Source organism: Populus trichocarpa, chromosome 1, assembly GCF_000002775.5.
Source record: "Populus trichocarpa isolate Nisqually-1 chromosome 1, P.trichocarpa_v4.1, whole genome shotgun sequence".
NCBI lineage: Eukaryota > Viridiplantae > Streptophyta > Magnoliopsida > Malpighiales > Salicaceae > Populus > Populus trichocarpa.
This window is the reverse complement of record NC_037285.2, coordinates 16918356-16990444: the sequence shown is the minus strand read 5'-3', so window position 1 is coordinate 16990444 and position 72089 is coordinate 16918356. Positions and strand designations below refer to the sequence as shown.

At 32.5% G+C, this 72089-nt stretch overlaps 3 protein-coding genes across 3 annotated transcripts in view; 1 reads left to right on the top strand and 2 right to left on the bottom strand.

The window, feature by feature from the left end:
* The window catches only part of LOC18094781 (uncharacterized), a 618-nt gene extending 411 nt beyond the window's left edge, over positions 1–207 (bottom strand). Inside the window, exon 1 of the mRNA XM_006369147.2 lies at positions 1–207. This exon is cut by the window's left edge and continues 411 nt beyond it. Within this exon, the coding sequence (XP_006369209.1) occupies positions 1–207 (207 nt within the window).
* Positions 208–57963: 57756 nt separating this feature from the next.
* On the top strand, positions 57964–66437 carry LOC7470577 (homeobox-leucine zipper protein ATHB-15). The gene is made up of 18 exons (XM_024608317.2): positions 57964–59249; positions 59505–59664; positions 59926–60026; positions 60135–60225; positions 60616–60711; positions 60787–60900; positions 60989–61072; positions 61169–61324; positions 61419–61493; positions 61614–61720; positions 61805–61997; positions 62311–62496; positions 62623–62703; positions 63292–63426; positions 63508–63830; positions 64323–64428; positions 64931–65080; positions 65905–66437. The coding sequence occupies exons 1-18, from the start codon at positions 59035–59037 to the stop codon at positions 66049–66051; spliced, it is 2520 nt and encodes an 839-aa protein (XP_024464085.1). The 5' UTR covers positions 57964–59034; the 3' UTR covers positions 66052–66437.
* A 739-nt stretch (positions 66438–67176) lies between these two features.
* LOC7475097 (uncharacterized) lies at positions 67177–68700 on the bottom strand. Its single transcript, XM_002298202.4, has one exon. The coding sequence runs from the start codon at positions 68453–68455 to the stop codon at positions 67913–67915; it is 543 nt and encodes a 180-aa protein (XP_002298238.2). The 5' UTR covers positions 68456–68700; the 3' UTR covers positions 67177–67912.
* Between the last annotated feature and the right edge of the window lie 3389 nt (positions 68701–72089).

The following is a 72089-nucleotide window of genomic DNA, read 5'->3' as shown; positions in this document are numbered from 1 at the left end:
GAATGAGACGTTGCGGTGGTCATTGTGGTGGTGGTGGTGGAACATGAGGTTACCTATGGCTTTGCTTGCAATCTTGTTGCCACGTTTAAGCATCATGTTGAGATCAACCAAGAGTTTTCTCTTTGATAAGCCCTTTCTTAGCATGAAGAAGATAACACGTACTATGCTCCATGCTCTTTTGGCTATCGCTGGCAGATTTTGATCCATGGTATTCTGTAACTTTTGTGCCTTTTATTTTCTTTTTTTGAGAGAGTTTTTCCTTCTTTTTCTTTGGCGTTTAAGAGAGATGGAGAGCGGGAGAGTGAGATTGAGAGAGGAGATTTGTTTTTGGGACGAGAGGGAGAGAGGCAAGGTGAGGGGCTATATAGGGGGGGGGGGCTGGAAATGGAAGCAAGCAAAAGTTTTTAGTTTTGATGTACACTAGAGCAACCAATGGGTGCATGCACACTTGGAATTATCTAGGGTTTACTTGATAATTGGTTTTTAGTTTTGTTTGTTTCGTCAAATTTAATTTGAAACCTAACCACTGTTTATTTGAAAGCACCAATCTAATTATTTTGCTACTTGTTATAAAATGGAGCCCCTTTCTGAACTTATTTATAGAGTGGTGGAACATGCATTAGTCTTTTGTGCATAAGAAATATATACTATATGGTAATGCAGCTGTGTTATACGATGCTTTTCGAGATGAGAAGCAAGAGAAACAGAAAGGAGAAAACAAAAGAGCAGAAAGCAGAAAATTAAAGCACATTTTCTTAGCAAGACACCCGCAGCAAAAAAAAAAATATAAAAAGAATAGTCAATTTTTCTTTTAATTTATACTAGTTCGGTTCTTTTATATCAACCTTTTACTTTGACCAAAAGAACTTTCTTTATGTAAATAAACAAGATTTGTAAAACTTTTAATAAAAAAATTTCTTTGTTTTTTCAATTTTTCTTCTTCTTTTTTTTTTAAATTTGAAATCAATAGAAGTTAGACATCTGTCCCCCACTTCATTAAAATTAATGAAAAACTGACTTGTTCATCGAGAAAGGGATTAAAGCTGCCTAACAGATCCAAATGACAGGTTCCCAATATTGCCCAAATCACAAAAATTAGTATTACACAAATTAATTTCTAATTAATAATATCATTAAACCATTAATTGGATAGGATATTTTTGGAGTCCATATGAGTATGACTCTTGATGTTACTTGTATTTGTTAAGCGTTAGAAAATAACACAGAATTGTTTTTGAAATCTTATATAATAATTTAAATTTTAAAGTTAAAATAATTTTTTTTACATATAACCAAATATGAATTTGTAAATTTTAAATTTAAATAATTTTTATTTAAAATGATATGCTAAAGAATAATATAAAATTATTTTTAATAATTTAAATTTTTAGATTAATATATATATATATATATATATATATATATATATATATATATATTCCAATACATGCAACGCTCAGATACCATAAGAATATACCCTCTTGGAATGCATGGCTTAATTCAATTTCAACAACTAAATTAGATCTAGAATATTCAAAAGATTCCAAAAACCAAAAGATCATAGGAAGCATGTTCTTGCCATCTTGAACGAGAGAGAGAGAGTAGTGCACAGGTAAAGAATTCAATTATGGAGCACTAGCATGGCAGCCTTTCACCCCCTACTTTACTAGTGGTCGTTTTCAAGACTTGCGTCTTAGATGCAAAATCCCACAAGAGGAGGATCATTTTAATACAAGTCTAATTGCAACACAAAAGTCTCTTAATTTTATTTTTTCTTAGTGCAATTACAAGACAATTTTTTTTTATGTTAAAGAAAGAAAGGTTAAAACCATGGTAATTATTTTCGTTTATGCATCTATTTTAATTTTAATTTAAATGCAAAAACATATAATGCCATTTCTTGAACGCACATCTAATTTAGAAAAAAAAATTTATTAATGTGGGTGTCCAAACCAGCTTGCGTGTATCTCGACTAATCTCATGTGCCCTGAAGTTAACGATCATATAAGCCTCTAGTAACCCTGATAGGACTCAAACTCGTGACTGTTAGAGAGCAAACTCAAGGTCTGACCAGTTAATCCACTCGAACTTGCAATTTATCATATATTTTTTTTTTAATTTAGTCCTTATTCCTTTTATTTCTAATTTTTTTTATTAAAATTTTATTGGTTTTCAATTTCATCCTTCAATCAAAGTTTATGGTGTGTTATTTTTTTCAATTTAGTTCTCATTCTTTTGATTTATTTTTTCTTATATTAAAGTTATTTTTTATTTTCAATTTAACCCTCTAATTAAGAAAATCCAGTTTTCCTCTATTTTTTTATTTTGATTTTCACTCTCATTCTTTTAATTATAATTTTTTTTTAGATCCTTTTGTATAATTGATTTTTTTTATCAGTTTTATCCTTCAACATTTGATTTGTTGAGGATTAGACTTTATGGTTTTTTTTTATTTATGATGCTTCCGATCTAATAATTCGGATCACGGGATTGAAAAGTTAATGTGGGTTGATATCCTATTGTTTTGCTCATTTTTCTTTTTGATTTCATCGTTTTACATTATTAAAAAAAAATTGGTTTTATGATTATCTTCTATCTATTTTCTATCAATATTTCCTGGTCTCATGACTTATACCATTGGTTTTGCAGACCTTTTTTAGTCGAGATTTTTTTTTAAAAAAAAAACATTGTTTTGTGTATTTAAATTTTGAAAACACTATTATGATTCATCTATAATTTTTTTATTTTTTTATTTATATAAATTATTTTTTTAAAAAAAATAAAAATATTTCTAATATATTCGGCATTACATAATTTATTTTTCTATTATTTTATTCAATTCAATCAGTTTTACGTGTGAGAGTCTATTTCTATTATCATTTGATTTAGTAAAAAATAAGTTTAATAAAAACAATAGAGTAAACATAACCTGATAAAAGTCTCATGTCACATGATCAAATATATTGATCAATATCTATCTCTCAGTTTTTTCAATTTTGTTTCTAATTATTATTAACAAATTTTTTTTCCTTTATTTACAAACATGGTTATTGTCAAAGAATCATCTCAACCTAATAACTTAAACTGTTAGGGGAGTTTCTAATATATGATTTATGTTATTCTCTAACACACCCCCTCAAGTGAAAGCCTTTTGGGCTTGAAACTTGCACAGGCCCACATTACCTTGTGCTTAATTTTTTATCAAATAAATGAGGATGGTGAGATTCGAACTTGTGACCGCTTGGTCATCAAGACTCTGATACCATGTCAAAGAACCATCTCAACCTAATAGCTTAAACTGTTAGGTGAGGTTCTAAGATATGATTTATGTTATTCTCTAACAGTTATTGATTTACTATATTAGATACTTGCATAAAAGTTTTATAAAAAACACGTTTTTATAACCTATATATCTATTTTAAAAAATAATATAAAGTATCCGTGTAAAATCAGGTATAAAAAATTAGTAACATAATATTATGTGCTGCCCAGCAATATATACAAGTGTGTTTGTTTTATAGTATGGTCCCAACTTCCCAAATGACAACTATGCGCCCAACTTATTTTAAAATCCTCCTTTTCTTAATGGGGGAAATCGAAGAAAGCTTAGCATGAAAGAAATTGACCTTTTCACAGAGCCTCCTTCATTTGGCCACCTTGCCATTCCCCGCATGCTTCAATCAAGTTTCTTAGCTCATGGTATAATTGACACCCCTTTTCCTTTTTCTTTTTTTTTATGTTAGATAAATTAATATTAAAATCAAGACCGTTTTAATTGAAGAAGGTGTTGAAGGCCCTCCCGTAATGTCATGGCAACCCCCGTAATGTAAGAGATTCTAGAGAATCTGAGCTAGATACGGGTTTATTGTAATTATATATATATATAGTACCTTAAGAACAGCTCAAGGAAGAAACAAAGAATTAGTGATTTTGCGTTTGTGTATGGGCGAATGTTTCCTAGATAGATGGCTAGATCCGTTATGCGAAAAATCTGTACAAGTTACTGTTTCATCAGCAGTGAGAAAAGCCTCCATTTTAAATTACTCACTAATATACGTGAAGAAAGCTGAGTGTTGCCCTTATGCAGACAACAAAAATAGAAAAAAACCCTAAATAAGTATATCAAATAAAAGAAAAAAAAACATTATCAGAAGAATAGAACACAAAGAAAAGAAAAGAAACAATTGTCAGTCTCGGTGGACATTGTTGAACATATATTTAATGGAGCCTCCACATTGGTACTTGGATCTAAATGAAGTTCGTTTGTAAAATATCATATATACACACTGAATCCACCACATCTGAAAGGAAAAAAAGTGGTGGAGCTAGTGAGTTCTAAATCAATAAAAGTTGTAGCCATAATTGTAAATTAATAAGTAACTTTTTAGAAAGTGCTCTTTGCTTCTTTGGATCACCTGTGTTAGGACAATCTTGACCGGTCAACTACTTCAAGAAATAACATGGCAAGAAATTCCTAATGAATGTTTCAGATCATCATGTAAAATAATGAAGATCCTAATTGCAATAATTGAATTGCAGCCATTTCTCACTAATTTGTCTTCCTTTTTCTTAACCAGCGCGATACGCAGTTTGCAAAGTACATAAGATACAAGATACTAATGACTTTGACAAGCAAAAAAACATATGATTTGATTAATTAGATTAGTTTTAGGTTAACCTAATCATCTCTTACATCCCTGATTATTCCTTTAGTCTATGGAATAGATTTACACCTAAATATTTCTAATTAATTATATCCAAGCCGCCTCTTATCTCCTGCTATGGCCTCTGTAGCGTGTCCTTTGAGCCACTGTGTCTTCCGTTTTTAACCCAAGAAGAAGAAGAAGAAGAACATTTTCTTCTTCTTCTTCTTCTTCTATGAAAAAGCATGAGCAGTAAGAAGGTCAATAAATATATACATGTACAAGTCTTCCGTTAGCTAGCTAATAACCACTTTTACAGGAATAGACATACTGTAATCGTTGCAAGCATCCTGTTGCCGACCTTGATAATTAATAATGCAATAGAAAGGTAGCTTTCATGGCAAAAACAACACTCATAAATTTATCAAAACGTGAAGCATGTCAGAAAGAAGGTAACGGTACGAAGTTGAAAAGGGGACAAGTGTCCAGCATCTCACCCTTAATTTCACACTTGGATCACCTAACATTTCACCTAAACACTTGGCTTTATGGGGGGGAGTCTTTTTAGTGTGCTGCCCACACTATTTCCATAGCATGCATGACAGAGAGTTAAAGGGACAAAGATTATTAGATCTTGCCCGTCTTGGTTGGAAAACACAAAGATCTTTGCCCACAAGCAATTAAACACAGCTCATTTTCACTACCTTATTATTATTATTATTTATTGGAAACTGTTATTGTCCACGTTGTTTGTGTTTGTTAATTTCCTCAGTTTTCTCTTGCATAACTGAGTAATAATAACGGCCTTATTTTTCTTTTTTTGAGAGAGTTTTTCCTTCTCTTTCTTAGGGGTTTGAGAGAGACGGAGAGCGGGGGAGAGAGATTGAGAGAGGAGATTTGTTTTTGGGACGAGAGGGAGAGAGGCAAGGTGAGGGGCTATATAAAGGGGTGTGGGGTGGGGGGCTGGAAATGGAAGCAAGCAAAAGTTTTTAGTTTTGATGTAAACTAGAGCAACCAATGGGTGCATGGACACTTGGAATTATCTAGGGTTTAGTTAATAATTGGTTTGATCTAATCCTGTGTGCCACAGGTATCGTGAGCCCGAAAAGAGTTGACCCCATTCTACTTGTACGAGTGATTTGTTTGTTTCGTTAAAGGCGGTGTATGGAAAAAGGCTTGGCTTAGCTTCAATCAGTATGGTTGGGTGAGAGAAGAGAGCAATGCCTCAAACAATTAACCATGGAAATCTTATTATTGTGGATTTTAAGTATTAACATAAATGCCTTTTGTACGAGCTAAATCTTTTGTAGGAGAGTTCGGAGTCTTAAAATGAATAAGTGAGGCACTCAGAGCTTTACTAGCTTTTATAATAAACTCATATATAATGCTCTGTTTAATTTAATTTTAATATTTTTTTATTTTATTGCTTTACCATGCATTTTTATATACTCCTCATGGATAAGTATATTAGGTGTGGAATAATGTCATCATGCATCTTGATTTTTGAATAAACTAAATTTTATGTTACGAAGAGAGCAGCGGTCTGTCTCATGACTTTCAGTCAGAGTTTATATTTATAAAACATCCAACTATGAGCTAAGTATTTACTCGGTAATGCCAGTCATACTGTGCCCCAACCATTCTTTGTAAACACTTATATTGCCTTTACAAAAGGTAGTCACTGGGCAGATTATAGACCTTTTTTAAGACCAAATAGAAAACTTACTCATCATATAGTAGCCTAGAACTTGCCTATAGGGTATGAACTTCTTAATCATCCATTTTTTCATTAAGGTAAACTTGATTAAAATCCTAAACTCTACAGGATTTATGAGCTAAGATCATGACTTCCATGACTTTTTCTAAGTATAGGGAAAGATCCGAGATGATATAATTAGTTAAAGAGGATTGCCTAGAGACCAAGGTTGGGGAATTGACGCACATGCCTAAAGTACATTACTTCATAGACAACATAAAGAAGCTTGTGTCAGTCTTAAGGTATGTGGATGAAATTTTATTTGAGAGAAAGTATGGGAGAATTGCCCACCAAATAAAGATCTTAGTTTAGATTTCAGCAGTCAACGTTTTAATACATTTCTGGGTTATAGATGTTTCACCTTTGGAGACGTTGACATGACCCCCACCATTAAAAAGTATGCCCAGATTTTAAATTTTCTAAATGACTCTCACAAAGTATATTTCATACAAATAATCAAGAACATAGTTGCCGAGATCGTAAAACTATTGCATCTAGAACAAATTGATTAGTACAAAACATCAAATAGAGGATTTAAGTGAAAGTTGATTGAGAATAAGTTGAAGACATAAAGAAAAGGGAAAGTTAAGAGAAGAGAAATACCAAGCATTTGCTTTCGCTGTCTTCAAGTTAGTTTTGTTTCCTTCATAAGGTGTTGGGATTATTAGTATTGAAGCTACCAATGCCTTCGTTGAATATGAATGGAAAAAAAATAACATTGCCTCAGCTATCTTGGATGAAACCTTTTTATCTCTAAACCATTATAAATTGCATGGAAAATGAGCGATGTGGGGATGTGTTCCTCTGTTATTTATATGGATAGTAAGTCCCTTAAAGACATCGAGAGAAGTTTTCAATAATTTCTGGTGGGTTCAATATGAGACCTTTTAGATTGATTTTAAGAGAAGAATGGAATGAGAAGGCATGGGTGAAAAAATATCAAGCACTCCCTCAGAGTAATTAGGTGGAAAGCTTCTTGAGTGAGTAGTACGTCTTATCTTATGAGTTGTGGTGATAAAGCATGGATCCTGCTGATTGGTTTGACTGGTTATATATACTCACCTCGTTGGTAGTCAGGCAATTTAGAGGCACACAATACTTCCCGAGAACCTGGGGGTTAGCCAAGTATATTGGTGTGTTCAAATAGGCTAATTTTGTAGTCGAGCTAGATACCATCATATGTGATTGGAAGGGAGAACTTGTTTTAGGTTGTGTTTGCACTACAAGATTTAACAGTTTTACCAACGGAAATATTCCTTCGGAATGTGATTAAGATTTCATCGGTAATTTATTTACCGACGTCATCACTGACGAAAAACGGTTGTTGGCTTTCCTTTCGTCGGTAATACCATATTCCATCGCTATATCGGTCGGAAAAATATAAAAAAAATGCCGATGGTTTTACAGACGGAAATTGCGCGTCAAAAAAAAACTTTTCCCGCTTGAAATATATCGACGGATTTTAGCCCGTCAGTGATAGTGTGACATACCGACGGTTTAAAACCGTCGGTAAAATTGTCGGTGAATGTTTGGAATACCGACCGAAGATCTCCGTCTATAAATTCATCGGTCGTTGTGGCAGGCACTGTAAAAGACCAACGGCTTAAGTCCGTCGGTAAAGTTGTCGGTGAGTCTCTAATGCCGACCGAATATATTCGTCTGTAAATTCATCGGTGAGTCTCTAATGCCGACCGAATATATTCGTCTGTAAATTCATCGGTGACTGTGGCAGCTACTGTCAAATGCCGATGGATATATTCCGTCGGTAAAACCCTCTGTGATTATTTTTAATATGTTTTTAAAAAATTATTTAGAATACATAATATAAAATTATATAAATTAATGGTAATAAAAAACCAATTATGCAAATAAATTTTTTATTAAACATCAAAAACAAAAGAAATAAAATTAAATAATATTCAAACTGAATGTGTTTAAAAAAAATGTTATATTAACTATTAAAGTTAAATAATATTCATTACAAATTAACATAATAGTGGAGCTGGCAGAGGAGGAGGAGGTCGGTTGTTATACGGCCAAAAAGGAGTAGGCGCACATGTATCACCACTCTGTGATGCCATGTTCATGACAAATTCGTGAAGCTGGTCATGCTCCGCTTTTTGTTGTGTATAATGTTGTGCATGCTCCACTTTGAGTTGTGCATCCGTTGTGCATCCTCCGCTTTTTGTTGTGCATGCTCCGCTTTGAGGTGGTCGTATTTTTCGGTAAGCTGAGCCGTGTGTTGTTGCAAGGCCACGAACTCCTTAGATTGGGTGCTCGATACTGATTGGGAGCTCCCAACGGTTGAAACACTACGGGCCACCCGCAAGTTCTCGGTCGTAGTGTTGGAGAGCCTGTAAACCTGATTTTTATCGAGTCCACCAGACGATCCAACCTCCATCCACAAATCCGGATCGAATTCCGGAAGGGTCAAAGGATCGTCCCCATATCTCTCCCTCAACCGACTATTATAGGTCTCCTGAAAATAAAAAAAGTAATCATCATATTCAATTCAATAAAAATAATAACTTACAAAATAAAATGGTTGAACAAACATACCACGAAGTGTTGAGCACGGTTGCCAACGAACTGTTGCGCCCCCTTTTGGCGGTCTTGACTCCGCACGTGCGTCTCCACAAACAGCTTCATCGGGCTCGGCTCACGTCCAAGAGACGTAGCCTATAATGAAAAAAGATTAATTAACAACAAATTAATCTAACGATATATTTCTTTGAAATTAATCTTACCATCCATTTCACTTGTGCAGCAAACGGAACGGAGCCGCCGGTGTGCATTGTCACCGAGCCATGAATTGGCCGATTCCGGTTGCCAGCACCGGACTGTGAGCATCGTATGAACCGCTCAGACGTCACATGCTCAAGATAGTGCGGCCATATATCTTCCGGGATGTATATCGGTTTGAAATCCCTCCAAACCGCCACGTCGTTCCAGCCTTGGAGACCCTTATCTCTCGTGGTTTTTTTGGCCTTCTTTTGTGATTCATACCAAAAATCACGCAACCTACTTCCATAGCGAGAAATTAGAAGTTGAAACATAAATTTTTTTCTAAAAAATCTTGTATTGTTTTCGATGTTACCTAATTGCCGCGTGATTTTCCCACACCCTCCTCACAACTTTGTCATGCGCCCTGTCCCAGGCGAATTTGTGCTGTGTATAAATAATTAGATAAATAAAAATAATAATTTAGTTACAATTATATTAATAAATTATTAGATATAAGCTGGAAATTAGAAATTAACACCAACCTCAAATCTGTTAAACCATGCATCGATTTGAGTTATCCATTCAGAATGTCTGGATAACTGACTCCATTGAAATAATGGAATCTCCATCGACGATTTAAACGCCGATGATATTACTCAGGCGGCCTCAATGTTTGTGAACCTGAAAATAAATTAAATTCATGAAATTTTGATTAGTTGTTCATAAATTATTTTATAATTTAAAAGAAAAAACTAAAACCTTAACAAACTTACATTGAAAGGTCGTTCTTCCACTGTGCCCCGTACTTGTGGGTGAACTGATTCCGCTACAAAGGCACACCACTTATGCGCTGTGAACCCGCACTGGAAGAGGCAGCATCGGTTGACGGTGCAGGTGGCGTAGGTGCCTCTTCTTGAGAGGCATTTAAGGAGACGTCATCCTCGATGCTAGAAGAACTAGCTGCGACCATACGTGAGCGACCAGCTCTGGTTTACGCATCTACACAATTGTATATGAATAATTATATAATTAACTTCGAATATTAAAAAAAAAATCGACAGCACTTCCCCTATACTGGATACTACCCAAATCCACAAACCTGCAAATATTGACAAAAGCCACAACCAATTGACTCCATCTATACTAATATTGTATATATATAACATAACATCTATACATATAACATTCATACTAATTACAAGGTAAATTCAACATTAACAACATATTCAATCATTATATAAATACAAACAATAAAAAATATTCAATAAATTCAACAAAAACTCTAGACTAACAATTAAAATTAATGCAAATAATTAAACACAAATCATGCAATAATGTAGTAAAATTACTAACTATTCCAACATATTCAATTACTTATTCTAAGGTAAATTCAACATTAACAATTACAATTCAACAAATTATTCAATAATTATACCAATACAACAATAAAATATATTAAAAAAAAAACTATAGAATTTAGGAATGAAACCTGCATACCTTAATAATGTATTGATTTCAAGACTTTATCTACATTATAAAAATACACCAAAACAAAAAACATAAAAATAGCTAAAACAAAAAAAAAACCCTTAAAGTAAAATGAAATAGAGGAAACACATACCTTTTAATCTGATGAAGAATCACAAGAACACTTGCTAGAGATTTTAGGTGAAAGCCTTGGAGAAATGAGAGGAAAAAAATCGAAATTGAAGGTGAAGAACGGAAGAGATGAAAAAATGAACTGAAGGGGCGGACACTGTGATTTATATGGCAATTTTATCGACGGATTCACCGACGGATATAAAAAAAAATATTATTTCAATTTAGTCCGTCGGTGACGTTTCAAAAATCCGTCGGTAATTTTTTAATTTCGCACCAACATTTTTAATTACCCTCCATATTTTTCGCTGTCCGTCGGTAATTCCGTCGGTAAACTCACGCAGTCAGAGATGCATTTAATGCACCGCCCTTTGGAATTCACACAGTCCGTTGGTGATTTGGTCGGTAATATTACCTGCCGACAAATGACCGACGGTCTTAATTCCGTCGGTAAATGCGTCAGTGATTGTGGCATTTCAAGTGATTATTTTCGAACTCTCTGTGAAATGTCGATGAACCTTATTCCGTCGGTATGTACGTCGGTAATTTTGGTATTTCAAGTGATTACTTTCGAACTCTCTGTGAAATGCCGACAGACCTTATTCTGTCGGTATGTACATCGGTAATTTTGGTATTTCAAGTGATTATTTTAGAACTCTCTGTGAAATGCAGACGGACCTTATTCTGTCGGTATGGACGTCGGTAAGTGTACAAGAAAAATTATATTTGTATTGGCTATTTACGTTCCTGCAAACACTTAAATGATAAACTATCCATCGCACAAAACAATAACAACAGTGCTTAAACAATACATATTTCATGTTACAAAATATATCATCCATAATCTATATTACATGAAAAAAGGGTTTTACACAAGGCTTCATTCTGATAGTTAGTCAGAATTTTCTTCTTCTTCGTCATCAATTAAATAGTCATCACCTTCATCGCAATCTTCAATATGGTCATCATCTTCATCGACATTTGCTTGTTCGCTAGAGCTCAAAACAACATTCAACTCCTCTGCGTTAACATCAACAAGACTATCATCGAAAACATGAAAATTTGAATTTTCTTCCAAGTCAACCGAAGGAGCAACTCGATATGGTTCAACCAACTCACTAACTTGAAAGACTTCATCTCGCATACTTGTGTCTTCGTTCTCATCCTGAACAAGCTCGACACGACCTCTGGGTTTTGTTTTTAAAAAGGACACCCAATCCACTCTTGATCGATCCTTTCTAAAAGAAGGGGTGTATGTGTAATAAACTTGTTGACATTGTTTTGCTAAAACAAAGACATCATTTACGTTGCGGAGTCTAGCTTTTGAGTTGATTTCGACCAGACCATAGTGCGGATCAACTCTGATTCCTCTGTCAGTCGTGTCATACCAATAGCATTTGAATAAAAACACTTTATTCTGCTCGCTATGATATTGCAGTTCGACGAGCTCTTCTAATCTACCATAGTAGTCAACTTCTAACTCACTACTAGTTGATCCCTTAACACAAACACCGTTGTTGTATGTCTTTCTACCATGCCCGTATTCTTCAGTATGGAAAACATATCCATTGACAAAATACCCGTTGTAGCACTTAACTTTTCTTTCAGGGCCCAGGCTTAGTGAAGACAATGACTTAGCAGCACCCCTTCCCATTTGATAAACCTTGTATATAATGTACATCATTGAACAGTAAACGAGAATCACGTAATGACATGCATACAATAATTTTGCAAATGAGAATGAGTTTGTGATAGTGCTTACATGTGTTCTGAACCATGTGGCAAATTGTTCATCTTGTAATTGAAAGATCTGGGATTCGATTAGCTGTGAGTTATTGGACAACAACTATTATCGATGTGCCCTGCAAGTGGTAATGAGTGTATTATATTACAATATCTAATTAACAGTATATTATTGACAAAATTTAATTAGTATTACACATATATACACTTACTGAATAAAAAGTCTCAGCTCATCACAGTTAAATAGAACATAATTGTGTGCTTGTTTGAACTCTATTTCTGACAAATATCTTCCTCTTACAGCATTTTTAGGTGTGGGTCGTCCAGGATTGGAAAATATTGACAAGTTCCCACTGGAAGACACTTCACCACCATCATCATGCCGTGGAACGCGATTGATTCTCGTTCTCAGATGAGGTTCGAAATAGTATGAGATAAATGTTGAGATCTCCTCAACAATATAGGCCTCACATATCGAAGCCTCAACATGCGCCTTGTTCTTAACCTTTTTCTTGAGATTGAATAAGTACCTGCATTGAATTAATCAAGTATTTTCAATGAACAAAAACAAAGAAAATACTTTTATTTATGAATTACATTGCAACTGTAATATCTAACCGTTCGAATGGGTACATCCATCTATACTGGACCGGTCCTCCAACTTTTGCCTCGAACGGTAGATGTATGGAGAGATGCTCCATTGAGTCAAAAAATGATGGAGGGAATATCATCTCAAGTTTGCATAGTGTCTCGACGATATTCGTTTCAAGCCTCTCAATGTGATCAACATTGAACTTGCTGAAGCATAAAGCTCTAAAGAAATGAGTGATCTCCGTGAGTGCATCCCATATCTCCTTTGGCAACAAATCACGAAAAGCTAATGGGATGAGTGTTTGCATAAACACGTGGCAGTCATGACTCTTCATTCCATACAATCTGCATTCCTCCATATTAACCAGCCTTGATATATTCGAGGCATGTCCATCCAAAAAACGTAGACTCTTAAGCCATTTGTAGACTAGTAGTTGTGCGTTTTTCTCTAACACGAAGCTTGCTCTTGGTTTTGCGACCCGTGACCCATCACAAACCAACTCCATATTTTTACGGTTACAGAACAGCGCTACATCCAATCTAGCCTTGATGTTGTCCATGAACGATCATCCATTACTTCTATCGAATCTCTATAAAATTATGATGACAACATGTATTAATTAACTATGTTAGGTAAATAAATTTGCAAAAAAATTAGTTTACCTCGAGATTATCCAACAAACCAATTACAACTTCTCATAAATATTAAATATTCATTATCAATTTACAAAAATTACAACTCTACAATACCATTGATGATAAAAATTAAAACGGACTCATTAAACAAGCTATTAATTATTTCAAAACAACACATGTAATTCGGTAATTCAATAAAGTTTCAACAATTTACAAACAAATACAATCTTACAAAATCTAAAACAAACCATAACAAGTATAAAATTATACATTCATATACTACAAGTTTGTTTGAGAAATAACAATAAAACATGTATATCTACTAACAAAATACATATACTAAAAAAACAATAAAAACCATGATATTTAAATGTTAAAATTTAAAAAGATAGAATTACTTACAAAAACTGATAAAAATCCGTAGGTAAATTAGAACACGGATTCCGTGACAATAAGACTTCAAGATGTATGACTTGTTGTGCTGAGAAGAGGGAGATTATTTTTTTTTAGGGGGGCTGGATGTTTGCAGTTGGGGAGAGTTGAGATGAGGAAAAAGAAGGAGAAATAGGGGAGGATCGGGTCGAGTGAGAGGGGATATATTAACTTTTGCCGACGGATTCACCGACAAAATATTTCGTCCATGATTTCGTCGGCTATTCTGACGGTAAATAAGACACGTCACCGTACGGAGCTGCCATTTTGAATCCCTCGGTGATTCCGTTGGCATTTTTCATCGGTGAACCAGTCTCGTCACCGTATGGAGCTGCCGTTTTGAATCCCTCGGTGATTCCGTCAGCATATTCATCGGTGAACCCGTCCTGTCGCCGTACGGAGCTGACTTTTTGAATCCCTCGGTGATTCCGTCGAAAAATAATACCCGAAATAACCTCCACGTCAGCGAACCGCCCTCTTTTTTTAATTCTCAACATTCCGTCAGTAATTCCGTCGATAGTTACCGACGGACACAACCGTCAGTATATGCCGATGACCTTACCGACGGATTAAATTATGTCGGTAATGGCGACCTCAAATTACCGACGGAATTATTCCGTCAGAAATTCTGTTGGTATTAAGCGAATTTCTGGTAGTGTTATTTCCCGGAAACTGGTTTCCGGGAAACCACTTTCCAAACTTTCCTGTGTTTGTTTGCCATTAGGAAAGTTGGTCAACGGAAAACACTTTCCAGTCAACGGAAAACAATTTCCAGTCAACGAAAAACACTTTCCAGTCAAAGGAAAATTTGGCTTGATTTCCAGAAAAGTGTTTTCCTTTTATTTTGGGCAGAAAACACTTTTCGGAAGTTGTGAAAAATTTAGAAATGTCGTATTATTTGCTGATTATATCAAATTTGGTCATTAAACTTTTGATTGCTATATATATTTTGTTTTTAATATTTGTTTTTCAATTTCATCCCTTAGAATTTAATTTTATATTAATTTTGGTCCTTATTTTTATAATTGTTATTTTCTTTTTCCTTATCATTTTTTAATTGAAATTTTTTATCTATCAAATTTGGTCCTCATTCTTTTGATTGTTACTTATTTTATTTGAAATAATTTATGAAATGTTAATTATTATTATTTTAATTTCTTCATCTTTCAATTTTTTTATTTTTTATATTTGATCTCTATTATTTTGATTATTATTTATTTTATTTGAGATAATTTATGAAATTATATTTTTTTTCAATTTTATTCTCATTCAACTTTTTAATTTGTAAGATTTGTTCTTCATTATTTTAATAAACTTGAAAAAAATAAAACATAAATAAGTTATTTTCAGCTCATTTTTCATGACATAGCGAAACACTAGAAAGTGTTTTCCAACTTATTTTCCATTACACTACCAAACATCGGAAAATAATTTACTTTCCTATAATTCACTTTCCAAAAGGAAACTACTTTCCAGCAAACAAACAGAGTTTTAGTCTACAGGGAGGAACAACATAAGAAATCATCAACCAACCCTAATTACTTAATATAGAGGAGTGGTGAATTATGTAGAGTACTCGAAAGTATAGGAATGCAAAGCTGAAATTCAATCAACAAGGAACGATTATCCACCACTATGGAAACCAAGAGGAAAATGGTAAATAACAAACAAGATTTGTAAGATAAGTTGGATAGGCTGAGGATTGAGCTGAGCAACAACAAGAGTCAGTAAAAATTCTTAGAAAACTAGTTTTTGCAAGAAGAAAAGATGAAGACCTTCCTGAATCAACAATTAAGAGAGAAGGATGAACGAATAGCTGAATTAATACAAGATTTAGTGCAAGAAAAAACCCTCCAAGAAATAAATGAACAGTCTAAGGAAATTATACTTGGAATCCAGAAGTAGTTAGAAGAAAGAATGGCCAAATATGACAACCTGGTAAATAAGCACGTGGTGGTAGAAAATAAGTTGATGACTCTAAAAAAGACCTCTGAAAGCAGAAGACATGCTGACAAAGAGTCAATAGCTTATTTGAAAAAAAAAGGGACCACAACCAAAAGAGACTAGAGGTCGAAAGAGAGAAGAATAGATTGGCTAATCTTACTATTGAAGAAGCAAAAAGCTTAAGAGCTTAATATAAGATGCAAGCAAATATTGAAAGAGAAGCAAGAAACGCAGATGAGTCAGATATAGGGGAGTACTAGAATAAAGCAATTGCCTTGAGAGATCGGGTCTCTACAATCCAGTCTGAGCTGGAATTCCATGAAGAAAAGGTGAAGAAAATGAAAGAGCAATTCAAAGAGTGGAAAAAATACATTGATAGCTTCAATGTACAACTAAATAAAAAAATAGATGAGATTGATATAGAGAAGAAGGAACTCCAAAGGGCAAAAAACCAGATCTAACAATTAGAGAAAACAATCCAAATGTTGAATAAAAACAACAAATCATTAGCTGCAAGCAACAGAACATTGCTTCAAGATAATACTTTGTTCCACTGCAAGATTGAACAAACTGACAGGCTAATTGATATGGTGGCTTAGAAGGAAAATGAGTTGCGAATGAAAGCCTCCGTGATTGGCAACAACGTTTATAGGTACGAAGGGTATTTGAATGAAGTTTTAGCTGTTATCAAGAATGCATCCAATAGAGGAGTGACATTTGAGTAAAGACATAAGAAAACTCTTTGTATGTACTACTTGCCTTTGATGAATGAAAAGAGCTCAAACCTATTTTTTATGGTACTTTCTAATGTGCATAAGATTCAATCGATTTAAAGACTTGAGGAAAACCTCTACAAATATATCAGACTATGGATTCTACTTGTACTTAACAAGGAAGTCATAGTTTAGCTCTTTAAATAAGTTAATTCATACTTAATATGCATGTACATACATTTGCATTCATAAGTACACATGCATTTATTTTTAATGACACAAATACATGCCCAGATTGAAATATAGATCCTCAAAGAGCTCTAATCTGTAAAATCCATAACACCTAACTTCGATTGAGAAATATGAAAGATGAAGAACACGCTCACCATGATACTTATTTCCAAGAAGAATTGAATTCTCTAAAGGTTAGCGTGGCTCGCATCGCTAGCGTACTCGAGCAAGCACTTAGAAATGCCTATGGTGAAAGTCCTTCCAATCGACTTGTCACCTTTGTTCAAACTCAAACAACAACTCAGCTCAAAGAAATGGTAGGTGAATAAGGTCACGATCACCAATATAATCTAGCATTTGTATAGTCGACAGCACCGACATCAGCCCCTATAGTTGTAAATACATTCTCCAATGAATCTCACAAGTCAAAATCATCTAATGATATCGATCAAGATAAGATGACAACATTAGAGGCTAAAATAAGGGCTATTAAGGGAGTAGATTTGTATGATCCAATACAAGCCGTAGAAATGTGTCTAATCCCAAACGTAGTTGTTCCAAAGAATTTTTGTGTTCCTAAGTTCATCAAATACACTGGAACCCAATGCCTTATCACCCATCTCAAATCCTATCGCAAAAAATGGTAGAAGTAGTACACGATAAAAAACTACTAATGTATTTCTTTCAGGATAGTTTGAGTGGGGCAACGCTAAGCTGGTATATGAGACTAGATAACATGAAGATTCAAAGATAAAAAGATCTGATGGATACTTCATTAAGCAATATAAATACAACATGGATATTTCTCTTGATCGAACTAGCTTTTCCTATCTAGAAAAAGGTGATTAAAAAAAGCATAAGAGAGTATGCTCAAAGATACAGAGATTTTGTTGTACAAGTGCATCCTTTATTTTTAGATAAAGAGATGGTTACCTTATTCAGAAATACATTCAATGTGATGGGTAGTTCGGCACAATAATTCACTAACGATGTGGTAGTAGCTGAGCATATAAAGCAAGGGATAAGGAGTGGTAGAATTTTTATGCCCATGGAGAAGAAGGGCTTTGAAGGGAAGAAGAAGGAGATCAATCAGGTCAAAGGTGGCTACAGAAGCAAGAAAAACCAATTCCAAAACTACAACACTCCATCCCCATTATCCCAAATTATCAACATCAACTTTAACTCTTCATTTCCTGCTAAAAAATTTGAGCCTCAAAATAACTAAGCCAAAAACCAAGCTGAAAATTTGCCAAAAAGAAATTATCAAAGAGTCCAAGAACAATTATTCCCATTACCACTACCTTTAAACAAGATGTATCAAAAGCTATTGAACATCGGGCATGTAGCTCCAGTATCACTCAAACCTCTACAGCCACCTTATCCTAGCTGGTACAAGTCAGACCTCACTTTTGAGTACCATGCTGGTGTGGCAGGATATAACATTCATACTTACAATGCCTTCGAGAAGAAGCTCCTGTAATTAATTAAAGTTGGGTGGATAATGTTTGAAGAAACTCCAAACATGAGTACAAACCCTCTACCCAATCATGCTCGGGTAGTGGATCGGTAAATACACTAGAGGTGGAATACCTAAGGAGTTTAAAAATACTGATGAATAAAGTTTATGAGATGATGGTAAAAGCTGGGTATAAAAAAAAGTAGCATGAATTTTTATAAGTATCACGGTGAAGAAGGCCACATGATCAATCAATGTGAAGGCTTTTGCAATAAGGTGATACAAATGATGATTCAAGGAATTCTTCAAATTGAAAGAGGGATGGATAGAGAGGTTTCCATGATGGATGCATTTTACAAAAACAAAGAAGTATATCGAAGGCAATTTACTGCATATAAGTTGCCCAAATTAATCTTGTACAAACCCACGGTGGCACATAAGGGAAATTATAGTGCCATACCTTATAACTATAGGTACTCCTTCTAGAGAGCACATCCAACACCTGTCTTTCAAGCAGAAGTTAGAGGCCTAACTCACAGTGGAAGATGTTTCACCCTAAAAAAACTTGAAAAACAAAAGGCCAAGGGTAAAGAAATGGTTGATTTGATGGAAGAAATAAATAAACCTGTTACTGAAGAAGAAACCAATGAATTCTTGAAGCTGATGAAATAGAGTGAATAAATGTTGTTAAGCAGCTTAAGAAAACTCATGCTAGAATACTGTTGTTATCATTAATTCTAAGCTTTGAGCCATATATGAAGGTCGTGCAAAAGGTGTTGAATGAGTTATATGTGCCTTAAGACATTAACTAAGAAACCATATATCATCTAGTGGGAAAAATCCAAGCCTCGAATTATATGTACTTCACTGATGATGAATTGGGTCCTAACGATTCTAGACATAACAAACCATTGTACATTACAGTACGATGTAAAGATGTCTTGGTTGGGAAAGAACTGATCGACAATGGTTATGCATGAAATATGCCAAATAATTGGAACCTTGGAAGTGGAATTGTACGTGGGGCCATAAATGTTCCTGGTGACATTGTAGGTGATGAACATTCATCCATCTTACATCATATTATTGGGAAAATCATGGATCCATACGGCTGGAGCAGTAGCTTCCTCATTGTCGCAGGGGGGCCGCGATGTCGGGGCAGCGACAAGGTTTTATCGTGCCTCCTGAGGAGGTGCGTGTGTTGTTGGGAAGGGTTTTTGGATTTAATCATAAAATTATAATTAAGATTCAGAAGTCACCACCTAGTATTATGGTTACTAAGAACCTATGGTCTACGAGAGTCTAGGTAAGGGATTGGTTGTGTAAAGGAAAGACGCATTGCCCTCCAGTACACCTTACCTAAGCTAAACTGCATTGTTGTTTGATTGTTTTTCTAGGTTGGATTTCTATTCATTGGTCTTTCCTAAGGTTTAAGGCAGATCTCCTTTCGTGAGAGAGTCTCTACCTCATCGGGTTTAATCCTAATCATTTTATAGTCCAAATTTTACCATGGCATTTATTTTACATTTTGTGTAGTTTTACACGCAACAGATATTAAAATCTTCATCTAGACCTTAAAAAAATGACTGGCAAAAGGGTTTTTGATATTTTGGTCAAACCCTAATGGATAATCATAATCTGGTTACGATATCTATTTTGCATTTTAAAACATTAAAAAGATGCAATTTTTGTTTTTTTTTCCATGAAGATGTGCTTGGAAAAATTTTAGGATTTGGTCATATGCAACAAAACTTTTTTTTTAATGGGAAATTAATTTAAAAGTTTTGAGATTTTTTTTTTTGAAATCTTTTTAGAAATATTTTGGAGAAAGCTGAATATTTTAATATCGGGTTTATATCTTACAATGTAAAAATACAACCCAATATTGAACCAAATTGGTAGAAAAACATGCGAGAAAATGACATTTTTTAAATGATTTTTAATTTTTTTTGTTTTGTTTTATTTTTTAAAATATATATAATATTATAATATATATATATATGTGGGCTTGGCCGACCTATCTAACTGGGTCGAGCCCAGGAAAGTTGGGTTTGACCGATCTCGGCCTAACATATATCTCTTTTTTTGCCGGGCCCGGCTCGACTATGTTGGCTGGGCTAGAACTGGTCCTACCTAAAGTCCACTGGAACAGTTGAACTGCGTGGAGAAGAAGGAGAAGAAAAGGAAGGGGAAGTGAAGCGGACCACTTGGCGTGGTAGGGATGGCTAGCTAGCATAGAAGGACGATGTAAGGCCGGCGGTGGAAACAATAGAGGCTGGCTACAGACGAGAGGGAGGAATCGCTGGCGTTGCTTGCTAGAAGAGAAAAGAGAAGAAAAGTTCAGCGGCGGGGCAGCGAATTGTGATGGTTGTTGGAGGAGCTGAGGGTAAGTCAGTGGAGGATATTCCCAACTGTTGGTGGAGGAGAACGGTTTTTTAGGGGTATTCGGGGCTGAAGACACGGTGAAGAGAGAATGAAGAGAGAAAATAGTTAGCTGGGAATCGGGGAATGGTTGGTTTTTTTTTCCAGAATTTTGACCTGATTTTCTTCATGTTCAGACCATGAAATCCACGTTTATTTATAGAGGATGAAAGAGTGTAATCTTGTCTTCACTAAGGAAAATTTTCGGCCCTTAATTCGGCTAGAAAGGATCCCAACTGTTGGTTCAAAGTAAGCATCATTAACAGTTCAAGGCTGCCTGAGTTGGCCTCTTTAGGTCGGCATTACAGCCATTGTGGTGTCAATTAGCCTGAATGGACCATACCGGGGTGTAGATGGATGTCATGTGATCATTTTCGTGCAAGGTTTGTCAAATTTGATAAAGGCTAGAGGCATTAAATGCGTCTACAAAGTAGTCTCCCTGAGTTGTCATTTAGATAAAAGTGAAGAAGAAGAAGATGAACAGTAACCAAAACGGCGCTGTTTTGGTAAAGTGCAGTTTGGCCCTTCGATTTCTGATGTATCTCATATACACCCCTAATTGGCTTTAAACCTTAAATATTATGCAATTTGCCCCTTTAAAACGTCAATTTAAGCCCCAGATTGCCTTGAAGTTTTCACTTCTGTCCTTAGTTTCAGATTTATACAATTTAACCCTCAATTGATCATTAAACTTTTAATTTCTTCAATTTCACCCTTAATTTCAATCAATCAAACCCCTATAGTTCGGCGCCTTTTGCAAAATGGTTCTTGAATGTGAAAATCTTCAACTTGACCCCTAATTGACCCCAAAACTTTAATGTTTTTGCGATTTGGCCCCTGATTTCAATCAATTAACTTGGTAAAAATTAAATTTGATCTCTTAAATTTTCAATCTTCTCAATTAAGCCCAAATTGAGCTCCCAAACTTAATTTTTCATCAATTAAGCCCCTAATAATTAATTTGACTCATTTAAAGTATAATTAAGTCCTTGCACTTAATTAAATCCTTCAATTAGACCCAAATTAATTCTTAAACATATTTAAACTTCAATTTGGCCCATGATTAAATCAAATTGGCCTATTAAAAATTTAATTATGTCCTTGGACTTAATTATTATACAGATTCGTCCAATAATTATTTAATTTGACCTTGAATCTGCCTTTTTCTCTATTTTTTAGGCATAATGGGGTACAATTAGACCTTGAATTTCCTCTAAAATTACAGCTTGTATTTTTAAAAAAACCCTCCTCGACCTGCTTTCTTCACGTTGCCAGCCTTTATTTTATTTTTTATTTTTATTTTGAAAAAAAAAAGTAAATTTAGGGAATAACCCAAAAATAGGTTATGATAGTTGCCTCCCTCTTTACAATGCTTTTAATAGAAAGTCTCTTACGAGACTTTAGATAGTAAGCTTTGTAAAGAAGAAAAAGAAAGACAGATAACAAACTTACCATATCAGGAAATGATGAATCCTTCTAAAAATATTTGAAGTGAGGGCTAGAAAACGCATTTAGAGGAAAAATAGAAAGGTTTTTCTGGTAAAATTCAAAAGTTTTTGAAATGGTTGAATTATCATGGGTGACCTGCCTAGGGAAAATGAAAAGGAGTTTTGAAGGTGGTCTCATTGTAATGGGTGACCTGCCCAGGTGTAAAATAAATACGATGCTAAAATTTAGACTTTAGAACGATTGGGATTAAACCCAATGAGGTAGAGACTCTCTCAAAAAGGGAGATTTACATTAAACCTTAGAAAAGACCAATGACTACCAACCTAGAAAAACAATCAAACAATAATGTAGTTTATCTTAGGTAGGGTGTACTGGGGGGCGATGCGTCTTTCCCTTGCACAACTAGTCCCTTACCCAGACTCTTGCAGACCATAGGTTTCTAGTAACTATAATGCTAGGTGGCGACTCCTGAACCTTCATCATAATTTTATGATTAAATCAAAAAACTATTCTCAACAATACACATACACCTCCTCAAGAGGCATGATAAAACCTCGTTGTCGCCCCAAAATCATAGCACCCCCGCGACACTCACTACACCAATGCTTGAAAGATATTATGAATGGAACTCTAATAACCATCAGGGCCGAGGAGACAATTTCCATGATAAGAAATGTTGTTGTACCGTTCATCTAGGTAGAAGATTATAGAGATGGGAACATTCACGCATTTGAAATCATGAATGCAAAATAGGTTCCTAAGGGTGCGGTGCTAAAAAGATAAAAAATTTCAGAAGCAACAAGGATGGTTTCCAACTACTTTTTAAAAAATGGGATACCTAAGTGGGTCAATATGATAAAAGAAAAGTGTGCAGACCAGAGATTTGGGCTTGGATATAAGCCCAAGAAAGACAACTACAAGCGGGCTGCTAAGATCAAAATGGAAGTAAGAATGACAAAGATTGAAGAACGAGAACTAAAAGAAGAGGAACTCGTTATCCTGCCACCCTGAATAACTTTTCTGAGGTCTATAGAAGTGATTGGATCAAGATTGGCAGATCTTCACATTGGTACTTTGGAATGCCAAGATAAAGAGCAAATTAAGGGAGTGAAGGTTGAAATAGAAGACGAAGTTCTACCATAGCTTTTTGTCAACATCGTTGATGAGATCCCTGTAAAAGTTTTCATGAAAAAGCTGGCCACATGAGAAATTTACCAAAATTAAAAGATGGAGCCTGCTTCTATTGTGTTAAAAAAGTAATTATCTTTGTTTGATCATGCCTGTAAAATTATTTTGACTCATTATGTTTCGACTTGTTTTAGTTTTGTTAATAATTTAGATCAGAATGCTGCAAGACTTTCTCTATCAAGTGAGCCCTTCTTTTTAATGAGATTATGCATTTTTTTTATGTTCATGATGTGTCTTCATTTGTTTCATGCAAATAACATGTTTACACGAGCACACCTTACACTTTTAGGAATCCTGAAAGTTTTATCAATTTACAAACTCACTATATTAAGAATAATTGGCCAAACTTTGATAATATTATTACACTAAGTGATGAAGATTGGGAAGAAAAGGACATAGAAGAGTTTACTAGGTTGGTGGAAAAGTCTGAGAAAACCTTGAAACCTAAATTTGGTAGAAATCCTAAATTTGGTAGAAATCCTAAATTTGGAAACCCGTCAAGGAAGAGCTAGAAATCCTAAATTTGGAAACCCATCAGGGAAGAGCAAGAAAAGAAAGAATTAAAGATTGGTACCCCTATTACAGCTAAAGAACAAGATAGGTTGATATCTCTGCTACATGAGTATGTAGATATTTTTGCTAAAATTATATGTATATGTCAGGTTTAGACATAGATATAATAGTACACAAAATTCCTTTAGTAAAAGGTATAAAACCAATTAAACAGAAGACCAAACGAATGCGTCAGATATGCTACCCAAACTAAAGGCAGAGATACAAAAACAGTGGGATGCATGATTTTTGAATGTGATCCACTACCCTCAATTGGTAGCTAATGTAGTTGTAGTAGTTCCCAAAAAGGATGGCAAGATTCAAGTATGTGTAGATTATAAAGACTTGAGCAGAGCAAGCCCGAAGGATGACTTTCCTCTACCTCGCATAGACATCTTGGGTGATAATACTATGAAAATTGTCACGTATTCATTCATGGATGGGTTCTTAGGTTATAATTAGATCAGAATGGCAAAAGAACATTAAGAGAAAACTATTTTTGTCACACCATGGGGAACCTTTTGTTATAAAGTGATGTCATTCAGATTAAAAAATGTTGATGCCATGTATCAAAGAGCAATGATCACTTTATTTTATGATATGATGCAACGAGAAGTGAAAGTTTACGCAGATGATATATTTGCTAAATAAAAAAAAAGATCATATATAAGTATTGAGGAGATTGTTTGAGAGGCTACAAAAATACCAATTAAGACTAAATCCTATAAAATGCTCGTTCGAGGTAAGAATAAGAAAGCTATTGGATTTTGTAGTAAGTAGTCGAGGAATAGAAGTTAATCTGGATAAAGCAAAGGCTGTCGAGGATATATCGATACCTAATACAAAGAAAAAAATAAGAATTTACGTTGGGCGTTTGAATTACATAGCTTGGTTCATATCTCAGCTGACGGTAACGTGCGAGCTAATTTTTTGCTTGCTTAGAAAAAAAACTTTGGGGTATAGGACAATGGTTGTAAAGAAGCCTTTGACAAAATAAAAAAGTATTTGCAAAACCCACAATTGATAGTACCTTCTAATGGTTCGTCGGTTTCTTTCAAAAGATTAAAAAACTTGGTCGCGTCTATATTTGGTTCTTCATCTATGATTGAACATTCACCTACATAACCCTAGTTCATTCTCATCACATCCATAACTATATTCCTATAAGGATTAATATTATCATCTATAACTTCATGCACGTTGTTAGCACTAGAAGCTGACCCAACCATCTTTTTTACCGTGGTCTCGTAACGAGCATATGGTTCTCCATGTGCAAATCAACACAGGTATTTCTCTATGAATCCTTTTTTGTAGAAGATGCATCATTACAACATCTAGATCAAGAAACTTTTTAATCTCACATCTCTTGCATAGACATCTAATACCGCCACCATTAATATTTTTCAAATTAGATAATGCATAATTAATAAAATCCTCAATCTTATTACAATAATCCATCATGTGCAACCTTTCAGGTGAATCTCGATACATCTATGAACATCATCCATTACTTATATCAAACCTATATAGAATATTGATGACAACATGTATTAATTAATATGTGAACTACATAAATTAGCTAACATTGGTTTAGATTAAACTTATTCAATCTATTTTAATAGTACTCTTAAATCATTATCAATTATATACATAAATTCAAATTCCTATACATTTACCAAAATTTTCAACTCAATAATAAAATTGACAAAATATAAAACAAACTCATTAAATAAGCCATTATTTATTTCATTATAGAACTCCTAAGTCACAAATTGAAAATCAATTCCATCAAATCACATACAAATTCAATTTTTTAAAATCTCAAACAAATCCAAACATGTACAAATCATGCATTCATACAACAAATATCTATGGGAAAATGTTATAAAACAAGTAAACACACAAACATACATATATTACAAAAATATGCAATAAAAATTAATATTTTAAAATTGAGTTCAAACAAAAAAAAATAGATAGTTTTGCTTACTTGATATGAAAAATTCTCAAAAAAAAATTGAATCAGAAGAGGGATGCTGACAGACTAAGTGTTGGGGTGGTTGGGTTTGTAGTGGGAGGTTGATTTGTGATAAAATAGGGGGTTCTGTTATTTGTTGCAGAGCTGATGGAGGAAGAAGAAGAAAAGAGGGAGGGGAAGAGAAAGATTGTTCATCAAATCATAAATTAAATATTATCAATGGATTTACAGATAGATTTCACTAACGGGTTCATTTCATCGGCAATTTTGTCTGTATAAATAACACGTCATTGTATCTTTTGGTTTTTTTAATTTTTTTTCCCTCTATAAATTCTTCGGTATATACCAAGAGAATATTTTCATCGGTATTTACCGATAGATACAATGATGGACTATTTTGTTGGTAAAGTTCATCGCAATCTTCTGATAAAAATTTTCCATTAGTATTTTTATTTGTATCTGTCAATTTTATATGATAGTGCAAGTCTCAAAAAAGAAAATTCCAAATTAACTTTCACTTAGTTAACAAAATATTTCTACAAGGAAAAAAAAAAAACAATAGCCATCATAATCGTTCTAATTACTTTGTGGGGATGGGAAGTAGAAAACTATAAAGAAAGGTGAGAGAGAGGATGAAATAGTTGTTCCAATAAATTAAAAAAAAAATTGAGGGGGTAAACTAAAACATTTTAAAAATTGAGGAATCATTTTAAGAGTGCTAAAGCTCAAAAAGATGATTATAAACTTTAACCACTCAGTAGTGTTCACAAAAAGTATATATTCGCTTTTCTTGAAAATCATTGGCCTAAAAAGAAATTTGACATTGAGATTTTGAAACACTGTTTCTTGTAAAAAATAATAATTAATTCCTCTTTTATTTCATTTATTTCATTGTTTATTAAAAATGTTTTCCCTTCTGAAAAAAAAAAAAACCTTGATTACTAGTGATCAATTCCGAGCTTGGTAGTTGTTTAACGAAATAAAAGAGCCTAACTACTACCTGGCTCTGTTACTAAAACAAAAAATTGTTAAAAAAAATATACTTTTTGAGCCCAATACAATAGTGAGCTATGCTAGAGGAGAGATATAAAACCATATAATTTGAGAAGTTGAAGAAACTTTATAGCCATTGCCATATTTACTTCACTTGTTATTGTTTGGAATATTAGAAATTGAATTCAATTCATAATATTAAATTAATTTTTATATTTGGAATTTTTTTAAAAGTATTGATTAGAATTCTAAAATGGAATTCAATTTATAAAAAATGACCAAAATCAAATTAGATAGGATTTGTTAAAGTAATTTAATTCTAATTGACATTTAAAATTATTTTCTAAAAATACCCCTCTTCGCTTCTTTGTCAAAGCCCTAACTTACACCTCTTCTTTTCCCACTCTCTTCCCATCTCTTCTGATGTTTGTCTGCCTCTTCGTGAAACTTGTCTGGGTTTGCCAAGTAGAGCTGCAGAAAAGCGCTTTCATATTTTTAACTTCATGATAAAACTGGTAGAAATGTAGAACACTTGAAATGCAGATATGCACGTTGAAAGAAATAGGGAGGAAACATTGCAAAAGTGTCTCTACAGAAATTTTACCTCCTCCCTTTCTCTGATGTCAACTTTTTATCCATTTACTGATATGATGCCTTGCTTATCCCCTACACATGAGAAGACTTTGAACTTCCACTTTATATATGTATGTGATCATCCAAAACAAAAACTATGCAGCTCTACACTGATGATTCACCATATCAAAGATAGCTAGCTGCTGCAGCAAATTATAGTTTGTTCTAGTTCATTTTCATTAGAAAGGGCTGAAAAAGATGGCTGAAAAAATCTCTGAGATGTCAGAAAAACCATTACAGAAACACAATATAGATGATCAAGAAAAAACAACGAGATTAGTCTAGAAGATTTTGACATTCTAATGAACCTATAACAATGAGAAGCCCTTTTTTACATTAAGATTTGAATTAGCCATGGTGCAGTACAAGTATGGTGTGATGCAGAAACATCAGCATAAAAAAATCAAAGAGGTTTTAGTACTCTGCTGCTTCATATCAATCAATTTTTGTCATATTATTTTAAAAGCTATCAGAAGTTGGATGTTTTCCAAAATTAACTCATATCAAACATTAGCTCAGGACATTCAGTTTTGCTGCTAATCTTTGCTTGCGAACTTTGTTCATATATTTCACACAAGTATCATGCATTAGCAGTTGCATTTAGTATCAGAAAACTGGCTTGCACTCTTCCATCTTTTCTATTTATTTCTTAAACACCAAATTATCCCCTCTTGAGGCAATCCATTGGTTGAGTATTCAACCTTACTATAATTAATACACATTCTTCTTCGATTATACGGGTGCTATTATATGAAATGTGTCCAAATTATATGGAAGCTCATAGGATGTGACAAGAATATGGAGTCGATTAATATAAAATCAAGGAACAATAAAAGAACTGATGGAAAGATGAACTCCAACTATTTTACTAGAAGACATTCAAAAAGCCTTTGAATGACAGCTTTCTATACCAATCATTCTTCAACTACAAAAAAACGACTTTATTTGATAGTTCAAACTCCTTTCAAATCAACTAAAAACCTAGGATTCAGTAAATTGGCAATGTCTCAATATCAAGATTTTAAAATTAATGCCTTGCTGCTTCAAAAAACAAAAGGTTTAGACTCCCATCATCATCAACTTTCCCTTTCATGATCTCCCAAGAACGGTTCTCATGATAGTTTATCTATACCAATAAACAAAACATAGAATGAGATGATCCCAAGTTTACAAGAGGTGAGGCATGCAAATTCAAGACTTGGAGATCAGGCATACGAAACCCTTGCAAAAGAAATGATTTCTAAACTAAAAGCAAAATAGTTAAACTATATTCCTCTAAATATATTCCTCTATGGTGAAGGTTGGTTTGGTTCTCGATGTATATGTTTATGGTGAGTTAATACATGGTTGGTGCATGAAAGAAGCATCAAAGCTGTTTATGTCACTTGGAACCTAGCTAGGGACGTGATATACGATACAATGATCCATTGTTACTGCGAAGAGGATAACTCCTTTAGGGCCTTGAAGCTGCTTAAGGAAATGGATGAAAAAGGATGGGTTCCAAATATGGCTACCAACAGTTCAATCATTGGAGTTCTGTGCAAGGATGGATAGAGGCAAGAAGCTGAAGTTTTATTAGGCAACATGATAGCATTAAGTCTAACATGATCTCCAAAGAGCATAATGCTGTCATTGTCAACAGAAAATCCCTGGAAAATCTAAGTAGTCAATCACTTGTCCGTGCAATTCAATAATTCTCTAGCCTTGTTGTACACGAAATTAAAGTATCTTCAGTTGTTTACCATGTGAAATTTCTCTAGACCTAGATTCATGTTTTTTTCAATCTTAGATCTGGGTTAACAATCATTAAAATAAAATTGTTTTTGGCAATTCCCATTTGAAAAAATACCGGGGAACTTGAATGGTTGTATGATAAGTTCATCTTTATAGCATTACTAAATGTGTGTTTGGGAATGCGGTCAAATCATATTTCTGAAAAATTAAAAAATTATATATTTTAAATTAATTTTTTTATATATTTTTAGATCGTTTTGATGTGTTGATGAAAAAAATAAATTTTTAAAAATAAAAAATATATATTATTTTAATGTATTTTCGAGTAAAAATTACTTTAAAAAGAAATCTCTACCACACTTTCAAACAGACTTTAAATGTTATTTAGAGGTTTGAAAAAGAAATGAGATTTTTTTAGAGTTTATTTGTGTAAATGATATGCCTGGGTTAGAGAGAAACTATAGTTGACTTCATTTATTAGCATTTTCCATGTGGTCTTGATTTATGCCTTAAGCATATTGCATTTTTTTTGTGAAAGAATTTGTAGCAATTATTAATTAATATTGCAATAGAAGATTCATTAAAAAAACACAAGATTTAATATGGTTTAGCAATGCTTCTACATCTACAAAAACAATGAGCTTTTATTTAATTTTTATTATATCAAAATAGAGTTACATATATATATAATATGTATTTATAATAGATTTTAAATCATTTAAAAAATCCTACACTCCGGCGTCTGTCTAAGCCACAAACAACAAAAATTTTGAATCTCTCAGTTGTAAAATAATCATCGTCTGAGATGTTTTCACTCTCCATACAAGCAAACTTTACAAAGCTATTTGTGTATTTTAGTTGATTATGTTGATATTTACGTGATTAGATTTTGTGAATATTTTCTTAATGTGACTACTTCACATTCATTGTTACTTACAGATCTTCGATCTTGAAGAACTCCTGAATGTAGCTCGAGAATAGCAAGGATAAATCCATCAACTGTCGGACACAATTTTTTTCTTTGGAGGTTCCTTAGCTGTTGTATTGGGTGTATTAAGGAAACCAGTTTATCACAGCAAGTTAATGCCAACTCTCAAGGAGATAAACCCCAATCACTAAAATTTGGAGAACGTGGTGAGTCAGTCAACCACCAGCTTTATTTTGTTTATAATACTATATGTGAAATTAACATAAAACTGTGATTTCATTCATGGACAAACCTAGACTTGGAAAAAAAGATTACTAGGCATGCAGTTTCAGCAACAGTTGATTGCACAGCATAGACATGAAGTACTTTTTCATTTTTAACCGAATGCTAGTGCCCAGCTCGCATCTCATTAGGGATTTAATATTTAGTTTAGCAAGGTATGTGCTTTTCAAGATCTTGAATTACTGTAAACATAACTGCAGATACTACATTGTGCTTTATTGCATGTTGGACTGTTATGCCATTCTATTATCAGTTGCTATCCATAATCTTTTCTTTTCTTTTTTTATTCGAGGAAACTTCATCTTCCGTAAAGAACATTTTGTGGGCCTAGATAAGCGAGTAAAACTCTTGCTGTCTCAGGCTTTTACAAGAGGTGCACACCCTGACTCGAATTCGAGACCTGTTGTGCAGATCTCAAGCCCTTTGTCATCACGCTACGCTCCTTAAGAACTATCTTTAATCATTATACAAGCAAGCTTCTTAACCCGTTTTTCGTCGTGGGATATAATTTTTTAAAAAAAAATGATATATAAACTATTTTAATATGTTTTTTAACATTAAAAGATTCAAAATATAAATCAGAAGTTTTGGTTTAGTTCAAAGTAAATTTTGCACATAAACCGGAGTGTATAGTCTTGGTTTAGTTCAATGAGAAATGGGGTCCTTTATTCATGTTGGAAGTCACTATCTTTCACCCCTTTCCAATTCAATGACAAACATGACAGCTTTGTAGTTCACTGTAAAAGACTCAGACATGCGACAAGGCTCCTCTCCATTCCATAGTTACAAGACCTTTTTCTCAATCTTTTTAAAGCTCGGGTCGTTAATGATAATTAAAAAAGAATTTAAAAAAATGATGTAAATTAAAATATTTAATTTTATAAAATAAAATATTTATTTGTTTGTATTTACTAAATTTATTTATTAACATCAATAAAAGATAATATAAATATAAACACATATAAAATTGATTAAATAAAATAAAATAAATATTATGCAATGCCGAACATATTATAAATATTATTTTAAAATAAATATTTTTTATAAAATTAAAAACAATTCCTCAAAAATTAAATACAAGCAAAACAATTTAAAAAAAAAACCTCTATTCAAAAAAGACCAGTAAAACTCATGATTTAGTTCATGAGATCAGGATAAACCAATAGAAAATAAAATAAATATAACCACAAAACCAAACTTTAAAAAAAAACAATATAGAGTAATAAAATCATAAAAGAAAATGAGAAAAAAAAATGCCTAACCGCATCAATTTTTTAAACTCGTTACCTATGTCATTAAATCAGAAACATACCAAATGAAAAAATAATAAAGTTCAATCCCCAACAAATGAAACACCAAAAGATGAAATCAAAACAAAATCAATCACACAAAAAATTAAAATTAAAAGAACAAGAGTGAAAACCAAAATAAAAAATAAATTAGAGGGCATCAAAAAAAAAATTGAAGGTTTAAATTGAAAAGAAAAAACTTATACAAAAGAAAAAAGAAACTAAAAGAATGAGGGATGAGTTGAAAAAATAAATAAAATAAAATTTGATTGAAGGATAAAATTTAAAACCAATAAAACTTTAACAAAACAGTCAAGAAAAAAAATTAGAAATCAAAGAATAAAGATTGAATTGAAAAAAAAACAATATATGACAAATTATATTTTAAGAACTAAATTGAAAACATAAAAAAAATTTATAAAAGGGCCAATGACAAAAATAAACAATAAAAAATATAAGGACTAAAATTAAAAAATCAAAAAAAAAATGAGACAAGCGTGTACTTTTTTTGGAAAAGAAAGGAAAAATAATGATCACCAGTGACAATTGTCTATTAACCATTGTCACACACCACATTATCATGAAGAGAACACGGTGGCTCTTCCAAAGACACGGTAGAAGGGCTGGTTTGGCCACCGGATAGCATCATATGCGCCACTCAAAGGACACGAACGCCACCCACGTGTTGGCATGTAATAAGCACTCGCCAACAGCTTTTTAAAATAATAAAATATTCTTCCACCTTTAAAATTCCAAAATGCCCTTCATGAGCCTGGAAATTACAAAAAAGCTAGTGTAACAGGACATAAATGCCCCTAGACACATGCCTTGTTTTTTTGTATTTTCTAAGGCTAATAGTGTATTTTAACCGTATTCTAATAAGCAAAATACCAAAAAAACCATTGGTCATCAGCTTTTTTTTTTTTTACCTTAGAGGTAAATAAGTATTTTATTGTTTTAAACTTTTGAAAATGTCTAATAACTCTTGGTCAATAGTTGTAGATTTTGTTGACCTTATAGGTAAATTTATCGTTTCAATGTGCAAAATATTTTAAAAAGACTAACATACCCCCGAACAATCTTTTAATAAGAAATGGGCTTTTAGAAAAGACCAAATAACCCCACAACCAAAGCTCCTATTTTTTCCACTCAAGGGTAAAATGGCAATTTTACTATAGCAATCTATAGTAAGGTGTGTCTAGTGCTATAATGAAAAACTCACGCTCTATATATTTTTTATTAATTGTGATGTAGGAGATTTTTTTCTTACGCCTAGGTTTGTTGTTGGTTATAATTTTTTATTTAATTGTTTGATTGAATTGAAATTTTACTAATTCATGTTTCCTATACATGGTTAAGATTTTGTAACAATCAAAAACTTGAAAGGTCTTCCAATAATTGCCACAAGTTCATGTTCGAGATTTGTTATATTTTTTTACTTATATTGAATTTTTATTTTTTTTTGTTTAAAATTTTATTATTATTTTTTTAATTTTATTTATGATTTTTTTTTAGTATAAATATGATTATTTAACTTTTATTTAGAGAGCATATTTAAAGAGAGAATATTTTATAATTAAATTTTGAATTTAAAATTTCTATAATATCTTATGTAGCATAATTATATATTTTTGTGCTTACTCTTTTTTTTTTTTTTTTTTTCTCTCGTCTACGTCGAATTGCTACCCATGATCCAGCATCACAATAGCTGACTTGTAATCCTTTGTTCATTTGAATAATTCCTAGCTTTATCGCTGTATTTCTGGGATCTTTTTTATAAGAGGATATTTTGGAGTTGCTCTGCTGTTTGTAGCAAATTTCTGGAATTTGTCTACTTTTGTAAGCAAAAAAAAAAAATGGAGGCGCGAATTTCTGGATTTTGGGTGCTTTCTGTAAGCTTGAGTTTAAAGGATGGTAAAGCATTGGCTTTTCCATGCTGGGGTAATCTTATGCCAGTTTGTCTTGTATTTAATAGCCAAGGCAGGACGCTCTTGTGCTATTGTTGAACTGAAATTGATTCTATTCTATCTTTATTGTTGATTTGGTTTTCCAACCACTGTTTCTGATGCTTTTCACAAGGGTTAACGAGCCAAGGGTTGTTAGGCTGGGTTTTCCAACCACTGTTTCTGATGCTTTTCACAAGGGTTAACGAGCCAAGGGTTGTTAGGCTGTTGACTTGAGTCTTTGAGTTGTGAAGCTTGGTTTATCTGTGTTCTTTGAAGTGGCTCTCCAGGTGCGTAGGTGTTGATGCAAGAATGTGCCATATTCATCTATTTTACAGCTCATTTACAATATGTCTTGATTTTGAGCTGACTCTTGCATTCCAATCATTATATGCGATACCACCTGAGAGTTTCTACCTACAGAACTAATGCTCTTGTCAGGGAATGGGATCCCAACTGTGGTTGCTTGTACGTAGTTGCTTCTGAGCACAATCAAGTTCCTCCGCTGCTCAGGCTACCTAAAGTCTTCTTGCAAGAACTTGCTTGTTGATTTATCACTCGGAATCTACTAAAATGTTGGCAACGATCGAAGATACCGACACAGCAATGATGCCCTATGATGTTGTTCTAGTTTTGGTATGATTGGACTCCTTTTGTCATGCTTTTTGTGTTGTGTTGCTGCATAATAGCTATCCGTAGCAAATGGAGCAATGAAACGGAGCGACTAGTGCTTGGATTCCTTTTGACATCTGGGCAGATTAATTCTGGCTTTTCATTGATGTCTTCATATTAATTCTTTCAGAGATACGAGGAGTTGGATTCTGCAGATTGCTGTTGAAGTTTTTCTTTTAAGTTTTCCCCGATGCTGGACTGTTGTTTGTTGTATCAGATTTCCTCTCTGCATTGCTCTACATTTATGAACTCATATGGACAAGAACACTCTTCCTCTCCATTTATAAACACGTGTTTCTTCAAGTATTTAGCACTTGAACAATTTTCTTAAACTCAACATCTACTAGTTGCATAGTCTTAAAGTTGTCCAGTGGCTCATTCAAGGTGAGCACCCCTTGAGTGTTTGCTGCTATCCCAAAAATCAATCATCATCCAAAGATTTCGTATTCCAAGGGAAATCTAGGGTGGTTTTGTAAAAAGATTCACTTGCTTGATTTTCATTGCTATTTTGAGGGAGAGAGTCAAGGTCTTTCTAGAACAAAAGGAGAGCAATAAAGGAACTATAATCATTAGCAGAAGGGTAGCGCGCTATGCTACTGCTAGAGTCTAGAGTACTAGTTAGAGATAACCAGCCTATCATTCTCCTCCCAGCTCAACATGGTTCCATACCATTTTCAAAGTCAGAACCTTTTGTCAATCCATGCCTTTACTTATCTGCCATAGCAGCATGGCATGTGTTCACACAGCATGCATGCACCTGAACTTCATGAGATATATCTATCTTAAGATGTGCTATGCTAATGTCTGTGAAGCTTGTTTGTTTCGTGGTTACTTATGCTTTTGAAGTTAATCACGGAAAACAAATATTTGATAATTAATGAAACTCAGTTTATTGTTTATGAGCCCCATCAATATCTGCGTTGAAAACACAAGATCATTGAAAGCAGTAGAATGTTGCTTTTAGCCGTGGAGAGTGACTCCATTATTCACTTGAACAGTGAAGAGTGTCTTCACTGTTCACGTGAACAGTGGTGCATGTCTCTACTGTTCCGATCGAACCGGGTCCAGTCCAAATCTAAATGCATTGAACCAGGTCCGACTCAGCAAAAAAAAAAAATTATTTTTCATTTTTAATTGTGTTTTATTTGAAAAACTAGTGTTTAACATTATTCAATGACATTACATAAATTAGACGGAGATTACTTAATGACGTAGTATTTACGAAATTTGATCGCAATTCCAATTTTGTTTATAAATCAAAGTTTTGTTACAACCATGATAAAGAAACAGCAAAAGCCAAAACCCTAAATCTCTTATGGCTACATTTGGGATTGTGTTTTCAAAATCATGATTTGTATTTACAATTATGATTTTGAAAATACAACAAATTTTAATTTTATCGAAATCAATGTTTTAAGTGCACTGCCATGGATTTGAAAATTTTAATAAATACTTATTATTTATTTATAACTTGTTTTGATTTACATTTCAAAAGAATTTTCAAAACAATTGAATTTTTTTATATTTTTTATTGTTTCAAATTAATTTTTTATTGTTGATTTTTAATAATTTTGATATGTTAATATTAAAAATAATCTTTTAAAAAAATATTATTTTAATATATTTTTAAATAAAAATATATTTTAAAAAATAATCACCATATAACACCAAACATACTCGCTTTCAGTGACTCGACTGCAATACCAAACTAACACGGAAATGGAGGGTGAGAGTCATGGCCCAGCACTGTAATGTTCGGTGGCTGATGTCCAAATTTTTCTTGAGAACTGAAAACTGATGATGGATGCTTTCGATCATCATTTTAGAAAGGGCCTTCTGGTTTAATTTTCGAAAAAAAATAACAAAATAAGGAGTGTGGCTAAATTATACTGATCACAACCATAATTATTATTTAGAATAATGTTTTGGGCGTTTTTTTTCATTTATTTGATTTTTTTAATTTTATTATTTAACAATTTAATTATATATATATATATATAAATATATATATATATATATATTATTTTTATTTTTCAATATTAAATTTTTTTAGTAATTGTGCTTCTTATTTTTTTTAATTTTTTTTATTAATTTATATACTGATCTTATGGATTTAGTTTTTTTTTTTTTGATTTCTACCTTTAAAATTAGATCCTTTAAAAAAGTGGGGATTCATAATTTTTTTATTTACTTTCTATGAATTTATATCAATCTTATGATCCAAGTAACGTGTTTAACATATTAACCCGGATTAAATCAAGTCATTTTTTTAGGCTGTTTTTTTTTCATCCTTCAACATCATATTTGTTAGAAATTGGGTTTTGTAATTTATTTTTAATTTTCTTTCTATATAGTTATCTCGATCATATAAACTGGCTTGAGTTTGGCAAGTTGATACGGGGTTGACTTTGTTCATTGTTTTTTGTCATTTTATAATTGAATATTTATTTAATTGAGCTTTGTAATTTTATTTTATTTTTATTTGCTTTCTATGGGGTTATCCCGATCTAATAATCTAGGTTGCGGGTTTGAAAGGTTGACCTCGATTAACTCAGTTTATTTTTTGGGTCATTTTTTTATTGAATTTTTTTTTTCAATTTCACCCTTCAAATAATTCAATCTTCTTATTTTTCTTATTTAGTTTTTTTTTATTTTATCTTTTAATATTAGGTTATTTGAGAATTAGACTTTCTAATTTTTCTTAATTTGTTTTCTATGGAGTTATCTCAAACTCATGGATTTAGTTTATTTTTTCTCGATTTCAACCTTCAATATTATATCTATTATAAATGGAGCTTTGTAATTTTTTTATTTGCTTTTTATGAAGTTATATCGGTCTCATGACCCATATCCTGAATGTAATAGGTTAGTCTGGATGACTTAGGTTGTTTTTTTTAATTAATTTTTTTTAATTTTTTTTTATAAGGTTATCTTAATCTCATGATCTGGATCGCAGGTTTAATAAGTTAATTCAAATTGACTCAGGTAGTTTATTTTGTGCTTTTTTTAATTTAATATTTTTTTAAAATTTATCTTTTAACATTGGGTTGATTATGAATTAACCTTCATAATTTATTTTGATTTACTTTCTATAGGCTTATCATGTTTTCATGATTCAGGTTATAAATTTGACAGATTAACTCAAGTTGATCTAATATATTATTATCTCAATATTTAAAAAAATATATCATTCAATATATCATAATATCAATATGTTTTTTTAAAAAATATTTTTTAATATACATCAAATTTTAAGTTCATAATTGAAAAAAAAACACATTAATTATACTTAAATTTTTTTGTATTAAAAAAATTAATCTAAATAGCAGGGCGGCAGCGCTGGGGAATGTTGTAGTTCAACCGATTTATTAAAGTCATAAATCTATTGGCGGAACGAAGGTAATCATTACTTTTGTTGAGGAAAATGCCTAAAAGTCTTTAGGCTCATAATATTTGTCACGCATTAAATGGAAAAATTCTCTTAATTATTCCACACTATCCGGTAAAAGAAAAGATTAACCCTTTCAACTCCTTTTGGGAACAACTACAAGTCACAAACCGCTGCTCAACAATGAAAAAAAAATTGTTTTGATTATTTGATAAATATAACTATTATCAAATATTAATATATAAATATGAAAATAAATAATATAACATCTCTTTTAGTCTTTATTATTGACATATTCTAAATATCTACAATTCAAAACTATTAAAACGCTATAAGAGAAAGAAAACTTGATGAATAATTGGAGTTCAAATTTAAAATTAATATGGATAAATAACTATAAGCTGCAATCTTAATCAAAAGGAAATTTTTTAAATCAACAAAAAACAATAATACCCTCGATATATAAACGACAACTTATTCTCTCTTTGTGCTAATCTTTTCTCCTCTCTCATCTCTCTTTATCAAACAGAAATCGAGAAGAAGAAACCAAACACAAATCCATAAATCCATTGATTAAAACAAAATCAAACGCAAATTCATTTTCTTTGTCACCTTCTCTTTTCACATTTTGAAGTAGGTAGAGTATTTCTCGTTTAGAACTCAATAATAAAAAGTAAATATAATTCTTTTCTTCAATTAAGATTTTAAAATTTGTCAACGTGTTTTTTTCTTGTTAGATCATTAGAATATGGTTTTTTCCCTCAATTTAACAAAAAGTTAGAAAATCAATAGTTTAAAATTAAAAATAGGAATCCTAAAGGTACACTAGCCCTTAAACAATTAGATTTTACAATATTTTATATGTTTAATAGATAAATTTTAAACTCTCAAACATATTATGAATACTGGAAAGTTGTTATTTAAAACTTTATGAAAAATCTCCAAATTAAAAAATTAGGGTTATTGTTAACAAAACAATAATTTTTTAATTACTCCTCAATTAAGGTATTTTTGTAATAATTATTCAATAACCTTTTTATAACTTCTACCAACCATGCAGGAAATAAAATGCTAGATATATTTGGGCATCATGGTAGTTCATCATACATCAAAAAAAATTAGGGCTTTGAATATACGTCTTACATAGACATACTATTCATACGCAAGCAAGTCTTTGATGTTGTAATGTGACCCTCGTGATCATATGATCACGTAACCCGTAACAAAATTTACAATGTATCCTGAAAAAACAAAATAGATCTAATAGGAGTGTGATACAATAAGAACCTGTTTTAAGGTATCAACACTATTAGAATAAGAACCTCCACCTTACGCATATCAATTCACAAATGAGAAGTATAAGAAAAATGTCACGAAGCCAGTTGATCTTTGATAACTCAGTTTCAGTTCTTGAGAGATCAAAAGAATACGAAAAATCCTCCCAACACTCAAGAACAATAGTTCGGCAGCAATATTGATCATAAAACTAAATAAAAAGTGTCTTACATGGAGTTTTTATACTCCAAACAAAGATACCCTAATGGATTTATCCTTGTGGGCTAATTTAAACCCAGTTACCCAAGATATGGGCTGATGTGAAGCCCGCTTACAATCAGACCCAAAACTTAGTTGAAATAAACCCAGATAATGTTAAACAAACCCAAAACATTTAAAAGTTAAAATTAAAATAAAGTTTCTTTATGCTGCCGCAAATAACCAAAGAGAAATAAAAGAGATAAGTCTGATTCCCCTAGCTTAAAAAGGTGTTATAGATGAAATAAACCTTCCTTGTAACTTTAGGAAGAGTTGTCGCCTTTAGATGTCCTAAATAGACTATGAACATCTTATCTGAATACCAAAATAATTATATTGTCTCTTGTTTTTCCTTACAGAGCTAAGTTTCCTTGTAATACTTGGACAATAATAAAAACAAATATCTTTCTTTCTAGTTGCCTTATTAGTTTCCTCCCTAGACTAGGAGAATCATTAAATAATCCTTCCTAGCTTAGAAATTAGACTTGGCCGGAATCTTCCTTGAATTAATAAAAGAATATTTGCTGACTTTAAATCCTTATAACATTAGAAAATCTTGTCCAAAGAGGGCTACCATAGGGTCGGACACATCAGGCTCATGTTGAACATGGATTGGACCCTTCTTATACTTGGGTTAGATGGATTAGAACCTCCTCTTAATGCTCCAATAGATCTCTAAAATTAGCTATAGCCAAAACCTTTGTAATAAGCTCATTCACTGCCTCCTTCAATGTTTTTCTCTTGGACCTTGTGATTGGACCAATTGGAACATTTAATGGATCCTTGATGGTGTTTGTAGGCTGATCCGCATCATCCCTTTTCTTCTCGAAAGGATTCGACCTCAAATCAAAACCTATGTCAAACAAAGAAAGATTAGTAACTTTATAGGTAGTACTAACACAATACTCACTTGTAAGATCAACTTTGTAGATATTGCCATTGAGCCTCTCTAGAATTTGGAATGGACCATTATAACTTGGTTACAATTTTCATTTCCTATGGTTAGAAAATAATTCCTTACACATGTGCACCCATACTCAATTGGAAAACAACCTACTTACAACCCTTGATTGCTTTAAAAGCATACGACCTATTGTTTTTCTCAATTTGTAGTTGAACACCCTTATAAAGTTATCTCACCAAAGCCATCTCTTCTTTTAGATCCTTCATCATCCTTATCAGAAGCTCAAGTTGTAAGGCAAAAACTTGCATCTGAAAGCTATTATCCATTTTTGGTGTCATTTACTCATGATTTTCAAACATCTTTGAATCTACAAAAATTGATTACTATCAAGAAAAATATATCATCACAACTCTCTTGTTTCATATAATTCAAAGCCTTTTAACTCAATTGTTGTCATTATGTCTTTTACCTCTTAACTCTATATTTTTTAAACTCAGCTCGGTGATCAACCCGACCCAAGGCTCGAGTCATGGGTTTTGACCGAGTCACCGAGTTATCCCGGATTGACCCCTAATTTTTCTCTTATAAATCAAAATGACATCGTTTCTTGTTAAAAAATAAACATTCAATGGGTTGCAACCGGTTTTTTTACTAGGTCTTGCCGGTCACGAGGTTAACCCAGGTTTTTTATCGGGTCACCCGGGTTTTTACCTTTCCCTATTTTTTCTTAAACCTAACCTGGTTCTAGCCCCGGTTCCAATCGGGTCTCGGATCAACCAGCTAGGCCAGGCCAGGTTTTAAAACGATGTTCAGCTCACCTTCTTGCGATTCTTTAAGAATAGAAAATCAACGAACCAAAATCAATGGCTATCGTAACACAATCCAAATACACACACACACACACACACACACACACACTGAAAACAAGCAAAACAAAACTATTATTATGATTTCACAAATAGAAAAACGAATTCGTACGAAATATGGACGATACAAAGACTTGAAATAAACCATAATAAAAAAAATTAATAAAATCACTTATTTGACTTCTAAATAACTCAAATATAACATAAATAAACTGAATAGATCAAAACAAATAGTAGAAAACATGTTTTGGTAGCTTGAGCAAATTTGACCTATTATGCAATTTTAAGTACCAAAATTGAAACTCATACCAAATGATATTGGAACAACCTTAAATTTGATATGTAATGCTCTTGTACCCAATAAACAAGAGATCTCAGTTTATAGATCGTTTTCTTATGTCTAGGTATCAAAAACTCATGTATGATCAGTTTGCAACAAAATTTAATTCAGAATCAAAAACTCAATCAAACGATACCAAAAAGATCCTGAATTTAATATATAATGTGATTTCACCACAAATAACCAGTATATCAATTTTGAAGTGATTTCAAAATTGTTTGATTTTGTTTTTCTATTACTTGTGGTTTCGCGTCAGAATTGAAACTAGCTTGAATAACATCTATTATTCTTCTTCTTTTTTTACTTTTTATGTTACTGGTATGTTTATGGATAGTAACAAAATGAAAAAAAAAATATTTTTTTGTGCTAAGATGTCGAAAACACAAAGACAAGAAGATTGAAAAACACAACTAAACTTATGAAACACAACTAGCTCTGATACTAACTGATGCGGACATCGTGATCATGTGGTTATGCAACCCACAACAACATTGACAATGACTCTCGGAAAGCCGAAACAAGTCTGATAAGAGTATGACAAAATAGAAATTTGTACCAAAGCACTAGCACTATTGGAATAAGAACCCTTACCCTACGAATACCAATTCACAAATGAGAAATATAAGGAACGTCATAACCCGATTGTTTACCACTTTTTTCGAGAAAAATAAAAAACTATCGTTTCTGGTATTTTCAGCGTCTTTTCAAAAGAATTAAAAAATAAAAAATTTACTTTCAACACATTTAGTTTTTAACGCGCTCATTTCAAAATCATTAATTTATTTTTCTCATTGAGTCAACATTGATGTTGCCTATTTATAAAAAAAAAAAAAACAAAAAATACTTGGACAAAAGGACCAAAAGTGCAAAGAAAGAAAATGAGGGACCAAAGTGATTTTAAATTGCTTGGTCACCAAGTTTGCTTGAGAACCATGCAATTGGAAGGAAAAAGACAAAATTATTTTGCTTATAAATAATGAGTGAATCTCACATAAAAAAAAAGGGGAGGCTATTACATAAAAACAAAACTAAAAGAAAAATACCAAAAAAATAACTTTTTCACCTTACACAACATAAAAAAACCCTAACCTATTTTTTTACACCAAGTCGTCAACCACTCTTTTGAGGGGAACCCCTATTCATCTTCGAAAAAGAATAGATTCTCACCAAACAGACACACCAAAACAAAAACCATAAGTTGCCACTATAGCATAAAAAAATGCACATTTTTATCATCTAGACCTTTAACATAAAGAGGGATTTAAAACAAAACAAAAATGGAGCAAAAGATGTTACTCTTTCTCCAAGATGATCAACAACTCGTTTCCCTATCTTCTATAAAGAATCCTTGAGCTCATTCACCAACCATCATAAACTGCCAACATACCTACACCAGCTAAGTCATCAATTTCCCTTCATCTCCAGCACTGCGTTACTGCTTCCAACTATCATGACCCACGAGCATGACCATAAATGACCACAACCACAACTCCTCTTCATGACATTGTCACTATATCATCAAGACCAATAGCAACCAGTTATTACCATCCATCGTCACCCCTAGCTCTCCCTCATAGCTCCTTCCAAAACCAAAACACCCCCTCAACAACAACCCAAATACCATTAACCAAACACCATTGATTGGATCTTACCATGGCAGCCCCTTTTAGCCTCCCTCAACTACCGTCAAAACCGACACCCACTGACGAGCGCCTATCAGCTTCTCTTTTATTTCACTTATAACTAGGACCCATCTCCTTCCACCGACAACTCCCTTACAGCCAATGTCTCCTCACCATAGCAGTAAGAGAGGTTACTTCACCTCTTTTATTTTCTATTAACATCACCAACTCTTCACATGCACAATAACTCATTTTTTCTCCTGGTTTCCATCGCACAACAACACCTTTCAACCACCACCAACATCAATCCCTCACAAGTTCACCGGTAATTATTTTTCCATCTTCGATCATTAATACAACGACAAATTACAAGGGTATTGGACTTGTATAGAAGAAGGAAAATGAGAAAATAAAATCAAATCTGTTACGTGTTTTTCTTAGTTTTGTTGGTATCAATAATCCTAACCGCATGCACAAGAAGGAAAAGCACAGGAAGACATTTCTGATCCACCCTGCTTTCCAATTAACTAGCGGCGGTGCATGGAACCACATGCCGATAGTGATGATGGCGTAGGGAACCCACAGCCCACCATTGTTCACCTACTTTCAATAATGGTCTCAGGTTACAACAAACTCCTTAATCGATTCTTAGTCCTCAAAAGGTCAGTTTATAACTTCAAATCATTTTTTTTTTGGCAAATTGTTAAATTTATGAAACTTAGGACAAATTGTTTATTCTTGTGTATATTATTTTGGATTGGTTGGACATGGTTTATTGGAATTGTTGTGTGTTCTTAATGTGAGATTATTTGATAATTTTATGGTAGATTATGAGGTTATTTTCATAATTATGATTACTAATTAGATGTTAAACCTTGATTCATGGATTATACTTGAGTTTATGTTGATTTATTTGATTTAGCATGAAATTTGAATGAAGTTCGTGAAATTAATAAAATTCTTGTGGATTTTTAGTGTTGCTTGGTTTTGAGTGATGAATGATTTGTTGGCATTGAGTCAATATCCTAATTAAAGTAGTTGATATTTTTTATCTTTTTTTTCTGTTTTTTTTTTGTTTCGGCCAAACATGGCATTAGTCTAGTTTTAATAAATTTTCAAATTTTTGAAAGATCATTTTGTAATTAATTATGAGTTCCCCATATGTTTTCCCCTCTTATATTTAATATTTGAAATTGTGACCTACATGTGATGCATTTTTTCAATTTTAAATAAATCATTTTTCTACCACAAAAACAAAAAAAATCTTTATTTCAAAAACACAACTTTATTTTAAATTGCATATGGCCAAGTCTTTTTAAGAAAATATAAGGTATGATTTAGCATCTTTAAATACAAAGATTCAAGAAAAATAGTTTTGTTGATATCTTTTCGTGTATTTTTAGATTTAATAACCAGTTTATAAAATCCATGAGAACTTGATCTATATTTTAAAAATATTAAAAAATTTATTTTGTTTGTTTGAATATCAAGGATTATGAACTTATAAGTAAGATGTATTTTTATATTAAATGAAAAATACAAAAAATATGTTTTGACATTATAATAGTTAGGTTTTCACTTGATAAGATAAGGACCTATTTATCAAGAAGAACTTTTCTTAGAACATAGACAGACCAACGATTAGAAAACACAACAATACCTTAGTTTATATCAGACAAATAAACAATGTAGCTTACCTTAGGTAAGGTGTACTAAGGGTAATACGTCCTCCCTATATACAACTAGTCCCCTTATCTAAATTCTAAAACCAGTTAGGGTTCCTAGTGATCAAAATACTAGGTGGCGACTTCATTCTTTTTTTACTGATAAAGGATAAAAGTCTCTTGTCCTTTCCACTCATCACCACAAAGATCTTGGTTCGAGAGGATGTTTATTATGATGTCACACATCTGCGACAAAGAAGATGTCATGAAGTTAGTTGATCTTTGATAAGTCAGATTTAATTCTTTAGAGAAACAAAAAATACAAGAAATCTTCCCAGCACTCAAGAACAATAGTTCAACAATAATATTAGTCATAAAACTGAATAATAAGTGTCTTACAAGGAGTTTTAATACTCCAAAAAAATACCCTAATGGGCTGATATGAAGCCCACTTACAATTAGACTCAAAACTTACTTGAAATAAACCTAAATAATGTTAAACAAACTCAAAACATTTAAAAGTTAAAGTTAAAATAAAAGTTCTTTATGCTGCCGCAAATAACCAAAGAGAAAATAAAAGAGAGAAGTCTAATCTCCCTACTGTGAAAAGGTGTCATAGTTGAAATAAATCTTTCTTATAACTCTAGAAAGAGTTATCGCCTCTATATGTCCCAAATAAACTAGAAAAATATGATTTGAATATGGAATTAATCATGTCGCCTCTTGCTCCTTATAGAGCTAGGTTTCTTTATAATACTTAGACAATAATAAATACAAATATCTTTCTTTATAGCTACCTTATTAGTTTCCTTCCTAGACTATGAGAATCATTAAATAATCCCTCTTAGCTTAGAAATCAAACCTAGTTATGTTTGGACTGTTTGGACACTATTTAATATGGATTAATGTGTGTTTTGGGTAATTTATGTTGAATAGTGAGTTTATTTTAGGGTTGTCGTTGCTAATTGAATATTAAATGTTGGTTCATGATTTATGGTTGAGTTTATGTTGATTTGAATATTAAATCTTGATTTATGAGTTATGCTTAGATTGATGTTGATTTATTTGAATTTGCATGAAATTTGAATATAATTCATGAAATTAACAATTGATGTTTGATTATTGGTTTGTAGAATTTAAGTTGGCGAGTAATTCATCTGAGTTGACATCGTGGTTAAAATAGTTCGATTAAAATGTAGTTTTGTGTCTTGGTCTAATTAAATTATTTTTCTTTTTTTTTAATAATCTTGCAATTAATTTTCAATTCCCCATATTTTTTCTACCATTTCATATTTAATATTTGAAACTGTGACCTACTCATGAAGTGTTTTTTTTGTATTAAATAAATCAATTTCCTTCCACAAAAACAACTACAAAAAATCTTTCTTTAAAAAATACAACTTTATTTTAAATTGCACATGACCAAGTCCTTTAAAAATAAAAATCATATCTATATAAATAATAATAATAAAAAATACATGGCATGATTTAGCATTTTTAATACCAAAATTCATGAAAAATAGTTTTGTTGATATCTTTGCATGTATTTTTGGATTTAATAACCAGCTTATGAAATTCATGAGAATTTGGTCTCCATTCCAAAAATACCAGAAGAATTTATTTTGTTTGTTCCAATATCAAAGATTACGAACTTATTCATAGTATTCCTGATATTAAAAAAAATGTAAAAATATGTTGTGACTTTTGAATGGCTAGGCATGACCTACAAGGCTATGGTTTACTCTACTAGGATGAACTAAGTTTAACCATTAGATAGACTAATAGTTAGAAAACACAACAATACCTTAGTTTATATGAGATATAGAAACAATGCAGTGTACCTTAGGCAAGGTGTACTAGGGGTGATATGTCATCCCTATACACAACCAATCTTCTTATCCAGACTATGAGATTAGTTAGGGTTTCTAGTGATCAAAATAATAGGTGGCAAGTCTATCCTTTTTTTACTGATAAAGGACAATAATTCCTTATCGTTTTTACCCACATCCCGAGAATTTTGGTTCAGAAGAACGATCGTCGTGACACCGCACACATGTGACACTTAGTAGTAGTCAAATTCAACTTTCTAACCAAAGTTATGCGAGCAATATTAGCACAACTACCATTATTAACAGTCATACTACATGCCTTATTTTTTATGTGGCATCTATTATGAAATATATTCTCCCTTTGTTTCTCAATATCTTCTTTACTAACTTGAACATTAAAAGATCTCCTTATAACTAAGGATTCATCATTAACAACATATTCAACATCACTAGCATTTTTAAATGCTGACATGCTGTCACATTTAGATCAATCTTTAGTTGACTCTACTTCTCAATCATCTCTCAAAATCATAATCCTTTTTGAGACACTCTAATGCATAATGTTCATGTCCTTGACACCCAAAACACTTAATCTTTCGATTGAGTTTTTGCTAAACATTATTTCTTCATTTTTCCTCCATTACCACAACCTGGTTTTTAAAATATAAAGGTTCTGCAACTTTAGGTATTATTATTGGCTTTGTTTGTACATTGCCCTCTCTCGTGAAATTCAACTTCCAACTCTAAGAGAATCCCAAATAACCATTTGGTCTTGCACTATTTTTTTTTTCCAACTGTTTTTCCACCTTTATAGCTATATGCACCATATCTTTAATTTTTAAATAATATTGCAATTCAACCATATTAACAATATCTTTATTTAAATCATTTAAAAATCTAGTAATTGTGACTTTCCTATCTTCAGAATCATTAGCTCTAATCATAGATATTTTTATCTTCTTTAAAATACAAATAAACACTTTTAGAACCATGAGATAAAGATTGCAATATATTATATACTTCCCTGTAGTAATGATTTGGGACAAACTTCTTCCTCATGATTGTTTTCATCTCCTCCCATGTGTCAATGGATCTTTCTCCATCACATCTCCTACTTGTAACAAGTTGATCCCGCCAAATAATAGCATAAGAATTCAACTATAGCTATTTTTACCCCTTTTTCTTTGAATATCAATGGCAATCAAATACAAATTCCACCTTCTTTTCTCAGTTCAAATAAGCCTCTAGATCATTCTTTCCCTGAAAGATAAGGATTTTAAGCTTTATGCTACCTAAATTATGATCTAAATCATTGTTATCATCATAATTTCTCCATTGGTCAAAATCTTTATTTGGCTGAAATCTACCTCCAAACTCTCTCCCTATTCATGTCTCATATAAAGAATCTTAGTGTGTATAAGACTTTTTCCATGATTAACCACACTTTCCTCCTCCTCATCATCAAAGTTTTCCTCTACAGTTTTATCTAGAAGGGAAAATGCTCATCTAGTAGACCTTTTAGCCTCATGTTCCTTAGAACTAAGAAAATCATGTCTACTAATCATCTCGGTACTCAATTCATCTATCTTTCCCATCAAAGCCTTCATCATTACCTTCAATCTATCTTGTATCTCTACAAGATCCTTTACTTTCAATTGTGTCATACTTTTTGATGACATTGTGAATACCTACAATAAATATTAACAGCAAAGAGAAATTTTCTCACACACTCTCTTACCTGTTTACACTCGATTTAATATCACTGCACTCATTTTTCACACAATTCAATTAGGCTTTTCACTCTAATAATCTCATTATGTCTTTTACCTCAATATTCTCTTATATAGGTTCTTAAAGGTAACTTACCAACTTATCAAATAATCAATCAAAACAATGTAATGATTTTATAATAATGAAGACTCAAGAATCAGAAAATATATGAAACTAATCAAAATGAAACTTAAGGATAAATTTATGAGTGCCATGGTAATCTACCATCAGACATTAATGAAAACCCTTTGCAACCAAACGAGCTTTAAGTTTTTCAAAACCAGAGCATTATACTTTTCAGACAAGATCTGATGTCACTTAGAATTTTTAAGAGCTTGGGTCATTATGGTTTGTTCAAGCCCATTATATTTAAAGAGTTTGACATGAAGATTCAATTCTTTGATATGTTTATAAATGATGTTCTTGGCTCGGGTGGTCATAGTATAAGTAGGAGGTGGTTGAATTAAAGTTAGATTCATATTGATTAATGGTTGCTTAAAATTTAAGTAGGATTAAGGTTCTTATGACGATACAACAAGTAAGGTTTTATGGAAGGTTGAGTGTGATGGAGCTTCATATTAGGCATTCTAAGGAACTTCCACTTCAGATAGAAGAGTAAATGGTGGTATTAAGAAACAAGATGTAACTTTAAGTGGTGATGAAATCTAAATGGTAATAGTATGAGGTTGTAAATAAAGGAACTGGCTAAAGATAAGAGAAAGATATAGAGATTCAATGAACTTAATATACCTTGATATATAGATTTTCAAATTTAAAGGATCATGGTAATAATAAGAACTTTAAATTAAAAAGAGTAGCCAAGAAAGACACAAGGTCTGAAACATGAGTAAAGTTTATGGAAGGTAAAAGGTATAGGCCAAAGGTAATATAAATAACCAAAGACTTGTAGTTTAGAGTAATTTAGAGTAATGCCAAATATATTTTTATAAGGAGAGAGTAGATTAAGTATGGGAGTTAGAATGCAATTGAATAGGTAAGTTGTAGTGGCAAATACATAATACTAGTAAATTAGAGGAGGAAAGACATGAGATAGTTATGTTAAACCTGTTTTGACAATATAAAGATGACATGATTTAGAAAATTCATTATGTTCATACATATAGGGTGAAGTAGTGAAATGATATACACCACTATTGGTAAGAAAATTAGTAAGAGATATGTATTCATCACCATTACCATACTAAAAAAATTTGATGTTCTTATCAAAATAGTTTCCAACTATGGTTTTAAATCTAATTAAAACATCTTTAATCTATGATTTTTACTTAAAAGGATAAAACAATATATATTTAGTGAAATGATCAATGAAAATGACATGGTACTTACAACCATCATGTGAAATTATTGGTTAAGTCTATACATAAAGAATATTATTTCAGTGGCTAAAAAAAGACATGTGTTGAAGTGTAAAAGAACAATTTATGGCTTTTATTATAAAGACAGGCATAACATAAGAAATTAAAGGACAAATAAGAAGAAAAATATAGTTGATTATGAGAAATGATGTGATTTAAAATTAGAATAGCTAGTTGTCTTAATCTATGGTACCACTTAAAAATAAGGTCTTTATGTAGGAAAAAAGAAAACAATAATGAAGTTATCGATCACTTATATACTCAATCTTTAGTTTGACCCCTCAAGAGTGTTGCTTTCGTATGAAGTCTTAAAAAAAAACAAATGGTAAGAATTCTATTGAAATATTATATTAAGGTGCAAAATTGAGAAATCAAAATTATATTATTTTTCATGCTAGGGACATATAGAATATTATTTAATATAAAGTTAGTTTAAGGAGTTTTGAGAGAGGTGGAACTAGTGTGAGTAATGGAGATACCTGATCTATCTTTGATTATAATGTCATTGGAGCCAATGTATGGTATATGAAATAAGAGATTGCTTAAGTTGGAGATAACATGGTGAAGATCACCATTATTTATAATCCATGACGGAGGCTTAAGAGCATTGGCAACAAAATGAGCTCTTGATTGCCATGATGAAGTGGTATTGGTCATTAATACATTAGAATTATTGATAGGTGATTGAACTGGTACTGAGAAAAATAAGGGAATGACCTTAAATCCTGTAGATTTAGCAGTAACTAAGATATAGTCTTGAAGGATAATCTTCTCGAGTTTAGTTTGGTCATTCACTAATTGTTTAGTGATTGATGTCAATTTGTATTGTTATTTCTTAAGTTGGGTAGTGGTTGTCATGCCTTTATAGTTTGATTTACAGGATTGGTAGTAGTTGAAAAATGAGGTTGGTTAGGTTTAATTGCTAAAATAAATGCCTCAAAGTTAACTAGTTTCTCGAAGAGTTCCTCAAATGTAATAAAGGTGTCTTTAAGTTAGACAACATGCATTAACTCCTTGTAATAATCACTAAGTCCTTCAAGGATTTCCTTTGTGATATCTTCTTTATTAATTAGGGCTATAAAAAGGGCAAGTTTATTTATATAAGCTTTGATAGTATGTAGAAACTCAGGTGCACCTTGTGATCCCATAATGATCTTCTTAAGTTGACTTTCAACTTGCTTAATAACCATGAGAGGGCTTGACATATATATTAGCTAGGATTCTCAAAGCTTTACGAGAGGTTTTGAATTGTGCAATAAATGGTATTATTGTTAGAGAGATATAGCCAATGATGATATGGAGAATTAGCTAGTCTTGACAAATCTATATGATGTGGTCAGGTTTTGGTTTAGTGATGCCATTTTGAGTGATGGTGGTTGTTGGACAAGTTTTTAATCTATCAACATAATCAAGTAGGTCATAGCCAATGAAAAAGGTATGAAATCATAGCTTTCATAAGATCTAATTGTTGGATATGAGTTTAAAAGGGGTTTGGGTAGCAACATTAATGTTAATAAGGGTATTATAAGATCATTAGTATTGTGAATGGTAGTAAATGTTGAGGGATTAATGTTGTTTATGGTTATTATAACAGTGAGAGAAAAGATAAAAGAATAATGACTAACATTTAAAGATGATTCGATACCATAACGAAAATAATTGTATGTTTCACAATTAGAAAAATGGTGAGAATTATACATGCTGCATGTATTCATATGTTGGTATATATAGGTAGCATTGTGTATAATTTGAATTCAAACAACATATAAAACTTAACCTATCTCAACTAAAATACAAACTTGAATAAAATATAAATTAGCTGGAATTTAAAAAATAATAAATAACATATAAGGATAATTATCCTACATTAAAGCTAACATTTATCACGATGTGAGATATATCCAATCTCCGTAATAAAATAAATGAGATGCTAATTTAAAAACAAATTTAAATAAATTATATTATGATCTAAATAATTTGTATTTTGGTACATACCAATAAGGCACATCTAATTAGTCAGAAAACTATGTTACTAGTAGCACTTCGTTGTGGATCAAATCAAGATTTTTTTTAATGTAAAAAACATAGAAAATATAGGCATTATCAATGTTTTTTTTCTATTTACAAGTAAAAATTTAACAATAAATTTTAAATTCTAGTTAGTTGATCTGTGCTTTGCTGTAGGTATGTAAAAAAACTTTTGAATGCCAAAAATGAATATGCAAGTGTTTCTAACATGTTTTTGATTTAAAGAAAAAATCTTTTTCCAAATTGAAAAAGTGATTCATACATTTAATTAAATAATTTGAGAACAATATACGCCAATAAATGTAAAAATAAGTTTTTAACGATAACTAAAAACTAAACAAGAAAGTTAAAAGATAAATACAAATTAAGATATTTGATCTCATAAGATGGGTTGTGGACCCAATTGGCTTCAATAACTTTGTTTCTTGAGATCAATTCTTCATTTAATTAAACGATAATAAAAATAAGCATGCACATGTAAGTTATTTAATATAGTTAAAGGAAAAAACAATTATAAAAGATTTCACAAAAAGAATACCTACTAATATTATAAGAAAAATCTTATTCAGAAACCAAGTAAATATTATTTTATTAAAAAACATCACATTTTTTAAATTAACTAATTTATATTATTTCAATTAAAATTGAATACCCATTAGGTCGAGCATGCCACATTTATTTAATTTATTTATTTAAGGTAATCTTAATTTAAATTAAAATTCATGTTCAACTTATTTTCACCTAAAAACACCATGAAAACATTAAAAAAAAACAATTTATCAACCTAAAAAATCCCCTAAAAATTCTAAAAATACAAAATCAACCGGGAAAAAAGAATTCTCTCGACCCTAATCTACCTTTTCAATTTAGATATAGATTTAAAAATACCTTAACGGGACCCCTTATTGAATAAAACATGTTGACACCAAGATCAATTTTTTATTATCGAAATATGACCAAACTGATGATTTTCTCTCCCCTTCATCATTTTCAAGCTTTCTCCTTTTCTCTTTCAAACTCAGGAACTGAAATGTTAAAAAATAAACTTTTGGATAAAAATTAAAATCATAAAAACTATAAGGATCATGAAAGGAAGAAAAAGAAAAGTAGGTGGACTGAACATAACTTTTTATAAACATGCACATGTAAGTTATTTAATATAGTTAAAGGAAAAAAACAATTATAGAGGGTTGCACAAATAGAATACCTACTAATATTATAAGAAAAATCTTATTCAGAAACCAAGTAAATATTATTTTATTAAAAAACATCATATTTTTTAAATTAATTAATTTATATTATTTCAATTAAAATTGAATACTCATTAGGTCGAGCATCCCACATTTATTTAATTAATTAATTTAAGGTAATCTTAATTTAAATTAAAAAATGGTAGTTGAAAAATCAAGGGGCTGCTTTTTTACTTATAAATTTATGTTCAACTTATTTTCACCTAAAAACATCTAATAAACACCATGAAAACATAAAAAAATAATTTATCAACCTAAAAATCCCTAAAAAGTTCTAAAAATACAAAATCAATCGGGAAAAATAAATTCTCTCGACCCTAATCTACCTTTTAAAGTAAGATATAGATTTAAAAATACCTTAACGGGACCCTTTATTGAATAAAATATGTTGACACCAAGATCAATTTTTTATTATTGAAATATGACCAAACCGATTATTTTCTCTTCCCTTCATCATTTTCAAGCTTTCTCATTTTCTCTTTCAAACTCAAGAACTGAAATGTTAAAAAAATAAATTTTTGAATAAAAATTAAAATCATAAAACTATAAGGACCATTAAAGGAAGAAAAAGGAAAGTAGGTGGACTAAACATAAATTTTTATAATAAATTTTAGATTGATAATAAGATTTCACCTTGTTTTACACTTTTTTTTTGTTGAATTTATTCTTTTTCTAATGAATTGATTGATAATTTGGTTCCATAAGGCTACAATTAATGCTTCGTTTGTTTGTTGAAAAATAGTTTTCTTTTGAAAAGTGGATTCTTGGAAGGTAAATTATTTTTCAATGTTTGGTAGTGTTATGAAAAATAAGTTTGGAAACACTTTCCAATGTTTGACTATGTCATGGAAAATGAATCGAGAAATGACTTATTAATATTTAATTTTTTTCTTAAGTTTATTAGAAGAATGAGAGTCAAATCTGATAGATAAAAAAGTTGAAGGGGGATGAAATTGAAAAAAAATTCAATTTCATAAATTATCTCAAATAAGATAAATAACAATAAAAAAATAGAGACCAAATCTGATAGATAAAAAAATTGAAAAATGATGAAATTGAAAAAAATCAAATATAAAAAATTATTTTAAATAAAATAAGTAGCAATAAAAAATATGAACCAAATCTGATAAATAAAAAATTTCAATTAAGAAAATGATGAGACAAAAACAAATAACAATAAAAAAAAAGAAGACCAAAATTGATATAAAAATCAAATTAAATCAAATTCTAAGAGAAGAAATAGAAAAATAAAATAAAAAGAGACTAAAAAAATATAACAACCAAAAAATTGAAGATTATATTTGATATAATTAATAAATAACAAGATATTTTTTAATTTTTTATAATTTTTGGAAGGTGCTTTCCTTCTAAAATAGAAGAAAAATATTTTTCTGAAAATCAAGTCTAATTTTTATTTGTTTGAAAAGTGCTTTTTATTGATTAATTTTTTTAATGGTAAATAAATACCAAAAAAAAATTTAAGAAGTTAAAAAAAAAAAGAGTTTGAGAGGATAAAAATAGAAAAAGAAGATTGAGTTACTGTAGTAACATTCCCCAGTTAAAAGAAAGTCTTTAATCAGGCCAGTTTGTTGACGCAGAATACCGCGTTTTAAAGTGCAGTTGAAATGAAAAGCATCCAAAATAAGGCTTTTGATTTTGATTTTGATTTTAAACTGCCGCGGCAAACACAATAGCTGGCTGGTGGTATCTTCCAACTAATAAATTTGGCCATTTTTGTGTTCAAAATTTCACAGATAATGACTGGCCGTGTCCTCAGCCTCTGGCTAAGGCCAACAACACCCTCTCTCGGCTGTCCCACACGCCCCAGCATTACATCAACCACCCACCAATCTGTCCTTGTAATTCCCATCTCACTCACTTGTCTTATCACTCTCTCTTCTTTATTTCTGTTCCTCTATTTTCCATGTCATCCTCCTATATTATGCCTGCATTGGCAGTGCCTGATGATGACGTTGGATTATTTATTATTATTCCTCCTAGGGGAAAAAAATAATGTTGAATTGTTATGTTTAAAAAAAATATAAAATAAATTACTAGACCGAGGATTATTTTTATTTACTGGTTTCAGCTTTAAGGAAGAAATCGAGACGCATGCAAGAAAAAAAATCATGGTGTCCTCTGTGTCCCACGCAAGCCTCTCCTCCTCTCTCTCTCTCTCTCTCTCTCTCTCTGCCTCTCTGGTTTCTACTTTCTAGTGGGTTTTTTTTTTTATCTCGTAAGCTTCCCCTCCCATTCGCCCATGAATTCTCTCTCTTTCTCTCTCGTGCGAATTTCCTATTTTGCCATTTATTTCATGAGCTTCCCCTGTTTCTAGTATATGCTCTCACCAGTGTCAGTGAATAACTTGTGAGATTTGGAGTTCGATTTGGCCATGATTGACTATGACATCAAAAACAGCCTTTAACTATATGCCCCGGTTACTGTTTGAGGCTTTTGAGATTTAAAGTGTTGAATATGTTAACGTCGTTTAAAAAATATATTAAAAAAATATTTTTAAAAAATATTTTTAATATTAGAACATTAAAACAATATAAAAATATAATAAAATAATTTTAAGTAATTTTTTTAATTTAAAAAAAAACATGATTTTAACCATATTTCCATGCATATTTTTAATTTATATTGTTTAGGTTTCGTGTCCAAAAACCATATGAATTTAGGTTTTTTTATTTATTTATTCTTATATTCTTATATTTTCTTTTACATTAATAAAAAATACTTTCATTTCATGTGTAAGACGTAATTTCAATCTGATTAATTAATAAAAAGTTTAAGAAAAACTTAATTATTAAGATAAATCGCATGTAAATATTACACCTGTAGAGATAAGATTAAACACTAGACTTAATTATTAAGATAAATCTTAAACTTGTAACAAGTATTGTAAAATTAATCTAACAAAACCCACTTCAATAAAAATATATTACTTTTTGAGGCTTTTGAGATTTAAAGGGTTGAATATGTCATTGTGGTTTAAAGTGATTTAAAGTGTTGAGTTTTTATAAAATTATTTTTAATATTAGCACAACAAAATAATATAAAAATATAAAAAAATAATCTTAAGTAATTTTTTTTAATTTAAAAAAAAACATGGTTTTAACTGCATTTCCATACATGTTTTTAATTTATGTTGTTTAGGTTTCATGTCCAAAAACCATGTGAATTTAGGTTTATTTATTTATTTATTCTTATATTTTATATTTTTTTATATTAATAAAAAATACTTTCATTTCATGTGTGAGACGCAATCTTAATCTGATTAATTAATAAAAAGTTTAAGAAAATCTTAATTATTAAGATAAATCACCCGTAAATATTGCACTTGTTGAGAAACACTAGATTTAATTATTAAGATAAATCTTAAACTTGTAACAAGTACTGTAAATTTAATCTAATAAAACCCACTTCAATAAAAATATAACTTTTACATCATAGATTTTAATGAGTCAATTGAGTATCAAACAAGAAAAGTTTAAACTATTTTAGAATATTAATTATGACAACATTTGTTCATGTGAGGAAAGTGTTTTCAAGATCATTCTATTTTAGAATATCACTTATTGTTAAAAAAAAAAAACTAACATAAAATCCATATCTATAAGAACATTAATAGATAGAAAGTGAATTGGCATGAAATTCATGTGGTTTTAATTTATTTTCAATCATTTTATATATTATGTATTGATTATGTTGGATGTGGGAAGTCGATTCTATGAATATAGATAAAAACTTGAGCCATTCAATTATGCAATCAATTGATATGAGAATTATTGACGACTTTAGGTAATTTAATGACATATATTTACTATTTTTTCCTAGAAAATAACATTGCTCGAAAAATTCATACGAGCTTTTGTAAAATTCTTGCCACAACTTTCTACCTTCCTTCAAGCATTGCTATTCTTTATTTTCACACTACACGATAATTTTTTTTATTATTTTAAATTAAAATTTTTAAAATTTTTAAATATTTTAATATGCTGATGTTAAAAATAATTTTTTTAAAATAAAAAAAATATTATTTTAATATATTTTTGAGTGAAATTTTTTTTAAAAAACAAATGTTATCACACTTCCAGATACCTCAACAAATCATAACGCATTGCAAAGTTGCTTCTTTCTAACCAATATATATATATATAAAAGCATGAACACAAACATCTATTTGCTTAAAATACATATATGAAGTGTCAAGTTCGAGCCCTGTGGTTGCTCATATGATGGCCACTGGAGGCTTACATGGTTGTTAACTTCAGGGCCCGTGGGATTAGTCGAGGTGCGCACAAACTGACCCGGACACCCACGTTAAACTAAAAAAAAAAAAAACACACATATGAAGTCCGATAATAATACAAATAAATTGCAAAATGCATGCTACAAAGGGAGAGATATAAAAGGAAAGTCTTCAGTCTTCTTCACATTATCGTCTCCATAACCATGCATGGTAAGTTTCTTTTGATAACGCAGCAAAAGCCAATAAGAAGAAGAAACACAATGTCGGGCTAATTTTGGCATTGCAGACAGTCCTCCACAGATTAATTAAACCTTTTTTTAACTGTCTCGCCAAAATGTTCCAAAAGGGCATATCTGCCATTACAGAACTCATCATTTTGAAAAAAATAAAATAAAAGAGCCTTCCATTTTCCCGCACAGTGGAAGTGGAAGTTGAAATTTTTTAAAATATTTTTTTATTTAAAAATATATTATTATATTGTTTTTTAATATTAATATATTACAGAATAATATAAAAATTAAATTAAAATAAAAAAATATTATTATTTTTAAAACACAAAAATAAAACAGGATAAGCAGACGGTATTCTCTCTCCGAGCAGAAAGTGACAAGCCAATGAGAAAGCCACACACATACAGAGAGTTACAGGCGACAAAGCAAAAACCTCAAATAGCAAAAAGCCACTGCCCACTAGTACTACTACTCCTACAAGTAAGTACTACAGTGCTCCTTCCATTTTTTACTTCTTCAACGACCAAGGTTGTCTTTCTTCTTCTTCTCCTTCCTCTTCAACAGTAAAAATTCCGGGAAAAATAATAAAAGAGAAAACAAAAAATAAAACCTCCACTTATTACATGTTACAAAGGCAAAAATCTTTTACCTTTTTCTCCAAAAAAACGACACCATTTCTGTTCTGTTTCTTTGCTTTCTTTCTGCTGTGAATAATAACCCATAGAGGGGGGAAAGGAAGAAAAAAAAGAAAGATGTTTCAGCGGTTGGGGACGATTGCTTTTCAAGTTTGGATCGGCAATACGGTGCCGTAAAGTGAGAGATCTCTGGGTGGTGAATTTTTTTTGGGTTTTGTGGATGAGACAGATCGTTTGGTGTGGAGCTCTGATCTCGAAAGGTTTATGCTTTTCTTGTGTTTGGGGGCTGTCTCATAAATAGACAAGATACAAGGAGGAGGATAACGATGTATCCTTCCTGGATATCGCTGTCCCTTGTGGGTTTTTCTCTATCTCTGCATTTCTCAAACAACAACCATTAAAAACCCGGATAAAAAACTTTTTTGTTCTCTTTAGCAGTTCAAATCCTGGTTAAGGACTAGAGACTAGCTGGGTTTCGTTTACTTTTATGTTGGCTGTTTGATTTTTAGCAACTGATCTCCCCCAGCTGTGTATGTGTCTGTTTGTTTATGCCCTTGGTTTTCTTTTCTTTCTATAAGCTGCAAGAAAGTGTTGCTACTTTGGTGGATTTAGAGCTGCACAAAGTTGGTTCAAGGTATGATAACTTAAGTACAACAAGGTACCTGTGTTAGAAGAAAGAGCCACTTGGGGGGGTTTTGTCAGGAATCTTGTCGGGACTTGGAAATTTAGGAGCTTGAAGGGAAAAGAGCCCTTCTTTGGGTGATAGTTGGGTTGCAAATATATATTTGGTGGGTATCTGTGAAGTTGAATTTTGATGATGGCAATGTCCTGCAAGGATGGTAAGAATCCTATTAACATGGACAATGGCAAGTATGTCCGGTACACGCCTGAGCAGGTCGAAGCCCTGGAAAGGCTCTATCATGATTGCCCCAAACCCAGCTCCATTCGCCGCCAGCAGCTCATTAGGGAGTGCCCAATTCTCTCCAACATTGAGCCCAAACAAATCAAAGTTTGGTTCCAAAATAGAAGGTATGGTAGTAAAATATTGGTTTCCCAGCCAAGAAATCTTATTTTCGTTTCTTTAATTGTGTCTTGTATTTGTTTAATATATTAAATTTTCATGCTTTGCTTGTATAAAAGAAAAGAAATGGAAAAGGCCTTTTCTCTATTGTACATGGCTTGATGCTCTCTTAACGGACAGTGTGATTTTTGAAATTTTTGGATTTGTTGTCTTTCCATAATCTTATTGTTAAATTCTCCTGCAATGCTTGTTATATTCTTCAGGTGCCGAGAGAAGCAAAGGAAAGAGGCGTCGCGCCTCCAAGCGGTGAATAGGAAGCTGACTGCAATGAACAAGCTTCTAATGGAGGAGAATGATAGGTTGCAGAAGCAGGTGTCGCAGCTTGTGTATGAGAATGGCTACTTTCGCCAGCATACCCAGAATGTGAGAATTTATACCTCTTTTTTTCCTGCTCCACATCCTAACATATTTGGTTATTGAAAATTTGCAAGGGAAAAACAAATTGAAATTTTGGAATTGCTGATAAGATTCAAGATAATGCGTTTCTTATTGCTATAACCTGTCAGCAATCAAGGGTTGTTATGTAAATGCCTTTCTTTTGGTTTGAAAAAGAATGTGTTATTTGTTTATTATTCAATTTTGTGGAAAATGAGATAAAAGAGGGGCTGGGTTGTTTTCCTACAGACAACGCTTGCTTCCAAAGATACAAGCTGTGAATCAGTGGTGACGAGCGGTCAACACCACCTGACACCTCAGCATCCGCCAAGGGATGCTAGTCCTGCAGGGTTAGTGGGGTTATGGTTGTTAGGTCCTTTTCTGTTATCGTGCTTTGTGACCACTTTTTTGGGTGTGTTACTGTGGAATATTGAATTCATGCTTTGTATTTTTTCCAGGCTTTTGTCCATCGCAGAAGAGACTTTAACAGAGTTTCTTTCAAAGGCCACTGGAACTGCTGTAGAGTGGGTCCAAATGCCTGGAATGAAGGTATCTCTCAGAGCTTTTTTATTTTTTATTCTTATACATTTCATAAATGAAGAACTGTTCTCTCCTATAAAAAAAAAATGCAAACTTTAATTATTTTATTTTATTTTTTTGTTATTATTTCGAATTGAAAGAAGAATATTAATATGGGCAAAGATAGAATTAAGTTGCTCTCCTTATTACAAGAATCTATGATTACTGGCCACTGAATGTTAGAACTTTCTATTGATTTTTTTTCTTTACGAGGGTTTAATTTGAATTTCTTGGTCTGATAGTACATACATTGTTCTTTGTCCTTGTTTAGCATTATGCTTGAATTCCACCAATTGCTTTTCACCTAGTTGGTTTTTACTAATCTGTATCTTCATTACTTTTGTTTTTTCAAATGTGTAGCCTGGTCCGGATTCCATTGGAATCGTTGCTATTTCTCATGGTTGTTCTGGTGTGGGAGCACGAGCCTGCGGCCTGGTGGGTCTTGAACCTACAAGGGTAAGTGCACTTTGTTTGCCATAACATTTTCCTACTCTGAGCTACCAGCATTATGTTATATCATGTTCCTTGCAGGTTGCAGAAATCCTCAAGGATCGGCCATCGTGGTTTCGTGATTGCCGAGCTGTGGATGTGCTGAATGTGCTGCCCACTGCTAATGGGGGAACGATTGAGCTGCTTTACATGCAGGTAATAAAATCATTATGCACTTCTCATTTCTGTTGAAACACTCCAGGTGCAATTATATAATTACTTCTGACTTTAATTGATGATATAGCTCTATGCGCCAACAACTTTGGCACCGGGTCGTGACTTCTGGTTGTTGCGTTATACTTCTGTTTTAGAAGATGGAAGCCTTGTGGTATGCTCCCAAACTCTTAGAATTTGTCATTCCTATTTTAGGAAATTCAGTAGACTTGGTATTCTGTGGTCATTGTCATACTCATGCAATATTCAGGTATGTGAGAGATCTCTGAAAAATACTCAAAATGGCCCGAGCATGCCACCAGTGCAGCATTTTGTGAGAGCAGAAATGCTACCAAGTGGGTATCTGGTACGGCCTTGTGAAGGTGGTGGTTCAATCATACACATAGTTGACCACATGGATTTGGAGGTAGGATGTGCTGGTACAATGTTATTTTTTGGATGTACAATCTAAAGATTTTATTTGACCCAGATATAACTTGATTTCTGATTTCTTCAACTAGCCTTGGAGTGTGCCTGAAGTGTTACGTCCGCTTTATGAATCCTCAACTGTACTCGCTCAAAAGACAACCATGGCGGTAAGCAATTTTTCTATTTTTTATGTCATGAACATTTAAAGGATGTCTGAAGCACCTGTATGGTATGGGTGATGCATTTGTAACTTCTCATTTTCAATAATGTATATCACTCCCAATCAGGCTCTACGCCAACTGAGGCAAATTGCTCAGGAAGCTTCTCAGTCTAGTGTGACCAACTGGGGCAGACGACCTGCAGCTTTACGAGCGTTGAGCCAGAGGTTGAGCAGGTAGATATCTTCTGTTGTTTGATGGTATCTGATTCAGTCCCTTAATGATTATCTGCAAGTAAGAATCTAATGTAAACCTGGCAGGGGTTTTAATGAGGCTCTCAATGGATTTAGTGATGAGGGGTGGTCAATGATTGGAAATGACGGCATGGACGATGTTACTATCCTAGTGAACTCATCTCCTGACAAGTTGATGGGTTTAAATCTTTCCTTCTCCAATGGGTTTCCAGCTGTCAGCAGTGCAGTCCTGTGCGCTAAAGCATCAATGCTTTTACAGGCAGGGATACAAAATTGTTTCCTTTCTTTACAACACTTGGTAGCTTGTGTGCTATGTGTTTAGTTGCTGTAGAGCATTTGCTACATCTAAGAGATATGTTTGTCTTTTCTATAACTTCAACGGTTAGGTTCTTGCAGTAGGGAATTGTGTTTTTTATACATAGTATGTCTACTTAAAATTGAAAACAATGAAAGGCTGACAATTTGTTTCTAATGAACTCATAGTTGAAATCTTCTTCCCTTCTTTATTCATGTGCCTTATAACTGTCGTTGTTTATCATCTTTTCCTCATGTTGTGCACTTTCCTTTTGCAGAATGTCCCTCCTGCAATCCTTCTCAGGTTCTTGCGGGAGCACAGGTCAGAGTGGGCAGATAACAATATCGATGCCTATGCAGCCGCAGCGGTTAAAGTCGGTCCTTGCAGTTTACAAGGGTCTAGAGTTGGAAATTTTGGCGGTCAAGTTATACTTCCACTTGCTCACACCGTGGAGCACGAAGAGGTGAATGATTTGATCTTTTACTTTTACAGCTGTTGGACAACACTTTATATCAGAAATTAAGCGTGGCTTTTATCTTTATTATTTTCACATTTGTTTTGCTTCTGATAAATTTTGTGTGTTTATTAGTTCCTGGAGGTCATAAAACTAGAAGGGGTTTGCCATTCTCCTGAAGATGCAATTATGCCCAGAGATGTGTTTCTTTTGCAAGTAAGACCTTTCTTTTCATTGCTTTCTGTGTATCTCTCTTGCATCCAAATACATCAACAGCTTGTCCTATTAGGTAAGAGGATAAGTTATGTTTTCTTGTCCCTAGTTGGCAGGTAAGTTTTAAAATAAGGCTATGGAGAGAAGGAATTCACTGAGAATTCTCATATACTTTTGAAATGGACCCACAATGTAGTTCTAGTTTGGAATGGACTACAGAATATGAAAGACAGAAATAGTTGTATAAATCTCTCCCATTCACTATTTGTGTTCAGATAGATATTAGTGGAAATCTGCTTTTCCTTCTGTCGAAAGATGACATAATGGTTTCGTAGCAGGAACAAGTTTATCAGGTAGAAGTGTAAAATGAAAATAAATTTTTGCCTTCCTGTTTTCAACCTTTTCTCTTCCAAAATATCTTTTTGAAGAGCTGAATTGCCAGTCACCAGGTTGGGTTTGTGTGTTATGAGCATCCTTAATTGTTTCTGGTCTGGGATTGCATGGTTTGATTCTTTTCTTTCTATTATCACTTGATGACATTTTTCTTTTTGGTTCTCCTTCATATTTTCTCCATTTATACTTTTCTGACAGCTCTGCTGTGGAATGGACGAGAATGCTGTTGGCACATGTGCTGAACTTATATTTGCTCCCATTGATGCTACTTTTGCTGATGACGCACCTCTTTTGCCTTCTGGTTTTCGCATCATTCCCCTTGATTCTGGGAAGGTTAGCTAATTGTTTCTTAAGAAGTTCATTTCTCCATGCCTATTTATTAACTTCTTTATTAATGCATTGAAAATGATGCAGGAAGCCTCCAGTCCAAATCGTACATTGGACCTCGCTTCTGCTCTTGAAGTTGGAGCTGGAAACAGAGCATCCAGTGATTTTTCTGCTAATTCTGGCTGCACAAGATCTGTAATGACAATTGCATTTGAATTTGCATTTGAGAGCCACATGCAAGAGCATGTAGCATCAATGGCTCGGCAATATATCCGCAGCATTATATCTTCAGTTCAGAGGGTGGCTTTAGCACTATCTCCTTCTCATCAGGGTTCACAGGCTGGTCTTCGGTCACCACTGGGTACTCCTGAAGCACAGACACTTGCTCGTTGGATCTGCCAGAGCTACCGGTGCGTCAGTTGTTCCTTTCTATAGATGTTATCCGAATCAGAATTTGTCATTTTTTGACCTGGATGATAATCCACTGCATTCAGCTTAACAAGTCAATTTTATTAGCTGAGAGATGTTGCTGATGATTGAGTCGTTCTAATGCACATCTTCTCCTTCAAGAAATAAATTTATTTGCTGTCACTGAATTCTCTTTTCCTTTTTTGCATGATTTTAAAGTGATAATGAATTTGAATATCTTGAGAAAAGTCTTTCTGGATTCCAAGAGGATTTTCTCATTTCATATACAACAGTTGAAAATATATGTGGAGCTAAAAAGAATTGATGTTTTGTTTTGGTCAATAGGACAACTTCATTGATTTTCATGTGGATTTTAAAGCTTTTGTATAATCTATTAAGGCGAGTACATTCTCATGAAAATGTATTTCAAACTTGGACAGCAGAAATGTTTCATTGACTGAACACATTATCACTTTGTGGTCACAACTTTGCAGGAACTATTTGGGTGTGGAGCTACTTAAATCCAGCAGTGAAGGAAGTGAATCTATTCTGAAAACCTTGTGGCATCATTCAGATGCGATCATGTGCTGCTCATTGAAGGTGGGCACAACAACATGATATCCTGCTTTCCTTTTACCGTTAATGATATGAGTACTTGAATTATTAACATGAGAACCTACACAAACACGGTATTAAATTGAACAAAGCTATATCTGCTCATGAATGCTCCTAGTACCTTATAAAAGGAGGTGATACGAAGCAATTGTATCAACATGATGCTTTTAAAATACAGCAGATAGATGTCTGAATAAAGTGAAGTTATTGGAGTCTTTTCTAAATGATTTGTTCTGGATATATCTTGCTGTCATATTTATAAAATGCTGGAAAATGCTTTGAACCAACAGAATATTATAATCATTGCCCTAATCCAACAGTCAGTTTTTTATGCACATAATGCAAGCCAAATAAATATTGTTAGGTCCTTTGTTTAACATGCATCACTATTTTGCATTCAGATCTGAATAAAAATGTGATTATTATTCTGAAGTATTACCACAGTTCTATAGCTACCTTTGGTCTAAAACTTGGGTGATTTTTGCAGGCGCTGCCGGTCTTCACTTTTGCTAACCAAGCAGGACTTGACATGCTCGAGACAACCTTGGTCGCACTGCAAGACATAACTTTGGAAAAGATATTTGATGATCATGGAAGGAAAACTCTCTGCTCAGAATTCCCTCAGATTATGCAACAGGTTTACACTTCTCTCTTAAATCTGATTGAAGGAAAAATAGTTTCAGGTTATGTTGAGAAATTTATATTTATGAAATGCCACCACAAAGGGACAAAATAGTTACAATGCTTGGGAACAAGCCTTAGCTTTTATCCTTTTTTTTTCCTCTCATTTATCACAAGTAAAAACAAGAATCAGTGCCTAATTGGTGTTGTTGTGCTTTTACTTGCTTTGGTTCTTAAACTAGTGTTTAATTAAGGGAACGCTCACTAGCCACTTTGGGTTGACCTCTCTAAATACACATTTTTAGGGCTCTTTTATATATATATATATATTGAAAATCAAGCACAACCATACATGAGAACTTGATATCAAACTCATAGCAAATCTTTATTCAAATATAAGTTTATCCTACACAGACCTAACACATTTAAGCAAATGCACAATAATTAAAGTATCAATTTAATAAACATTGAACCATAATAGTTGTGTAAAAGTTATTCTGTCATAGAAGTACGTGCTGTAGTCTGAAAAATATAGTATTGCAGGAATGCTTGGGTGAATAGACTAGTTATCCTCCAGAAGTAAACCATCAGCTGTAACTGAGATATTAAAAATAACAACTGTATTTCTTACTATAGTTCTCACAAAGTAAATGATGGAAAAATGTGAGTTACAAACTGTGATAATCTGATTCTTAGAGCTGCACAGGATATTATGCCAAAGAATTATTTCATTTTCTCTGGGCAGTCCCCCCCCCCCCCCCCTAAGTTACTGTGGTGGGTAGCCTGGTTTGGCCGATTCTATATGCATCACCTTATTTGTATTTATATTTCTCTTGCTAGGGTTTTACTTGTCTACAAGGTGGTATCTGTTTGTCAAGCATGGGCAGACCAGTCTCATACGAGAGAGCGGTGTCCTGGAAAGTGTTGAATGAAGAAGAAAATGCGCATTGCATCTGCTTTATGTTTATAAACTGGTCTTTTGTTTGAGACTTGAACCAGAATCTATTGGAGTGGCAAGTTAAGAGAGAACTCTTGATCGTCTTATTTTGCTGGCTTGTTCTTTTATCTATGACAGGTAAAACCGTGGAGTACTTAGTTCATTTTCTGTATTCTAAACTTCATTTGTGTGTGGGGTTCATTATCCTAGAGATGATGGATGTATCAATGAGACGATATAGTTGTTGGGGATCAGTTTGTTTGTGGCTGGTTTGGTCTTAACCTGGTCCGGTGCTAATTATCTGCCACTGAAACATGTCCAAGCAGATGTTTTCTGTCAAAGTCCGGTTTGTCTTGTGTTGCATACATGGATTGTTCTGTTGTAATAATTTATTTCCGGGGTATGTTATGAAGAGCAAAAGCAGGTTCTTTCTGCATCAGAGAATCATTGATGAACTATTGAACCTTTGAAAAAGCATAGGCTTATAAGGGTTTTATCCTTGGTTGGGATGTTTATTGGTTAGTAGAAAGTTAGCAGTTCCATTCTTAGATATATTTTCAGTGAAGCATTGGGAGGTCATACCATTAGCATCAGGTTAATTTGGTTGCAGAGGGATGAAATGCTAGGAGGGACGGGAGAGGGTGTAAATACTGATTATAGCACTCTTGTTTTGGTTTATTAAAGTTTTTCATCCAGGATCATTCTTTGGCGTAGGAGGCATATGTAGATTGGCCATTAGTCATTTTCTAACGGTTTTATTGATTTTGATAGTTGAGTTGAAGTTGGTTTTATTGATTTTTATAGTTGAGTTGAAGTTAAGTTTCATACAAAAAAACTTAAGTTTCAAGGTGGGTGATACGATGCATTCATTAGCAGGTGGCTGGATTATTTCCAGAAGTACAGTGAATCATGAACTCCTTGTGTGTTGATAAATTTAATGCTGAGGTTATTGGCTTAATAATGCTAATTATCTCCGTAAAATTAACTCCGTTCTGAGTCAATTCAGACGAAAACTTTCTTATGGTCGAGTGTTCGTTGTAGCAACGGAAGAGGGGTGCTGAGTTCCTAACTCTATTTTTTAGTTGCGTGTGTGCTACCTCTGATTGCATTACTAGCTGTTCATGCAGCATGGAAGAAAAATTGTGATATCAAAGAATGGCCCAGCCTTGTTCGCATGCCCAAAAGGAGTTTGACAGTAGATAATTAATTAACCGACTCAACAGCAGAAACTGCTATTTATCATGTGCAATGCACATGGTTTTCTCAGTTTCTTGACTGAAGAACAGGGCAAACACATACATGTAAAGTAACACAGTTTATTCTACTCATAACATTTAGTACATGAAACTGGGTTTTACACATCTTGCTGTTAGATATAAATGGTGGCAGTCCACAGCAAGGTCTAAATCTAACTAAATCCAATTGTTTCATACAGATGGCAAATTATGTTACCCTTGTAATTGGCCAGAGTTTGGCATCTATAGCCAAATGCTAGTCAAGGATTCATGTCATGGGGGTGGCTAACATAAGTGGCAGGAAGAAGAGAGGATTTGGAACAATCCTAAAACAGCCCTGATAAGAAGTTTTGACGGAAGTCATAAAATAGCCATAATAAAGGGTATAAGAGGTAGGAGAATCTGATCATCCGGCCACCTAGAGAAACCCTAGAGGGTAGATTAATAGAAGGTGGATAAAAACTGCCCAAGGGAAGAAAAATACTCCTTGGTTCAGAAGGACAGAACAGGTTTGGATCAACCCAAAAAAACGTTGTAAGGTAACACGAAAGGTTGGTCCGCAGCATAACTGGTAAAAATATGTAACAACTGAAACCTGAAGTGGAGAGAGGAAGGAGAGGAAGAAAAAACAAAATCTTAAAGAGTTCAAGGGCTAGTTAGAAAAGATGGGCGTTGATCATTTTTTCAAATTTAGATAATTCACGTCTCTTGTAATTGCTGCGATGCAGCTTGAACTCCTTGCAATCCCGCTCTTTTGAGCACCTTTAGGACTGATGGATTTGGCCCTTATGGCGCTTTTCTTCAAGATCGCCCTCATGGCCTCAGCTTGAGACAAAACTGGATAAGCCCTACCAAACTTGTTAAACCTCGCACAAGCACTCATATGTGCATTCAAAGCCTCCTCTTTGTGGCCTCCATTTTTCTCCATCTCTTCTTTCACTGCCTCAGCACACAACCCACATATCCACTTCCCTAGGAACTTGTTCCGAACACGATCAATATACTCAGGGGTGCACTCTTCACTCATGCCACAACACTCACATTTGGCATCTTCAACCTCGGATATTGGTCGGAGATTGATATCAATTGCTTCTTTGCTTAGTTCAAAAGAGATATCGGATTTTGTTCGATGAAGATTGTCATTTGAGGGTCTTGGTGGCTTGGAGAAGGCGTTTTTCTTAGCGTAAGCGCTAGCAATAGACTCCCCATGTGGTGCCATATTGATCCACAATGCTATAAATGTGACTCTTATATATAAGAAAAACAACAAAACCTTAACAAGGAGATGAGAAGTTGGTTCGGAGCTTTATAGAAAACAACTGAACAAAAGGCACTTCAAATAGGGTTAGAGAGATTGGAAGTGAAGAAACCTATCTAGGTGTAGAACAATAACTTGGAAGATTATGATCACAAAGGTGGTATATAGAGGGTAAGAACAGGCACCATATTTATGATGGTTCACTTTTCTTCTTGGGAAACTCAGCAGTGAGTTTATGTGGATCTTGGTGACTCACACGTCAATGATCAAAGCAATCGTGAATAGTCATGATCACAGCTGGACTTTTCAAGAAAGTTCAGAAAAAAAAAGATGGTTCAAAGCTATATGTAAGGAGCATCATTGTCATTTCAAGCAAAATGAAGATACTTTGTATTTCCAACTGTTTTTGCCTTTATTTTTTGATAGCTAATAAGGTATGAGAGGTGTGGGTGTTCCTCTACCATTGCTTTCTACAATTGGCTTAAGAAGTCGTTGGTGTCAACTAGAGGTTTTGCATGCAAATTCATGGCACTTCGTAATAGTACCTTCAAGGTTGAGGGTTCGTAGTTGAACCAAAAAAAAATCAGATTACACTCCATTTCATAGTTTGTTCTGTAATTAGCTAGCTAGCCACACAACTACACATAGAAGTTAATCTGCTTTTGGTCGATTCACTTACTGGCACTGAAGCTTGTTTTGTATGAAATGCAGCACTGAGATTTTTGTTTTTCTCTTCATATATATATTTATATGTAACCCACAAGGTCTAGCAGAAGTCGTAAAATACTTGAATTAAAATATGGGGATATCTTGAGTTTAAGTCCCACTCTTAGATAGCTAATTCTTTCTTGCACCCACTGGATGTGGAGCCTCTCTTGAAAGAAACAAGATGGGGTTCTCATCAATAAAAAAACTGATGCAAAGTGGCGCAATCTCTCACTAATTGTGGAGAAGACTCAGAAGAATACAAAGATACCCCACTACTTTTACACTATTTAATTTAAAACCTCATTTTCCATTACAGAATATAAATATTATGTTCGAATTTGAGATTTCTTATAGTGAACTTGCAAACTAAAAGAATTAGACGTGAAAATGCTAAATAAATTTGTGTATCGAGAAGAGAGTAACCCTGTGGAAGTTCCCATTCAACCATTGTTTTTCCCTTCGAAAGTAGCAACACAAATGAATGCTCACATGTGGGTATGTTACAGCCATACACTTATGACTTAGCAATCTCCATTGATATGCAGAGAAGCTCCTACATTACATACAGCAGCTGCTGATCTCACAACCAAACAATGATTTCACGAGCACCTAAACTGATGACTCTTTTGAGAGAGCGAGAGGTGGTTGAAGTTAGGTATGACAAAACGTTTGTGGTGATTAATAAAGTATTTGCAGATTCACAGTTGAAAGAGAGAAAATGAGGGCTTTAAATGTGTGGGTTTTTTATTTCTGGGCCGCTACTTTATAGTTTTAGCTTTTACATGGTGATGGACAGTTATAAGTTGATGGATATGCATGGCGTTGGCACCTCCTAGCTTGATTCTCTGTATGGCTCTACTGTGAATAATGTGACTGTGTGTAAATATCTTGCCTTTTTAGAAAGGGAGAGATGCAGAATCGATCTTAAAAAATAAAAGAGAATGAGAAAGGGACGGGGCAGTTTGTGGTCTTAAATGATCTGTCCCTTTTCAACATGAGCATACGAAATTTGAATTGAATGAATTCTATTATCATTTTTTTTTTTGTATATTCAATCTCTCAAGATAGATAAAATCTAATTATTAGTAAAATATAATTCCATTCTTGTACAAATGCAATGAGTTTACATTATAATTGTAATTCTAATAGTGACTTTAGTTTCATACAATGAACCAAGTATTATATAATATTTGGCTATTATACCTCATGTATGCTAGAAAAAATGATTTAAAACATAGTTAATAGATATATTTGAAATCAATTTAATTGTTGGGTTAACACACGATTTCAGTTAAAACTTTGTTGGAAATTATTCTCCAACATAAATACTTTCATATGAAATATTAATATATTTAAAATCAATTTTGAATAAATAAAAAATTCATCTCAAAGAACCCTTGATTAATATGTTTTTACAAACCCAAAAACCTCATTTCTATATTGAAATGTTACAAAAATGTTTTTTTGTAACTTATATAGAGAGAAGTTGAAGAGTTAAAATTAAACATATAGGTTCTAAATTGTTTAGTACGGAGGAGACTTAGGCTAGGTAGGCCTTAAACTTAGCATGGATACATTTTCATGCACGAAGAAATAACTATGTCTTATAAGTGTTCTAAGCAAACATGCATTGTAAAATCCATGATGGAATCAAAGTTATAGCTCATAAAGGTAGAGAGAAAGTCTGGTGGCTTTAAAAAATTTTAAATAATATTTTATGTTAGCCAAAGGTAGTGGAAATAGTTTGTGTCCATCGCGATAATCAATCAACAATTGAAAGGGCACAAAGTAATATGTATAATGTTAAGTATAGACATTTACATCATAGATATAATGTTAAATACTCATTTTAGACTGGAATTATTTCCCTTGATAATGTTAAGTCAAAGGAAAATATTCTGAGTTTGCTAATTCAAGGCTTAATGAGAGCTTCTGTATAGTTCATTAAAGAAAATGAGTTTAAAATCTTTAAAGATGAAAGAGTGTTATGATAGTAATCTTATCTAATTGATTGCGTACCAAGATCTAGGTTAAAAAGAAAAACTAAGTTATTTGTCATTCTTAGTAGCAATAAAAAATAATAATTTATTGTCTATTTCTATGATGAAAAGGGTGTTGTAGTTGGATATAGGTAAGTTGTTTTTTTTTTTAATGATTTTCATATATTGGTTTTCTAAGTAGAATATAGCATAACACTTCTAATTAAAGCTCACCTTTATTAGTGAGAAATGCAATCATTTCTGTGATAATTTTTTTAAAAAGTAGAATTCTATAAAACACATGAAACTAGAAGTTGTTCAAGTTATACAACTATGAGAACGGAAGAAAAACTCTAGGTAGAGAGCTATGTGAGTATTGATTATGATACTTTTATTTGTATGGAGGATTTTAGTAAAATTGGTTTAAACAAAAAAGTTGAATAATTCAAGATATCACATTTCCTAATTAGTTGAGTAAATTTAATAGTACTTTATGAATGTTCAAAATCAAAAGCTATCTATCATTATATAGTCATTTACCAATTCATTATCTCTATACGAAGACTTAAATACAAACCTTCAACTCTTTGTATATTGATCATTAGATTTTTATTTATGTGAGGGATTGCTAAAAAAGAGTTGGTTTAAAATATGATTACTAGGCACATTTAAGATCAATTTAAATATAGAATTCATTCATAATTTGGGTTAAGATTGTTGGAAATTTCTCTCTAATATAAGTACTTTACATTAAAACATTAACATGTTTTAAACTAATTATACGTAAATGAAAAATTAATCTAAAAAATTCTTAGTTGCATTCCATTACAAGCTCAAAAATCTCAATCACACATTGAAAGCCTATAAGATTTTCTTGTAGCTTATATAATAAAAAGTAGAATATTTAA

What these genes read in the sequence shown, in the direction of transcription:
- LOC7475097 (XM_002298202.4), bottom strand. Translation starts at nt 68,455, where the DNA reads ATGGCACCACATGGGGAGTCTATTGCTAGCGCTTACGCTAAGAAAAAC.
- LOC7470577 (XM_024608317.2), top strand. Translation starts at nt 59,035, where the DNA reads ATGATGGCAATGTCCTGCAAGGATGGTAAGAATCCTATTAACATGGAC. An exon ending in TCCAAATGCCTGGAATGAAG is followed by an intron (nt 60,226 to 60,615) that starts GTATCTCTCAGA and finishes TCAAATGTGTAG; the next exon opens with CCTGGTCCGGATTCCATTGG. An exon ending in GAGATGTGTTTCTTTTGCAA is followed by an intron (nt 62,704 to 63,291) that starts GTAAGACCTTTC and finishes CTTTTCTGACAG; the next exon opens with CTCTGCTGTGGAATGGACGA.